General features: G+C 45.7%; 1 protein-coding gene and 1 non-coding gene across 5 annotated transcripts; both read right to left on the bottom strand.

The window, feature by feature from the left end:
- Window positions 1-625: 625 nt before the first annotated feature.
- Window positions 626-18770, bottom strand: NOCT (nocturnin). 4 transcript variants are annotated; one of them, XM_090288886.1, is made up of 5 exons: window positions 11880-11941; window positions 6447-6485; window positions 4766-4861; window positions 3394-3654; window positions 626-2545 (listed from the first exon to the last, which is right to left on the bottom strand). In XM_090288886.1, the coding sequence occupies exons 3-5, from the start codon at window positions 4827-4829 to the stop codon at window positions 1710-1712; spliced, it is 1161 nt and encodes a 386-aa protein (XP_090145012.1). In that variant the 5' UTR covers window positions 4830-4861; window positions 6447-6485; window positions 11880-11941; the 3' UTR covers window positions 626-1709. The 4 variants fall into 4 exon arrangements, with proteins under 4 accessions (XP_090145012.1, XP_090145013.1, XP_090145011.1 ...); XM_090288887.1 differs by lacking the exon at window positions 4766-4861; XM_090288885.1 differs by lacking the exons at window positions 4766-4861; window positions 6447-6485; window positions 11880-11941 and adding an exon at window positions 18361-18770.
- Window positions 16743-16905, bottom strand: LOC149999225 (U1 spliceosomal RNA). The gene has a single exon (XR_016513868.1). It is a non-coding gene; the product is annotated as a U1 spliceosomal RNA (small nuclear RNA).
- Window positions 18771-60948: the final 42178 nt, after the last annotated feature.

Raw genomic sequence — 60948 nt, 5'->3', positions numbered from 1 at the left:
GTACAGGCCCGGGTGTGTAAGTAGGCTGTGCGCTCTCTGCCTGTGGAGGGACGCTCTAGGATGTTCACATGACGAGACCTGCTCACGCTGCTTTTCTCAGATCATGTCCCGGTCGTTAACATTTGAAATCCAAATACTATGCTGGCTCTCATTCTTGTTCAGATTTGCTTCCTCAAGGCTGTCGTGATAGTCTCTCTCCAGGTTGGCGTACTTCGGGATAGGTCAGCAGGGTTTAGTGCTTGTACTTAAAAGCATTCTAATCAGCACCGTGTTTCTCAGCAACATAGGATTACTGTTAGTCTTGCTAAGATTTGAACCAAACAGTACAGATGTTCTTTCTGCTTGCCATTCCTTTCAGGTACTAGTCCCAGGTTTTTATGTATACAGTGTACTGAAATTTGTTCCAAAAGTGGTTTCAGTGTAGAATATTTGGGTGAACCACTTTGGGAACTCCAGCCTCGCCACTGAGATATACATGCCTTTAATGTGCAGCTACAGACTGCCTTTGTCCACTAAAAGAAGATCTGTGTGCAGGTGGATAGTGTGGGCCACCATGTTAACTATTAAAAGATTGAATCGATCGCAGCTTGCTTTCTGGACTGATAAGACAAGATACTAAAAGTACTAGTTTTGAAAGACCATTTATTAATCTTAAATATATACAACTCATGGGTTAAATTATTTATCAATTTATTACCAGTAGGTTATTTTGGGGTATTTTGTTTGGAAGGGACTTCACCTGTTATCTTTACTACTTTTTTTTCCCCCAGTGAAAGAAATTCCAGGTTATCTTTTCATTTTACATTCTTTCTCGATGCTTTGAAGCCAGTCCCCTGGCTATCTTAGGAAATTTCAAAGACAGCCTCATAAAGAGGTTTTCTAGTTTCCCATCTCTGAAAAGACGGTCCCACGGCCACTGCCACATAACAGCCCCTAAACAACCTACTCTGAAAAGCTCATTCCGGTACAAATAATAATGACATTGAGTGACCTCAAATGCATACAACAGCATTCTAATGGGAAACTAAATGCACAACAGTGATTAAAAAATGAAGACTGGTCATGGAATCTCTTCAGGAAATCCAATAATGCGGGACCTGGAGGCACAGCAAGAATTACTATGAAGAACTTATCAGAAGAGCTGGTATTACCACTTAAACAAAACCCTGGGGCCGCCGGGCTAAGTAGTGCCTTTGTGCACTACTATTTTGTTAGACTCCAACTGAAACATCTTAAAGCCTTAAGAAAATTACTATAAATTACTCCGTAACTTATGGTTTTAAAATGTTTATAATGCTACAATTTTATCAATTTTACACAGATAAAAAAAATAAATATTGCCATGCATATCTTGTGGACATTTAAAACCACAAATAAATAACCGGAAACACTGCCCAGAGAAATTGCTCCTGCACACTTGCTAGTTATGGAGGACTTGAGAACGTACTTTTGTCTATAGCATCATCAAACCGAAAGCTCCAAAACAAGCCTAATTTAATGCCCTTAATCGATGTAAATGTAATGCGAAGGGAAAGAAGACCGTACAAGCCAAAACTGGAGTGCAAACACCTTTTTCGCTGTAGGCTTTAATGGAAAAGGCTGGTGAACTGGTGGGATTCCTTCCCAAGGGCATGCTGGAACATGGAAACCGGGGATCCGTCCTCGGGCAACGGAGGTTAAGACTCGTGATGAGAGCCCCGGATGAGCGTTTATAAAAGCTTGTCAGGTTCCTCATTAAAGCTGAAGTCACACACTAGGGACAGGTGGTCTGAAGGGTAATGGAAGGATGGGAGCCGGTTGGGCCCAATCTGTTCCTCCGTGAGCAGGCCGAGGGCCGCCCGCACGCTCAGGGCGTGCTGAGAGTACCAGATGTAGTCCAGGGTGTGCCGGCACTCGCCCGAGGTCCGGATCTTCCAGGTGGTGTAGGGGGGTTCCGACTGCCCGTCGGCGCTCAGCAGCTTGTAGGCGCTGTTCAGGTTGAGGCTGGAGGAAGCGAAGCGTTTGTACACCTCCTCTGTCGGCTCGGCGTTGAAGTCCCCGCAAACGATAAGGGGGATCTTGGCCCCTTGGGTGATGCTCTGCAGGTTCTGGAGAAGGTCACAGCCTTGAGCCGATCGGAACTGCTCCCAGCCGGTGCGTGCTTTTAAGTGGGTGACGGCGATGCACAACTGTCGACTGGACTCCTTGCACTCCAGGGTCTGGGCGATGGCCACCTGATTGGTTTTCAGCATCATGGCCGTCAGCCTGATGTTGGCACTGTGGACCAGCTTGAACCGGTTCTGGAGGAAAAACAAGGCACAGCCGTCTGGTCCGTTGTTATGTTCTACATCCAGACAAGGGGACCAGGGCTTGGGGAAGAATGTGCCTTGGTAGCCCAGTCTGCTAAGGAGTGGCTGGAAGGTGTCAAAATAGTGGTCCACCTCTTGGAGGCACAATATATCAGGCTCGTAGGCTAGGATTTCTTCTAGGATGAGACATTTCCTTTCTTCCCACTTGAGAGCTTCCAAAGGGCACTGTGCAAAGTTGTCTTTGCCTTCTCCAAGAGCTGAAATAAAAAAGCCAGTCGGTTGTCACTACTATAGAACCATGACAGTACCTGGGGGGTCTCCTTGGGTTTGATTTCATTCAAGACCTTCCCAGTGCTTCCTGCTCCAGATGCTTTGGGAGATTCTTCTCTGCCTAAATTGCATTAACCCACTAAACTAAAGAACCTCTTACTATCCAGAAAAAGCAAGCACCTGACTTTCTTCTATATTTAAGTTTTAACAGTGTTTGCAGTTCCAGGGGTCTCAACTATGTCAGATGAAATGAATATATTTATATACTTATTTCAGTACTGACTATAACAAGCCCCCTGAATCGATAACAGACACCATTCCGAATGAATGGGACCCATTTTAAATGGGCAGCTTTTCCTACTTACAGGTGAATGACTGGAAGAAAATAAAGGAACCCAAGATTGGGAAGTCCCATTCCCTGCAAAAGGTCCTGTGTGTTACCCATTCAGTAGACTCAGTTTCTCCCTTGCAAATGCTCTCCTGGTGCTGTGGACCGAAAGTTGGACACAACAGGAAGTTCTGAAGCTGATAAAAGACGGGGTCCTTTAGGTTTTGATGTGCTGGGAAGCAGACAGACTTTCATTGCACTTGGATAGCCTGCAAACTTGGAAGCTAAGGACTAAATCTTGAGCTGCTGGGTTTTTTACTAGTGCAAACCAGATGCCTGGTTTTCCTAACTTCCCCTTCTGGGAGCTCCTGTTGTCCTTGGGGGGGGGGGGGGGCGCCAGCCTCCACCTGCATCTGCCCACAAGACACCTGTGCCCCGGGCGTGTGCAGACGCAGAAAGGCTGTCCCCGCAAACCCAACTGCTCAGGCACCAAAGCGTCAGGCATACCTTGGGCGAGGATGTTCCACTGCATGACCCTAATAGGTGGGTGGCTACTGGGGCGACCGGCCCTCAGATCCACAAAGTCCCTCTGGAACCGGGGAGGCCGAGTGTGCAGGACTGCCCTGCATTCCTCGAGGAGCTCTTTGGGGTCAATAGGCTCCAGGTGCTCCAGGTCAGGTGACTCCAAGTACTGGGAGGCTGCGCTGCTGTTCAGTGTCTTGGTGAGAGCGCTGTAGAGTCTGCTCGTGCTGTTGCCCATGGAACACGCTGCAGGAAGGGAAGGGGAAGCACAGTTACACACTCAGCCCCTTCTGCCTGCCTTCCGTTTCCACCCGGCTCGACGAGAAGGTAAGCTACAGTCCCGTGAAGCGAGGACCTCAATGTAGGGCGATGCTGCCATTAGCACAGAGGTGGATTCAGGGAGGTCCCAGTTTCTGCCTTTCTGCCAGGACGGGTCACTGAAATGCTACCGGGAAAACTGTTCTCTGAGCCCCGGCCAGTGTGGCTCGGTTGGGCGTCATCGTCGGTAGAACCGAAAGGATGCTCGTTTGGTCCCCTGGGGTATATGCCGAAGGCAGCCAGTCCGTGTTTCTCTTGCACATCAATGTTTCTTGCCCTCTCCCTCCCCTCCCCTCTCTCTAGAACAGAAAGAAAATATTAAAAAACAAAACAAAAAACTGGTCTCTGAGAAAGATAATTCTCTTATGGTAAAAACACCTTTATTAGCAAGAAACAGATGCTCTTTACGACCTCCTCTAACATATAACTTGTCTTTGTAATTTATAAACCCAGTCTTAGGAAAGCAGAGCTAAAACAAAACCCCCATTCCTCTTCCTGCATATTTAAGACCCGTGTTGTAACGATGCAGACGCTAGAAGGCGCGTGTGAACCCTGAGAAGGGGCTGTCACAGCAGGCTGCTGCCCATAGCACGTCCGTCACCTGTCTGGAGCCCTCTGCGAGGAAAAGAAATGGCTGGATTAACCCATATCCCCTTCTTCTTGGATGTTAACTGCAAAGCAGGGCCCTGGCTTTGTGCAGAGCTCTGTGGCCCCCACTGAGCAATACAATCGATAGTCTAATCTCAACTGCCAGATTTTTTAAAATGTAGAAAAGGGACTGAGGGAGGGAAGGGGGCAAGAGACAGTTGCCCTCATTTCCCGGGGGAAGGAAGGGCGAGGAGACGGGCCAGAGGCGAACGGTCTTCTGCGCGTTTTCTAGTGCTTTGCTTTTTATCTTAATAATTACAAATCACTAAGGAGAACAGCGTGGCCTTCGACTAATTAGCACAAGGGAAGCTGTACCTGTCACTTCACTTGTAAGGTCAGCCATGCTTTCTCTTCATTATGGTATAAAGTAGCAAGTGTTACTTGGAATTACCTCCAAGAGTCTCTGCATGATGAATCTTGGTGTGGGGGAGAATGGATTTTCCTACCACATCCATTCTTTGCCTTCTTTTGAAAGACACACAATTTTCTGTATAAAAATACATTATTTGGCAGGCTGATGGGCTGTGTCTGAAATTAGCTGTCAATCAAATTCACTGTGGCAGGTCGCAAAAGCTAATTCAAATGTTTACCACCAAATGCCCTTTAAACATCATGGTCAATAAGCGTGCAAGCATGCTCTCCCTTATTCCTACTCATTAACTCAAAGTAGTGTTCCCACCCAGTAAGACCACTAGGTTAAGGCAAAGAAATACATGCTAGTTTCCCCAACATATATGTAAGTGTACATGCATTGGCAAACAACTGTTCTTTCTTGCACACGTGCACATGCACAAATGCACACACACACACACATGCATCTGAACTGATCTGAATATATTGAGTTCTATTTAATCGATTTGCTTGCCTGTCTGAGTACATGGGTCCAAAGGAAGAAATTTTCTCTTGGTTGGCAGTACAACTTTGCAAATCTTTTCCTGTACTTCTACTTTTTTTGAAAGCAGTTAAAAGTCCTACTGGTTCCTCAAGTGTGGTCTCCACATGAGCAGCATCAGCATCACCTCAACTGCAGGCCCAAGTGCCACAGGGCATCACAGCAACTCACGGGGCACAACAGAAGGTCTTAAATTTAAAATGGCAACGCCTGACCTCTGTCAGGCTCTAGGAACTATGTACTAGCTCCGTCTAGCTCAGTTTCAACGGGATTGTTCTACATCCTGTTGATGACATCGTATCTCTGCAAGCTGAGTTGTGGGCTGGTCACTGTGATAAAACCAAGTATGTGAAAAAGAAGGTAAGTGTCCAGTAGCAGTCCAACGTCTGAGCTCAGAGCTTGGTGAAGCCAGAAGATGTACCCTGAACCACACTTCCTTCCAAAAACTTAGAAAAATCCTCAGATAAGGACAATGAAACCATGCCAGAAAGATATGCCCAGAAATCAAGTCAAAATGAGCTGCAGGTCATTAAGAAAACAGGAGCATGGTCTGAATCAGAACTGCAGAACTCAGAAATGAGGAGGTACAGCATTTGAGAGAGGGTGGCAAATATTACGAGCTTATTTTAAGCAAAGAAGATCCAACACAGGAACAATAGGAGTTCTTATAATGGAAAAACCAACGCATGGAAATATACACTGAAAACTATAAATCAAGAAAAGCTTAAGAGGACAAAGTGCCAGTCATGCAGGATGAATTCAGCCGTGGGGTTCTAATCTATAACATGGTGACTATCGGTAATAAGTCTGTAGTATATACTCGAAATCATCTTGAAGAGTAAGTCTTAAGCGATCTCACCACACACACACTCACAAGGTAACTATGTGAGATGACATGTTAATTAGCATGATTGAGGTATTCATTTCACAATGTATGTGCATATCAAAACATCACTGGTACACCTTAAGTATGTGTCATTTTTGTTTGTTAATTATACCTCAATAAAGCTGGAAAAAGAGAATGAATGATTAAAAAAATCATAAGGTTAAAAAAATGTATCATGGACATTTTCAAATACTAATACATAAAGCTTTGTCTTTGTTATTCTAAAAAAGAAAAAAAGAACTTGAAAGATAAAACAATACTTGAAACTACATATTGACATAACACACCACATACCTTGAGAATATCAACCCAGACTGACCAACACCAACTGGACTGTAAAGGAAAAGAGAAAAATGTCCCTTGGGCATCTAGGCAAAAAGAGCAAGTAACTCATAAGGAAAATCATATATGGCTCATCTATATGTGACCCAAGGATTTTATGTCCAGCAAAACGAATACTGACTATGGGCCCTTCTTGAGCAAACTGCTAGAGCCAGAGGTATACCTGGACAGTCCTTGAGCTGAGAATAGTTTTAAGGTTTGTTAACACGTACACACACAAATATGTATCAGGGTCATTTTTTTGGCCCTGAAAGTCTCGATGTTACTGTCCAGCCCTTTTCAGAAAAATTCTGCCACCCTTGGACTACAGAACAAGCTTCAGACCAAAGTGACCAGAGAGACACTAACATCCAAACTGCTGGTGACCATTAAGTACTAGAGCTGCTTAGAAATGCAAATCTAAACGAGGTTGGAGGAGAGAGTACAACATATGACGGCCACGTAATCCGACAATGAACAGAGAGATTTAGTGCAGCGGAAAGGAAGAGGGCGTGGCGTGGAAGGCAGGAACCGGAGTGAGAAAGCAGATTCAAGTGTTCCAGCAATCACAGTTACTAACGGTAGTGTCGGTATTGTCGTTCTCAGAGTGAGAGGAAGCGCCCTGGACATTCTGATTCCGTCATTCCTAGTCGTGTTTTTGGTTTTGGCTTTTTTTGGTGCAGTTTGGAAATGCATTTCTAGGCTGTTAGCTGTAACTCTCAAGGAAAACATTCTTGTTCACGACGGCTCATCTTGGACCAGCAAAGGACTGTGAAATCTGATCGTCCACCTTATTTGTGAGCTGGCCTCTGAAAGACTTTTGGTGGTTTTCGAAAATTAAGTTTACCCTCCAAAGACAAAGCTTTGCAGCAAAACAGAGGAGGGACGTACTGTAGCGTGGCGACGAACTGAGGCCTTGGATGGCTGGGGGCTCAGAAGACAGCTCCAGCCCCAGCTCCGTCACTGTTTAGGGGTCACTGCTCTCTAGAACTGCTTATGTAGCTTTAAAATGAGGGACTGTTAAGCGATCATAATTTCTTATTTGGGATATGCATCTAAGTTAGAACAGGTAGCCACTTCAAAATAATGTTATCTACTATTTTCACTAGAGACACATATATCTATTAAAAAAAACATGTATGTACCCCTTGGAATGGCTTTTATTCCTTTCATTTTTGAGACCTAGAATGGACAAGTGCGGTCAGGTGTGATAACAGCATTCAGGCACAGAACGCGCTGACGATGGCCTGGACCTCCTGCCCTTGTTTCACTGGGGATTCACTGCCTGGGGAGGAGGTCCTTGGGCTAAATTTTGAATGAGAGACTAGGTAGAGGGGAAGCGTTAGGAGGTGTTTGCTATGGCCCTGCCTGCTCCTTCGATCTTACAGGAAAACAAACGGTCCCCAGGATGGACTGAAAACCAGACTATTTAATAACAAAGTGGCCTAGGATACACTGAAGTATATGGGAAGCTGATGAATGAGTCAGCCTGCTGCACAGTGAGCAGGAGACCAGGACAGAGAGAAACACGGAGGGTCCTGAAAGATGACTCCACTAGTGCCCACCCCCCCTCACCGGACCACTGGGTGCCAGGCTCTGTCCTCATGTGCCCTGTGCAGTCCATGCACATCTGTGGGCTTATCTTCTGGGTGACGGTCATCGGCAAAACTAATCTTAATCTAATCTCATCTCGCAGTCCTCAGCGATAATCTGTGCAGAAATTCCATATTCTTATTTCCCTATTTGAGCTTTGGGAAGGGTGTTTCATATCAATAAACAAGTGCTGACTTTTCCCCTCGGGAGTTAAGTGTTTGGGGGAAGGTTAATTCTCAGGAACTAAGGAGAGGAAAATGGAGGGTTAACTGCTGGCCTGGATGAGGGTACAATGGGGTCAAACTCATCAGGATGGACAGACCAACAGGAAAGCCCCGCGGCCCACTCACTCACACACACACTCTAGCCCCGGGAGCCATTACCAGTAAACAGATGAAAACTTCTGTCCTCATGGAGCTTGTGTAGTAGTGGGGACAGACAACCCAGATGACAGACAGTCAGATAAAATCTGTCCCATGGTAAAAGTGCTGTAGAGGGAAATCCGGGCAGAAAGGGCAGCCGGGGCGTGCTGGGGTGCAAGGAGGTGCTAGTTCATGCGGGGTGCTCAGTGAGACCTCCCCGACAGGTGAGCTGTGGCCTGAGGCCTGCAGTGGTGGGGACATCGGTGAGCTGTACATAGACCCAGCGTGGGGACGCTCAGGCAGATGGCATCAGATGCAAAAGCCCCGTGAAAGGAGCAGGCGTGGCGGCAAGGCCAGTGACCAGCCTGGGCCCTGCAGTGACTTACAGAAGAACCAGCAGCTGAGGCCAGGGGATGGGGGCAGACTGAGTGGGACCCTACACGCCCCTCTCAGGACTTGAGTCTCCACCAGAGGGGAAGCCCGAAAGTCCAGGCAGGAATGCAAATCGGATTTACATGAAAAGAACATCTCTCTGGCTGATGTATTCAAAATACACTAGACTGCTGGGAAATGGGGCAGACGCAGGAAGCCCTTTAGAGGACAGTTGTAACACTCCAGGCCAAGGGACGGAGGGCCTGGACTAGTGGCAACAAAGCGGCTGGATTCTGCATGAGGATAAACTGGTGCCTGCAAGTTCGGTGGGTGGCTTGGATGTGGCCTGTGAGTTGTCAAAGGGCCTCAGGCTGGAGCGCTGGGGCAGACGGGGGCGGGTGAGGTAGGAAACCTGCAAAGACCGCAGGCCAGAGAGGCGGGAGGAAAAGCAAGAGGTGTCTGCTCTTCCCGGGAACCAAGGAGAGACGAGACCTGGATTTCGCAACGTGGGAAACTTTGGTGACTTTAACGACAGCGATTTCTGAGTTTGGGTGGCGTTGTGGGGAGATGAGGAATCGGGACAGAGAGAAGCGGTGAGAGGGAAGTCTGCCCCCAAAGGAGAGAAGTGGAGCAGTGGCTGGGGCGGCAGCCAGAGCGGTTGAGAAGCTACGAAGTCATGTTCGTTTGCAGATGGGGGTGACGCAGGAGGGGAGCCCAACACAGCGGGACGGCACGCGGCCGCCACTGAATCCTCTCCCCAAAAGGCAACGACGAACCTGGACAGACTGTCAAAACCAACTGTTTCAGTGCTCTGGACAGACACCCAAGGCAAGGGACTGGCTCCGAAAGGCCAGGAGCTTCGAGGAAGAACAGGGCTATTCTGTGACATTCCAACCGCCCCCGCCCCCCCAACTAGTTCAACCAGGGCAGCAAAGAGAGTGAATTATTAAGTTAAAATTGTCCCACAAAGAAAAGCCCAGGCTGTGATGGCTTTGCTGCTAGTCAATCAAATATTTAAATGAGAAATAATACCAACCCTTCACAAACTCCTCTTTATTGCTTCCCATGTACAGCCAACTCTGGAAGGCCACTGGGCAGATTTTTAATAATGTAAACACAGATTTTCCCTACGGCCTAGAAGTCATGCCCCTAGGTATTTACCCAAGTGAGCCGAAGAATTTGGTTCATGCAAAAGGACACATGCAAATGTTTGTAAGTAGTCGCATTAATAACTGCCAAAATCAGAAGCAAGCAAGATGCCCTTCGCTGTGCAGGTGAATAACTGACTTTGCCACCTCCATGCAACGCCACACAATGCAGGGATTCAGAGGAATGAGCTGTTGGCTTGCAGGACTCATCCCTGCTGCAAGGGTGAATCTCAAGTGCACTTTGTAAAGCGAAAGAAGCCAGACCCTAAAAATGATCCATTGCATAATTCTGGTTCTATGACATTCTGGTAGGTGTCAGGGTTGGGGGAGGGCGCAGTGTCTGATCTGGGGACTTTTTAGGGTGATGGAAGCCATCTGTACAATACCAGGGTGGTAGACGCATGACTCTTACACATTCGTCAAAATAGGACCTGCCATCCATCACAATGAATAAGCTGTAACGTTATGCAAATTTAAAATATGAACCATGAGGTGCAGGGATCTCAAGAGGGAATTACTAACTGAAAGGGAACACTACAAAGACTCTACATACTATTTTTAGACTTTTAACACAGTACCAAGACTTAGACTCACGTAAGAACTGCACGGTAGTAAGGCCAGTTATTTAAATTTGAAAGCAAAAGGAAGCTGAAGGTTATGGGGCCCCTTTCTCCCCTTCTCCCATCCTAAAAATGATGCTAATGACTACTGAAGGCTTAATACATGCACCACTCACAAGTTCTTCTTGCTTTGAGTCTATTTTCAACTAATTACTACAATCCTGGGAGGCGGGTACTCTTATTATTCCCTTTAAATAACTTAGTAATGAGTCTCTTGGTCTCTCACCTGGTCTTACAAATAACATGCACTTTTTCTTTTAGAGTATCCCACCATTAAAAAAAGTTCTTTTCACACGTCAACACATGCCCAATTCCAGTATTTCAAGCCACTCTAATGACGGTTTTATGCCTTAATAGAAGCTGTATTCCAGGCTTCAGGAAGATTGTCAAAGGTTCAGAATAGCTGAGGTAATACAGCACTAACAATGTAGCCGGTGGTCATTAAGACACTGAAAAACACAAAATCTTGATAAAACCTGTGCTGAAATTTGGCACTCCTGTTGGCGTCTAGGTCCAATTTTAAAAGTGTTCGGATATGGGTATTTTCTATGACATCCCATATTGTGTTTGGTTTTCACCCAAAATTCTTTTATTTTTTTCTTGAGCCAGTTGCATGGAAAAAGTATCAGCCATCCTTCTCTGTAATACTGTACATGTTATATAATTTATATAGGCAACAGGCAGATCCCAAATAGCTTTATTTCTTATGCCGAGCTATTCACTCAGCAACACCACTCCCACCCCATGCCATTTTCTGATTCTATAAACACATTCCCACCTACATTTAGAACCGGATGCCTTGACTCTGTGCATTATTATTAATGCCTCCCTGCTATTACACTTTACAGGAATAAACAACTCTTTTTACCCTTATAATAATGGCCTTGAAAGACTTGCCAGAGGACTCAGATTTTTTAGAATACACGTGACTCTTCATCTTGCCCATCGCCACATTGGAAGCAGCCGCAGACCTCAGCACGAGTTCCCAGAGGGCCACCCGTCCGAGACTGGGAGCGATCGGGGTTTCCTGATGAGAACGCCGGGTGAGAAGCCTGTTGGCTGAGACCCCAGCCGAGCGGGGACCCGCTCCCGGCGGCCCGTAGGACGCACAGCAGAGGGGCGCCGCTCCGCCTAAGGCTCATCAGTTGCCCACAGTGGCTTATTCCTGAGTCTGCCCAAACCATTCAGTCTGTGCGTAACTTCTCTCCCCATTAAGTTGGAGCTTAGCCTCCTGAAACGGCGGCTTGGCGCAACCGCAAATTAAAAAAAACCCCAAAACTCAGCAGAAGTCAAGCTTAGCTGGGTACACACCTGGGAAGCTGCGGAGCTGACCAACCTCGGGGCCCAAGGAAACCTTGACCAGGAAAGTGCACAGAAACTGGAAAGGACAGACGTCACAGGAAGGCGCCCCTCGCAGAGCAAGCCTATGCTGCCATCTGGTGGCCACGTGCTGAACCACCTCCGCCGGTGCTAATCCAGCAGCTCGTTAATTTCATGAGGCTCTGCAGGTAGGTTCCGAGTGCATGCGGCCCCCTTCAAGCCTTGCAGGTGAAAATCTTCACAAGATAACCACGAACATAAAACAGCCTGGATATTGGACGTGTGGTATCTTTATCTAACGCCCCCCCACCCCCGCCTGCACAGCTTTAAGGATCAAGTCCATGTGCCCCTTCGTACTACACCTGGCTGGCTTCTCTGAAGTCGCTCCTGATGTTTGAACTACAATCGCTGCCCTTTACTCATTAGACTGTTAGCTTCCGAGGGCAGGGACGGTGTTCACCTTGCTTTCCCAGTTCAGGGCTTTCTTCTGCCACTTTGTGTGACGCTGTACAAGTACATTAACTCCTGGACCCTAGGGAGTGGATTCTAAGTGCCAATTTAGGAAGACACCTTTTTCTGGTAAAGGTCAGGAATTTTAGTCAGTGGACGCACAGGCGGGCCCCGTGGCTAAAGCTGCGACTTTTCTCGGTCAGATCAAGGCGACATGCAAACACATGACTCAAGTCAGACAGCCTGCTTTCAACTCCTGGCTCCGCCTTTCCCTCACAGAGTTCCGAACGTTTTTACCTCCCTGTGCCTCAGTTTCTTCATCTGGGCATCTGTGCAGCCTGCTTCACTGCGTTGCTGCGAGCATCCAGTTAAACCAGCCATATGCCCAGCACGTCCTATTCTGTTCCATTCAGTGAAGCTCCCTTTCCAGGTTTAAGGAGAAGGCTGTTGCCACCCAACAGCCTAGTCTGGGCCATGCTACTCCCATGTAGTTTCACTGCTCCTCCTAACAAGCCGGCAAAGTAGGTCCTGTATGCACCATTGCACAGGTGTGGCCGCTGAGGTTGAGCTCGTACGGTTTTCTCAGGATTGCGTAACTAGTGAAGGTCTGGCGCTGGAGAAGGCCACCTGCACCTCGATTGCTCATCAGCATCGCTGATGTACTGAGTCAGGACAACTGCCGTGGGCCTGGCCAGGGGCCCACACAGAGGTCGAATTCCGCCCCCTCCCCCCGGTGACGTCACTGCTTGCACAGCAGCACAGCACAAAGTGTACAAGCAGTGTGACGCCCCATGGGGTGCCGCTGGAGATATCAAGTGAAGGTTATGACTCTCCCTGAACGTGTCTAAAAATACACCCACCTGGACACAGTGACAATCCGGCGACCTTTCTTTGCTAGGCAGCAGTCACAGAACAGACAAGAATGACCGAGTGTGTTCCAGTCATGCCAGATTCATCTTGAAAATGTCACTAAGGAAGAAATCCCTCCACAATAAAAGCTGGGCCTACGACGTCCCGTTGGCGCTGCGTCGCTGGCCGGCCGGCCAATCATGTGCCCACGCGGGGCTTTTCCAGCACAGTCACGCTCTGAAGCCAAGTGTGAAAAGGCAGAAACCAGGCGAGGCTGGAGGACGACCGCTCCGCACTCAGGGCTGGGGTCTGTGGGAGGACATGATGTCACCCCGCTAACACTCCTGGGACTCAAGGAAACGGTCCACTTGACAGGTACGAATGGAAATGACAGCGACACAGAATAATTTGCTGACAGCACAGAGTTCCTCCCTCTAGATCGGGGGCCCATGGACCGCAGCACGTGAGCCAGATCCAGCCAGCGCCCTGTCCGGGACGGGGGCTGCCCGTGAGCTTCCACCTTTCAATAGCTGAAAAGGATCGTAAGGACAGTAATATTTCATGACGCCACGACTGCGTGAAATTCACAATTCAGGTTCCGTATATCAAGCTGATGCATTCTCTACGGCTGCTTCCACGCTACGAGGGCAGAGCCGAGCGGCCAGAACAGAGATCTGTGGCATACGAAGCCCGAGGTAGTTACTAGCTACCGAAGGTAAATTAATTAAATATGGTTCTTCCGAAAGGAGGCATCAAGAACTGCTAAGCTGAGTCAACAGAGACAAGGGCGGGAGCAGCTGAGGGGCACCTGCAAGGACAAGGTCATTCAAGAAGGATGTTTGAATTGGCTGTGCCGGTGAGGCCACTTCTCTCTCACACAGACGGAAGTGGACAGGGGTGGCGTCCGCCTGGGACAGGCCCCAGTGCTGCTTCTGGGGCCGTGGGCGCCATGCCTGAAAAGGGCCCCATGGGGAGCAGCGCAGGAGTGGACTCTGGCTCTTGGGGATATTTCTGAAAGGGGAACCAGGAGTTCAACAGATGATAGGACGGAGCAAGACACCCTTCTTGCTCTGGCCAAGGTGGGGGTCTCCGGCAGGCCCCCTCCAGGGGCTGTAGGGGGGTCTTGGTTGCCCACCCTCCGCCTCACCTCTCCCCTTTGGCAGAGGCCCAAGGGGGATACAGGCACCCGTAGCTCTACCTGTTTACAACTACAGGAGAATATTACGGACACCCAACAAGAACTGGCTTCTATGAAAAAAGGACCAGAGAATCAGCAAATATCTAGAAAAGGACTGCAAAATTGAAATGTTCAGAAAAGTCTCACAAAATAAAGAAGAAAGACATCAAAAATGAAAGAAGAGACACAGGCGAGGTCCGCGGGGCCAATAACCTGTCTAACGTTAAGTGTAAGAGCCTGAGAACCAGGGTGTGTCTTTAGAGTGAATGGGCTCACTGACGCTGAGACGTTTGTCCTGATGCAACTGTTGAACACCAAGAACAGGAAAAATCCTACAAGCTTCTAGAGGGAATCTGTACACACTCACAAAGACGTTCTGGGTTCTGAGCAAAAGGGTTTTTAGTCATGGGCATGTGTTACTTTCATAATTAAAAAAAAATTTATTTAAAAAATCATGAAAGAAATTCATTGTACAATACATCTCGGCCAATCTACTGAGTCTGACCTATCGTTCGAAAGACAGTCTCATCCTTTGGCCGTCCCTCCGTGATGGTGAACATCCATGGAAGCAAACCATGAAAAGGAAACAGAAAACGATGACATCCAAGGTGTCATTGGGATCCGCCACGTAATTTACTCTGCAGCGCGCACTGGATGACGCACTGACTGCGAGTCCCACGCGTATCTGCAGACTGGCAAAGGGCCCTGCCCGGGTCTTGGAGGCGCAGAGTTAGGGGAAAGGCAAGAACAGGGAAAGGAAGATGGGGGGTTGGGGGGGTCAAGCCTACGGCCCGGCCCAGACAGCCTACTGCAATAATCCCGTGCCGTAATTTCGACTGCCTGTCACTTGTACATACTCACTGTCATGGACTTCTCGTGGCAATAAGAAACTTTATTAGTAAGAAACTTCTCACAGGCAACTGAGCATTTAGTAAAACAAGTGTCTTTCCGTGGCTGTCCACCGGGCTACACCCGAGTCACCAAGTGCCCTACTCGCAGTATGAACATTCAGAAGATCCAAGTGGGGCCCACCTATTTTTTAACCGTGGAAGGAGAGAAAAGGACTTTACAGAAACACTCAAGTCGGACAGTAATAATTCTCTTTAGCTCTCTTTCTCCTGGATGCTTCTCCCCATATCCCTCCCAATGAATTCATGGTGGCTGGTATGTTTCAAGTGTCGCTTTGAGACCAGGTAGACACAAGAGGACAGCCAGCTAAGATTTTCAGTTGAGGTCTTATTCCTTCCTGTGGCAACGCTAGTTTTCCCCTATTCTAAAAATAGCTCAGTGCTAGTGGATCAATTGTTTATCAATGTATCTTATTTTCTTCTAGGTTAAATCCAGTGTTAAGAGACAGCATGCCAGGTTACGTGGTTCATGAATGTTCCTATGTGTGCGCGCTGAAAGTGATTCTGGAACTAATGGTTATTAAGTCAAAAGCTCCAGTAGTTGACGGTATTTGAACTCTAACCATTGAATGCTACAGGAAAATGATCCCTTCGTTCTCCCACAGGGGAGGCAGATCATTTCTGTAGCAGCTTGGTCATTACAAACGCTCCCCTTTCTTCTCTCTCCTGAGCAGCTTCTAGGTAAGGAACATGCTAAATAAAGTTGTCTCCTCAAGGGAGCTGGTACTTGCTTTTAAAATTGTCCGAAGGAAAAAGCCACGCATTCCTGTGGTGGAGAACAGTCATTCCGCCCCCTCTCCACCACCTGTGGAGGAGGAACCCGAGGACAGGTGTATGAACCACAGGTGACTCCCGCCTGCCACTCACTCAGGACAATAACTGTGGCAACTGCTGCTCCTCCAAGGGGCTCCTCTCCCTCGTGAGAAAAGGTAGCAAAACACTGAGATCATCTCCAAGGTCCCCTTGACATTCTAATAGTGTTTGATGACTCCTCTTTCCACTGACCCCCGATTGTCAAAGGGCAACTGTGAGGAAGGAACTGATCACGGACTGGGGCCTCAGGCGTCCCAACCCCCAAGGCTCTCTGGAGAGAAAAGTAGCTCTTTAGCTCCCTGAAGGCTTCTCTTGCCATACGTCTAACTTTGGGGACATATAAGAATAACCTGCAGCTTTATTATGGTTGTTATTTTGTTAAGTAATATGGAATCGGAGGCCCACCAATAACGATTCTGTTTAACAGATCCACAGTAGGCTCCACCGACCTGCATGTTCTCAAGAGTATCTAATGCTGGTTCTAAGGCCCTTTGGGAAACCCGCTGCAAGGTGCCTCTTCCCTCACCCCGCAGCATCCATGCCTCACCCCACCCCCTTTGCTCCGGCTTTTCCCAAACAAAATGGTTCAATCTCTTCCAATCCTAACCCTGCTTCAAGGCCCACCTCAAATGTAACACATTCCCTCCACCCCACTCCCTGGGGTGAAAGCGGATGTCGTCCCTGCCGACCACAAATGACACAGCCAAGTTTCCCACATCTGCAGGACTCCAGAGGTCAGCACACCTGGAGTGCAACGGGTAAGCCTCGCCCTGGGAAAGGCACCTGGATGCTCATGGGGTCTCCTCCGCCAGGTAAGTATGCAACACACTTCGTGGGCCCCAAAAGACGGCCTTTGCTGAAAGGGACTTCCCTGTCTCCTACACCCTTGCGCAAACCTTTCTCTTTTAGGATAAAAAGTGTCTAATCTCATGAGTTATTTCTTTTGGCAAATCTCATCTGTCTTACTGGGCAATGAAATCCTGAAAGACAGATAAGGCTCTCATTCTTCTACCTCCTATGATCAAGCACCCACCACAGTGCGTGGCTTCGGCAGACTTCCGGAACGAAGGCGTGATAGTCGACGAGTGGACCAATGATCTAACAAGCAGATGAAACCAGAAGTGCATAACAGAGGAAAACTGCCTAGATTTTGTACTAACTGTCAACAATAGTTTAAGGACCATTATAATGTCTTGATCTGTGAAACTAGGGGGTTTCCAAGGACTTTTAAAAGGTTTCCTTTTCCTTCTCCCAACCCAATTTTCCTCTTGAAAATTTCCAGCAAGAAAAAAAAACACTAGGTTATAAGGCGGTATCCATTCTAACAGTTATTTCACAACGTGCCAAATTTCTATAGAGCTGGGAAAAACTGAATGACTGTCAAGTTCAGTCACCAGTCTAACACCTTAATTTTAAAAGTCAGCCTCAGCCTAACATATGCCAAACAATCTGAATCGAATTTCAAGTCTTGGCTTCAATCACATTTTGGGCGCCCATGTTCATTAATTAAAGAAAGCCCCATTGAACATATTCTTTCAATTCGTCCTTCTTAAACAGCTACAGCCCTCGCTGGGGCACAACCGAAATACACTTTTCAGTGTGATGAAGGGCTGGCCAGTGTGAAAGAGACACGTTCTCATTTTAAAAGTACGATTAATTTGTAGCCACAGTAACGTGTCCTCAGGCAGAAAACCGAGGTGGCCAGAAAGGGAAAGTCCAAGGTATGTGAGGTGTAAAACTGGCTCTTGGAGAAGGCAGGCATCACCTTCACCCAGGTACTTAGGGCACAGAATGACGTGAGCATTGAGAAGGGGAAGCCCCCGCCCCCAAATGCAAATAAATGTAAGACGAGTCCCTGCGTGTTATAGATAATACATTGTTAACATACTTTAAAGAGAACCAAAACAAAAACAGAACATCGAGGCCATGAAAACCATGTGGTCAATTAAGTGTAACTTTCAATATTAGTTGCATAAAATTCCCATAGAGCACTAAGAAGTAAAAGCAACACAAATCATTTTCGGCCTCGGAAAGGGGAAGCTTAATCGTAGGTCCCGGGGAGAAGCATTGAAGGCACAGCACACAAGGATCAAGGATCGAGCACGCGAACCTGAACACACTGTTCCAGGTACAAGCCGCGGGCAAGGAAAGCGGGGGAAGAGGAGGGAGGGCGAAGGGCCGCTCCGGCCCAGCCAGACCCGCGGCCCGCGGCTCGGCTCCCATTCATTCGGACGCTGTGCGGGCGGCGTCCTCCGCGGACGCGCGGGGCACTCACCTGCTCCGGGATGCAGCGCCGGCGCGCCCGAGGCCGCCGCCAGCAGCCGGGGGGACGCGGGGCGCGGGGCGGCCGCCGGCGGGGACGACTGGCAGCGCGGGCCGGGGCCGGGGCCGGGCCGGCGGCGCAGGCCGGGCGCGTCCCGGTGCAGCAGGGCGGAGCAGAGCCGCCGCGGGCTCTGATACATGCCGGGCGCCGCTGCCACAACCGCCGCGGCCCCTCGCGCGCCCGAGGAGCAGAGCACCGCCGAGGGCGAGGGGAGCAGACTCTCGGGGTCGTCCGAGCCGAGGCCCCCGGCGAGGACCCTGGGAAGAGTCCCGGGCGGCGAGCCTGGCGGAGAGGCTGTATCGCGCGGCTGCTTCGGCGGAGGCACTGGGCTGCGGTCGGCGAGACCGGGAGGGAGCCGGCTGCGCCGGGCGTGCTGACAAAGCGGGCACTACCAAGCGGCACCCGGAGGGGGGACCCTTGGGGCCGGACCCTGGGGCGGCCAGGCTGGGTTCCAGGAACCGGGGTGATTTTATTTCGAGAGGAAAGAGAGCTTAAGCTAGTGGTGGACGCGATGCGGTAGGAGGCCCAAGGGAACAGGTGTCCGACGGAGCGGTTTTAGAGACGCGCGCCTCCCCTCCTGCTGGCTGGAATGGAAGCGCCCAAAGGCTGGGAGTCCCTAGACAGTCCCAGGGCCGGGGCTCTGGGACACGTGTGTGCACGTTTGAGCGTGTATGTGACAATACAGCAAAGGCGTCCGCCCCCGACCCTTTAGGCGGAACACGCTCCGTTAAACGTAATTGAGCACGATAAAGCACCGACGGTGCGCGTGGGCGATGGTGAAGGCGACAGTGGCCCTTTCCTCCAGGGTGGCTTACTCAGGCAAAGGGGCAGAAAGGTCTGAAGAGAAATCAGACCGTAAGGCTCTAGGAGGGACATTAAGATCCGGACCGCAGGATGCCACAAGCTTGGCGACTGGAGTTTCTAGAAGCGTTATGAGAAGAACTGGCATGGGAGCTGGGCCAGGACGTGGAGGTCCAGGATTTACACGTGTGGAGTTTGGGAGCGGAGGGATGGATGGCGGTTTGTCCACGAAGAAGGGAAATAAGCAGAAAGCTCTGGGTGTGTTTAGGGAAACACCTTTTAGTCCTGTAAGAGGGAAGCTGAAGAGTAAGAAGGCAGGAGCTTGGATAGGTTACATTGTGGAAGGCGGAGATTATCGCAGACAGTTTTGTAGGAGAGGGTGAGCTGCTATGTTTCGTGAAATGCGCAAGGAGGTGCTTTAATTGGAGGCCATGTATCTCTGGCTCATGAAAAAAAAAAAAAAAAAAAAAAAAAAGAGCAGACCAGCTGAGATGAAAGACATTCTAGACCCACTTCTAGTATGGAAAAAGAATGGATGGAAGAAAAAGTCTCAGGCCAGGCAGGAAATGGTGACTAACGGGGAATGGATGTGGGTGAGGGGATGGGAACCCAAGACTGAATGACTTAGGAGTTATAAACATTTTCTTGTTGCTGATTCTATTTTTCCAGACCTGTGTTATATGGAAAGTAACCTCACAGAGTGATCCGATCATAAATTCCTAACTTGGCAGGTCATGGCAGGTAGTCACATCCCAGGCACATGACATTTTAGTCAAAGGTTTAAATCAGAATCACCTTTAAGAGCACACATAACCTTATTAACTATCCTGTGATCCTGTCCCTGCTTTGCTCTTCCCCTGTCCATAATTTCGAATGCATAAAAGAAACTGCAAAACTGTTATACTCCAAAGCGTTCAAAATCCTGCTCCCTGGCATAAGCCATCAGTTTGGCTCAGATAAACTCGTAAAATTCTCTACAGGTTCAGACCTTCTTACATCACCATATCGAAAGCCCAGAGGTGTGGATTAGTCATCTGGCACAGATCACAACTCCTGGAGGCAAGCTCCTCGGCAAGTCATTAAACCCTCTTGGCCTCAGTTTCAGTTTCCTCATCTATAAAACAGGTAGAAACATACCTTAGTCATTAGAAATAAAAGATAATAAAATCAGCGCATAAAAGTGTTTTGCAAATATAGGCATTCCTCACTTTATTGCGCTCTGTGGTATTGAGCCTCACAGATGTTGCTTTTTTCTTTTTTTTACCAAATTGAAAGTAAGACTCTCCTCCATCTGAAACATTAGGACTCGCTTTATTGCAGCAGTCTGAAACAAACGGCACCATCTCTGAGGTACGCCTGAATAACAAAAGGTTAAGTTGGAAGCTAGGTGGGTATATGAGTGTTCACTTACAATCCTTTTTCTTTTCCTTACATTTGGAAGTAGTCTTCATAAAGTGTTGAGGAAAAAAGTGCTTTGAAAAATGAAAAGTACTGTTCAAATATAAACTGTCATTATTAAAAGGGATTCAAAGAGCATGCTATCCTGACAGTAGTATTATTTTTGTTATATATTCAACACTGGTGCTTTAAGCAATCAGGAAAAATATAAATTAAAACTTATTCACTTCAAAAATTTATTCAGTAGGCATTTGTTTAGTACACATTACATCCCAGGCTCTGTGTGAGACCACACAAAAAGGAACTGAACAGGGTTTTTGGCCAAGAGGGAGGCATAGGTAGACACCCTTTGCCACCCTCCACAACAATAAGAAGAAACACAGCTACCTCAAAACTAATAACAACCAGAACTACAAGAAAATTGAACTGCATGGAAGTCCAACAAACAGAGATATAAAGAAGCAATACTCATCCAGACAGGTAGGAGGGACGGAGAAGGGGTGTAGAGGACGCGGGTGGAGGTGGTGGCGGCGGTAGCAGCAAGGGAGTGGCTGTGGCCAGCAGAAAGCACAGTCACACATTATAAATGTCAGGAGGGACACCTGGGGAGCGCTCTCAGCATCAGACTAGACTGCACAGCTCACAGTCCCAGTGCCAGGGAAAATAAAGCCTCATTGCTTCTGACTGTGAAAACAAGTAGGGGTTGGGGAGGTGGAAGAAACTGCTATTCTCTCAGCAGAGTCCACTTGTTTAGATGCCCCCACAGCCCTAGAATGTCTGCAAACCCACCTGCTCTGGGAACCACAACCAGGGCAATAGCTAGAGAGGCACCAGTCCCATATGGAAGTGGGAGAGGTGCCTGGAAAAGGAGTGAGTGCTGAGCAAGTGGCATTGTTCCCTCTCAGACCCCTCCCCACATACAGCACCACACGTGGGTTTACGTGCTATGAAGGAGACAGAAACCCTGTACTGACAAATACCTAAGGCTTTGCCCCTTACAATGTAACAGGTGAGACAGTTTTACCTAAGACGCAGAGGCAAACACAGGAGCCTGTCAAGTTAAGAAGACAGAGAAGTATGGCCCAAAAGAGGGAGCAGATTAAGGTTCCAGTGGGAGAACTAAGTGATGAGGAGATAGCCAACCTTACAAATGTAGAGTTCAAAACACTGGTATATCGATAATGATGCTCACAGACTTGACAGACATGATTGAGTACAGCAAGCAAACACATAAGGGAAGAAGTGAAGGCTATGCTAAGTGAAACAAAGGAATATCCACCTGAAACCAATGGATGGAAGGAAGCCAGGGTTGAAATCAAAGATTTGGAACGTAGGGAGAAATAAATAGTCAACTAGTACAGAATGAAGAAACAAGAATTGAAAAAAAGGAGAAGAGGCTTAGGAATTTCTGGGACAACCTTAAACGTGCCAATATCCAAATCATAGGGGTGCAAGAAGAAGAGGAAGAGCAAGAAATTGAGAAGTTATGTGAAAAAATAGTGAAGGAAAACTTCCCTAATTTGGCGAAGGAAATAGACATATAAGTCCAGGAAGCACAGAGAGTCCCAAACAAGCTTGACCCAAAGAGGACAATACCAACACACATCATAATTAAAATGCCAAAGGTGAAAGATAAAGAGAGAATCTTAAAAACAGCAAGAGAAAAGAAGAGAGTTACCTACAAAGGGGTTCTTATAAGATTATCAGCTGATTTTTCAAGAGAAACTTTGCAGGCAAGAAGGAGCTGGCAAGAAGTATTCAAAGTGATGAAAAGCAAGGACCTACAACCAAGATTACTTCATCCCACAAAGCTATCATTTAGAATGGAAGGGCAGATAAAGTGCTTCCCACACAAAGTAAAGCTAAAGGAGTTCATCATCACCAAGCCATTATATGAAATGTTAAAGGAACTTATTTAAGAAAAAGAAGATAAAAACTAAGAACATTAAAATGACAACAAACTCACAACTATCAACAACAGGCTCTAAAAAATAAAAACAAAAACAAACTAAGCAAACAACCGGAACATGAACAGAATCATAGGTATCGGGATGATTTGGAGGGTTATCAGCTGGGAGGGAGAAGGGGGAGAAAATGGGGAAAGGTGCAGGGATTAAGAAGCATAATTGGTAGGTACAAAATAGGGGATGTTAAGAATAATATAGGAAAGGGTGAAGTCAAAGAACATACAGGCACAACTCATGGATATAAACTAAGGGGGGGATGGGACTGCTGGAGAGAATGAGGGTACTGGGTGGAGGGGAGCAAGGGAAAAAAATTGGGACAACTGTAACAGCATAATCAATAAAACATACTTGAAAAATGAATTGAACAAAATGTTCACAGTTCAGTGGGTGAGGCATTGCATAAACACAAATACGTATCTGGTAATAAATAGAGAATCATGATATGAACAAGATACTGTGCAAACAGACAGGGAAATGTCTACTTGCCTGGAGAAGTCAGGGGAGGTGTTTTGAACAAGGTGACTTCCAGGTAGAAAAGAATGAGACAGAAAGCAGGGATGTTCCAGGAACAGGCAGTACCTCCATGCACGATAAGGCTGGAATGCCAGAAGGGAGGGGCCAATGAGGTGGCAGCTGTGGGCAAGAAGGAACACAGGAAGGGTTTTCAGAGAAATGTGAACTTTATCCCAGGGGTTCTGGAAGATGGATTGGAGATGGGGTAGAACAGGAACAGTGTACGTAAGCAGAGCATGTGGCAGGTTTGATTCCTGCAGGCAAGACAGGGCTCACGTGCTTCTGTACCAACAAATCCGTCCAGGTGACGCTGGTACGCATTCCTTTTTGTCCCTCAGGCCTGCCTCCCAAACAAATGGGCTGGGGGCAGTGCAGGTGGGAAAGAGTGCGGGTTTCAGAAGTATGAAGGAGACAGAAAGCACAGGGTTGAGAAGTAGATGAAGGCTTGGGGGCCGCGGGGGAGGAGAGGACGGTCTAGGCATGGCTTGGTGACAGGTGGATAATAGCACCGAATAAGGAGACCCATTGGAGATGCCTCTCTGAGGACACTGAGTCATGACTGGAACATACAATCGCAACGGGCCCCTGGAACACCCAGGCGGAGTCTCTCTGCAGGCAAATGAAACTGTGGACCCAGAGTTCATAGCAGGCTCAGGGCCAAACATTTATGCGAATTCAGTGGTTAACAGCCAATGACATCATCCACAAGGTCTTTCAAGTGAGATAAGAAAAGGGTGACATTCCTGTGAGCAAAGTACCTTCACGGATGGGTGGGAGGGAAGGAGACTTGAGACCCGGTCAGAGAAGGAACGCGAGTAGCTGGCCATCTCAGAAGTAACGGAATGGGTTTCTACAAGGGTGTGACAGTGACGAACATCCCAAGAAATCAAGGTGGTGACTGAATCCCTTGAAGCTGACAGTTAGAAGACACTTCTGGGTGGAAAAGATGAAGCGATTTAGAAGTTGAAATTGGTAGTTACAGAATTGTCACGGGGATGTAAAGCATCGCACAGAGAATACAGTCAGTAATCTTGTAGGGGTTACAATGGTGTCAGCTGGGTACTTGATCTAGCAGGGTGATCACTTTGTAAGTTACACAAGGGTCTAATCACAGGGTTGTACACCCAAAGCTAGTATCTTACGGTATGTCAACTGTCATTAAAACATTTTAAATAAGGAAGGTGGTTTTTATCTCAGCGTACAGAGTGGCAGGCAGGCGGGCTCTGGTGCGGACCAGGCTGCAGAGCTCCACGGGGAGGGAAGGCAGGAGGCCTGGGAAAGCACAGTGGGACCAAGAACCGGGTGGGTTTTCTTCTTTCTCTTAAGATTGGGGCAACCTCAAAATAGAAGTTGCAGAGAAGCAGCTAATAAACGTAGAGGCTGTAGCTTTTCTACTCTTCAGGCTTTCTGCTTAGCACGACTGTCTGCCCAACCCTTTCCCCAGTTCCTGTGTTTATTAACGGCTAACTTCAGCTCCCGGAGGTGATGTCGTATAAAAATAACACATGCAAACTGGAGGGGAGGGAAACCTCCTCGCTTCCTCCTCTTGTAAGGCTACCCACCGGCTGGATTAGGGCCCTACCCTTTCTCTAAAAAACAAAATCCAGCTGAGTACATTTGAAGATCTAATTGGTTTCACGAGCCGGACAGCATCTGATCTAGCAATTAGGAGGGTGCTCTGAAGAGCTGTACCTTGTGGAAGGTTTTACTGGGAAGCAGGGGCAGCACAGGAGCAGTTGGAAAAGAAGGGATTATTTTGGGGCCTAGACATCTTTTCTTTGAGGGAAGAGAAAGGGAAGTGCTTTTATCATGCAGATGGCTTCCTCTTTCCATGGGGGATGGAGAGGGCCCATGTGACCGCTTGACGGCCTTATTGGTGTTTGACCAGAAAATTCCAGACTGCTTGATCAAGGTTACATTTCTAAGGGAGTTTGAAACTGCACTTAGGTCAGGCTTGAAAGCTCAGTGTGGTGGGCTTTTAGCGCAAGTGATGCCATCTTGGGGATGTGGTTTTCTTTGTTGACATGGCAACATAAGAAATGTTCAAACGTGTAGATAATTTTTTGTGAGTTTATTTGAGCCAAACTGATCACCATTGCCGACAGGCAAAATCTCACCGGCTTGAGAAATGCTCCCGAAAATGGCAGTTTCGCACCTTATTTTATACATTACAATTAAAGCAGAAGACGTGAGGGGTATATGTGAAATCTGTTGGCGGTAGGTTAGGAAGGCTGGAGAAAGCAAAGCTGGGGACAGGAGTGGGGGCGGGGAGGTGGGGTGGAACCTCTGACATAGAACAAAAAGTAAAATGATAGACATATGTTTTACACAGGTGGGTGCCGGATAGTTAATGGTCAACAGTAACGATGAGGGGATTTGTGGTCTCCCCTGGTGTGCTCTGAGGGGTCTGGAAAAAGGAAATTTGACATTCCGAAGGCACATTATAGTAGATGCGAAAAGACAACAGACAGGCTTAGTTAATGTACAGATTGACCTTTGTTAGGGAAAAATACCAGCCTAGGACATGGCTAGCGGCCATGAACCGCTTTTAGTTAGTTTTAATTTCAGACCATCCCACCTGGTTCCTATAGGTCTCTAAGTTTGTAAAGTCACCACACAGGCCTCCCCTGAGCTTGTCAGGTTAATAAGTGGCCCTTTTCTTCCACAAGCACCTGGTAACCTCTGTTGACTTCAGAACCATCCAAACCTGCAGAGACTTTTTTCTGAGTGTAACTGAAACCAGCTGACAGCGTTTGCTGGGGAGCGAGGTCTCAAATGCTCCGGAGAAGAACCGTCTGCAGAGTCTTTTATGCATTTGAAGTTGAGGGGACATAAGGAAGATTCCAGGGAGGTGGGAGCAAGGGAGGCAGGGACGGGATGACAGGTAATTAAGATTATGTGTTCTCTTTAGGGTGGTTAGGGCTTATTTTGCAGGTGTGTTAATCTAAATGCCCAGAAACAGTGGACAGGGCTTTTTAAAGACAAAGATAAACCTTTTACTAAAAAGTTTTCTGTCTGGGAGTGACTACCCACCATGACCTGCCCAGTTAGGAACTTATGAGCAGATCATTCAGTGAGAATACTTTCTATAGAACCCCTTTTTTCATTTGCATTTCATTTAACCTTATTTACCTTCTGAAAAGCCCTAATCTCCAAATATAGTCACACTGCAGTCAGGGCTTCAATACATGAATTTGGGGCGGGGCAGAATTTAGTCCATAGCACCGTCAAAGACTGGAAATATATCCATTCACGAATAGTCAAACAAAGTGAAGTAATGAAGACTCCATCCCTAGATTCTTCATTTTTTAACAACTGAAGTGATACTGTCTTTAGCATTTTTAAAAGATTTTTATTTTTATTTATTTTTAGAGAGAGGGGAAGGGAGGAAGAAAGAGAGGGAGAGAAACATCAATTATTTGCCCCTCACACATCCCCAACTGCGGACCTGTCTTGCAGCCCAGGCGTGTGCCCTGACTGGGATTTGTACCAGTGACCTTTCAGTTTGCAGGCTGGTGCTCAATCCACTGAGCTGCAACAGCTAGGGGTCTTTAGCATTTTTAAGACAGAAAAATCCCAACTGCTTTGACTAGATTTTTATGGTTAATAATGAAATTCATTCACAAATCTATATTAGATTCCTTTGGAATTTTTTTTATTCTTTATATTCTTTGCCAGATGTCTTTTCAGAGGATCATCAGATATCCTGAGCCAGGAGAATGTGTCCCTGAGATCTCCTACGGTGACTGCAAAGGTATGATTGATCCACGCCCCGGTGGCTTTGCTTTGACACCCATCGATGCTTCGGGCCTGGGGCCTTGCTTCCCAGGAAATGCCCCCAGTGCACAAGGAGCAAACCAGGGACAGTAGGTCAGGTCAGGTGGGACGTGGGACTACTCTGCGGAGGGAATTTGGCTCGGGAACTCCCAAAGCCCTTACAGAACTCAGAACTGCCCCCAACCTAAGGACCCTTCCTCCTTCCTTCCTCCCTTCCCTCTTTCCCCTCATCCTGCCTCAGACCTGCTCTGCAGAACAGCGGCTCTCAGCCTCTTCCAGACTCCTTCCTCAGTTTCCCCCACAAGGCTTGCCCTAATAAATCTTTCGTGTGAATCAAATGTCAGTTCTGAAATATAACTGACAAGATAAAACTGACTTTGTTGCCCAGGAGAATTATAACCTCAGGAGAGCTTGGTTGAAAAAGAGAGGGAGAGAGAGAAATAGAGCGAGAGAGTGAGCTTGATTGGTATTCAAAGGGGGAAGGCCAAGGCCTGATTTTCTTCGATTTTGAAGTTTGGTTTAAGGCCAGTCTATCAATGAGGGGATTAATTAGGAATTATGATATTAAGTAATTTAGGATTCTTGGAAACAGCAAGCAAGGAATATGAGACCAGGAACCCAAAGAGTGTTGGTAGGACAATTGCTGATGTCTTCTGTTAAAGGGTTGATGATCTTTCAAGCAAGGTCCTGTCACACCCGATTAAGTTATTTGCTGGGGTAAGAGTGTCCTGGAATAGTAAAGTGTAAGCTAATAAAGGCAACGGAACAGTAAGTCATGTCGGTGTCAACTGCGGGGGGCGGGGGTTTCAGTTACGAGAGTTAAGTACTTCTCGGGGTCTACTTGGAGGACAAAGGCTTACACACGTACAAATATTCCAAAAGCAAATTTAAAAACCTTTCCTGTTTTCTTTGACACAGTAAAGATAATCAAGCTTTTGCAGTGTTCTGTAGCCAGGAAAAGTTAAATTTTAATCTCCTATTTAGACTAGTTTCTACAGGGGCTCAAAGAAACCATCAGATTTCCTCTTTATTCCTGAGTCACAACATCACCCAAAGGCATTTCGTGGTCTTAACTTGTGGAAGTTGAGGTCCAGGGATGACAAATGAAATTATTATTTCCTGCTTTCTGTCTCTGGATTAATTTTTTTTTTCTTATGACTAAAATTTAAACATGGCAATTAGCTCAGAATAAAAAAATACATATCTTATTTCTTAGAAGTACATAAAGCAAATTTTTCATTATTTTAACATTTATAATAACATTGAAAACTTCAAAGCTTAAAAAAGATGACAATATGTATAGTTTATCAATTAAAAATCACGTTTCCCTGATAAGAAACCTGAAATAACAGTGGGTTAAACAAGATATGGTACCAGACTCAAGGGGTCTATTTGCCTGTGTACATAAAAGTCCAATCAAATGAGAACAGGATTCTCAGCCAAGAAAGTAAGGGTTTATTAGTTAAGGAAATATGCCAAGCCTGGAGTCACAGATAAGCTAGTTCTCAAAGACCTGGCTCTGGGATAGTCCACACGGGTACAGATTATATATGGGAAAAATCATTAATCATGGCGACTAAAGGATTTGGGGTCGTGGGCTCTACTGATTGGTTGGGGCCCAGGTAGGAGTAGTTAACCTTTGTATTGAAACCAGAAAAGCTAGTGTTCATGCTGCCTGTCCTCTCCCAGATCCAATAAGCAGAGAAAGGGATTGAATCTTTATGGGCGCTTTATTCAGATGGTTGGTGATCTGAGAAGACAGTGGATTTGTACCCTAACAGACTATCCTAAATCCCATTATAAACTGACCCTTTTTGTAAGGAGAAGAAAAGTGTAGGTAAGGGGTTTGGAATTCAGGGAAAAAGTTCACCAGATAAAAGCTTCAGCATCCTTTCATCTGTGTCCTGGGCAGGCGTCACCCTGGAGCACGATGGATTTGATACCGTCTTGATTGCCTGCCATTCTCCTGAGGAGGAACTGCTCGTGGTTTCTTGGAATCAAGGTGGGTCATACCTCCAGTTCCTGAAACTCACATTTTCCAACATTTGAGTCTCCCATTAGTATCAGGGCCTGATGTCAGCATGGCCTTGGTCTATCTGGTTTTGTGAGGGTGTGGTCCACAGAGTTCGTTATGCTTCCATGGGCTTGGACTGAACCACAGCTAAGACAAGATGTTATTGTTAGCTTGACTGAAACTCTGTTCTGTGGTCAGTTGACCTGAGACTTTGTTCCTAAGATAGTTTGATGCTGACCAGAATCTGTCGTCCGAAGGGCTCAATGATTAAGGAAGGGAGTGGACAGACAGAAAGGGTAAAGTGTCATGTTAAAGAAATGGAGTTTCTGCCATCTGTATGATAGAGCAGATTTGTTTGTTCTAGAGCTTTTTGTTTTTTGTTTTTAATAAATGAGATAAGCTTAATGCTTTTGAGATTCACCCATGTTGTGTGTCTCATTAGTTCCCTACATGTTATTACTGGGTAGTGTTGTGAGAAATGCTCACAATAAAAACCGGGACACGGGACTTGAGCAGCAAAGCGAGGCGTTTATTCACGAGTCTGCAGAGTCAGGTGCACCCTCAGCCAGGAGAATGTGCGCACAAAGTAGACAAAGAAAACGGGTTTTATACTAACACGATTAGCTCCCCTCCCTAACGCAATTAGCTCCCCCTCCCCTCTTCTTCTCCCCCATTTCTCCATTACTGGTTAATCCGGGTTCACAATCTAACATGATTAACTACTTAACTCAGGGTGTGATTAAGTAAGGGTAATCTAGTTATAGGTCTATCTCCAATTTATTTGCAAAGTTATCTAGCTACATGTTCCCATTTCTCTGTGTTTGGTGACAACAATCTTCCTCTTTTTGATCCCAGAGGTATGTGTGAGGAGCTGCAGAATGTCATTTCCTCGCCCCTTTTCCGTGATTCATCTGTTAATTATCTCCTACTGGTTTGAGAGTCACTGGCTTGCTTCTTTATCCCTATGGTGTTAAATGACAGAATTCAACCAAGTGCATGTGAAGATCTCTGGGTTTATTGAGTGATTCAGGAATCTGGGCAGCTTCCCATTGAGCCTCTGGAAGGGGTTAGAGGAGTTGTACCAAATGGAAGGTTTTCATCAGCAGAAAGAGGGTGGGACTAAGAAGGTTAACGAGTGGGTTATTTCAGGCAACCACGCCTCTTCTTAGGGGAAGGCAGGGGGTCTTGACAGACTGATCACCTCACTAGTGCCCGCCAGGAAATTCCAGACTGACTGGTTTAAAATTTCACTCCCGGGAAAGGCTGAAACTGCAGTTAGATTAGTTGCTGTGGTTTGGTGACATGGCTTAGCAAAAGTGACTCCATTTTAGCCTGTTTCTTCCTTTCTTTCTCTTTCTTTCTTTCTTTCTTTCTTTCTTTCTTTCTTTCTTTCTTTCTTTCTTTCTTTCTTTCTTTCTTTCTTTCTTTCTTCTTCCAGTAGTTTTCCATATATACTACAATTTGTTTATCTACTTCTCTTTTGTGGGGTATTTGGATTTTGTCCAGCTTTGCTGTTTAAGAATAAAATGCTATAGACATTCACGTGCTTCTGTGTGTGGACATCTGTCTTGATTTTCCTTGGATGAATGCCTAGGAGTGGAATTGCGATTGCATGGTAAATGTGCATTCATAAAAACCTGCCAAGTAGTTTTTCTAGTGTCTGTTACACAGGAAGACGGAGAGCCTCACGCTGAGGAGATACACTAGAGATTCGTTTTTAAGGTAAATTTATTTTCTCTTTTTATTATAAGTAATACAATAATACAGTCTCACTTTAAGGCATTAAGTCATTCAAACAAGGGAAGAATGGCCTCCCTTCCCCCCGGGTAACTATTACTAGCAGTTTCTTGGGAAGGAGACTGCCTGCCTCAGGTCCCAGGGGAAGTCACAGGGCCTGGCACACAGTGGAAGGCAGGGGAGGTGCCTGAGTGGGAACAGCACCGGCAGTCTTCCTCAGTTGCCTGGGCTTGCTAACTGCGGAAGGACTGCTCTTCCACTCTGATGAATAATCATGCTTAAGGAAGGGTTGACCGTTTAGAAACCGATATTCTTTTCTCCTAGAATATACAGTGTTTGTTCCTTCTGGTGCTCATTTTTCTAAACTCCATTCACATCATAGCCTTCTGGGTACAACTCAAAAGAGATTTATTTTTCTTAACATCTCTGCATGTCATGTGCCCTGGATGGGGATTTAGCCAACATCTGGTCTTTTCTGCAACACCTAGAAGATTGTGGGTAGAAGCCACCATGTGTTGTCTCTGTAAATGGTAAATTCACCCCAGTTTTATCAATTCTAGAGGTGGGACAGACACCTAAGCACACTGAGCATTTGCCTTTTCCTTTAAGAATGAACTTTAGACTCTAAACTCTAGGAGACTTGTTTTCCCACAGGGTGATGTGCATTGGGAAGTTCAGTTTCATGGCTCCAAACTGATTAGAGGCAGAGGGTATAAGGCTCTCTGAGTGCTCATTCATTCCACAGAAACTTAGATAGGGCACCCACCATATTCCGGGCACAGTACTAGGTGCTGGGCACACAGCCGTGAATGAGGCAGACGAGGGTGCCCTCGCGGAGCGTGCATTTTAGTGGAGGGGGGAGACACAGATAATAAGCCCGCATGAAAAATAGGATAATTATACAATGTGGTCCGTGCGGTGAAGGAGCAGATAGATGAGGGAGCGAGCAATATTGGAACTGAGACTGAAGGACGAGAATGAGCCTCAGTGCGGGAGGAGTGGGGGCAGGGAACGGTGCGGGTAATGGCCTTGAGGTGGGAAAATCGTCTGATGACTCTGAGGGACAGAAGGAGCCAACGCGACAGGAGCCAGATCCCAGGTGTCATCTAAAGAGTTTGGATTTTATTCCAAGAGCAATGGTAAGCCATTGGCGGGTAAGCAACAAAAACACACGCATCATCTGATTTATGTTCTTAAGTATAAAACACATTTAGAAACAAAATATAAAACCTCCTAGAACTCAGTGAGTTTGCAACGTCACAGGACACAAAAGAAACATTCAAGATCAATTGAATGTCTGTATGCCAGCAACGAACATAGAGACACTGAAATTAAAATCACAATACCATTTATAGTGCTTTTTTCTTTTTTAAGATTTTATTTATTTATTTTCAGAGAGAGGGGAAGGAAGAGAGAGAGGGAGAGGAACATTGATGCGCAAGAGATACGTTTATCAGTTGCCTCATGCATGCCCTGAACCAGGGACCTGGCCTGTAACCTAGGCATGTGCCCTGACTGGGAATCAACCAGTTTGCAGGCCAGCACTCAGTCCACTGAGCCACACCAGCCAGGGCTATAGTGGTTTTTTTTTTTGTTGTTGTTGTTAAAGAGAAAATACTGAGGTGTAAATCAGCGATTGCACTCCTGGGCATTTACCCCAGAGAAATGAAGGCGTGTACACAGAAATCTGTGTATAGCAGCTTTATTAGTTAATAACCAAAACCTGGAAACAGCCCAGATGCCCTCCAGCAGGTCAAACAAAGAGAGGCACATTCACACAGTGGGATGCTGCTTGGCGATGCAAGCAGGGAACTGTGGATGTTCATACCACCCGGATGAATCTGGAGAGGAGTAAGTCCCCAAGGACTGTATGCTTATGATTCCACTTATCATTCTGTCCTGACAAACTCACAGAAGAGCAGAAGAGATGAATGGTCGCCAGGGGCTAAGGGAGGAGGGAGGTGGATGAGGCCTCCCTCACGGATCCTCGGGTCCTCGTGGGGACGGAGCTGTTCTGGATCTGGACTGCATCCTCATCTGTATCCTGGCTGTGACTTGTGGTATAAATTTTCAAGCTGTTACCACTGGGGGAAGTTGGGTCAAGGCCCAACTGGGTCTCTGCATCATTTCTTCCAAATGCATGCAAATGAACACTTAGCTCAAAATAGAAAGTTAAAAAAAGGAAGTTCACTTAAGGAAAAAAAGATAAACTCCGCCTGTCCCGTTCTCTGGCTCCCTTTCCTGGCATTTTCCCTGACCTCATAGGGAGGCCTTGTTCTCATTCTCCCCCTGCGTGGACGCCACCGGAAACTGCTTCTGATGACTCTTCCACGTGTGTCATCGGTTCTGCTGTTTGTCAGCCCGTGGGGGAAGTAGCACACATTTCCCGAGCAGATTTTCATGGTTTTAAGTGGTTAAAGTTGACAACTGGGACTTTAGTGAATTGCAGCAGGAAGTGAATTCCCCGCAGGAGAATTCAAGAGGCAATGAGAGGCTGGAGCTCTCTGTGATGTTCCTTAAGGCGTGAGTGGAGGAGGTGGGGAGGCAGTCAGGGAACTGCTCTCAGGGTGGCGGCTTCGTCTTCTCCTTGCCCCTGGTCTCTCTGGAGGGTACACTTGAGTTTGGATGGATGCCCATAACATATCCATCTTTCAGTTCACGCTTGGGTTGTTTCTTTGTAGTCCTTGTCTTTTTTTTCTTTTTCTATTAGTCTTTGAATTTTTTAAATTAAGGATTAGATACAGGGTCTGTCCAGAAGGTATCTAGCCATGTACTATGAAAAATAGAGACGTTTATTGAAGAAGATACCAGATACAAGAAACATTGTACATAGGACAGTGACACCTCAGTCCCCTCCAAAGTAGGCACCTTGGAACCTCACACAGTTCTCCCAATCGCCATCAGCTACCCCATTGTATTTTCCTGAATCTCATTGACGGTCTGAAATCTCTTCCCTTTCAAAGGTGATTTTAGTTTTGGGAAAAGCCAGAAGTCACAGGGCACCAAGCCTGGGCTGCAGGGGGGCTGAGTCACCTGGGTGATTTGACTTTTTGCCAAAACACTCTGCATGAGACATGATACATGAGTGGGCGCCTTGTCGTGATGAAGCTGCCAATCACCAGTTGCCCATAGCTGTGGCCTTTTGAATCACCTGAATAGTTTCTGCAGAGGAATGTTCAAGCTTAATGCAAAATTTCACGCAGATTCATTGCTCTACTTGCTCAGTCATTTTGAATGTGACGGCCACACAATACTCAGGCTCACTCAATGGTGTCTACTACCCCCACTGACTAGTACAGTGAAGTCGTCATTGTTCATGCACACACATTCCAGCCCACTCTCCTTGGCTGCCAGGTTACATCAATATTGCACATACTGTTCTTGTTTTATTAACAATGGCTGAACTTTTTCTGGACAGACCGCATATATGTATGCATGCCTGTTTTAGTAAGCAAAAGGGGAAAAGGAACTCCTGTCTGTTAAGTGCCAATGTATTGTGCTAAGCATTTTACATGTGTTATTTAATTCTCTCAGGAAGGTAGGCACTATTTCCCCCATTTTCTAGGTGAGGAAATTAAAGCTAAGACAGGTTATATGACTTCTCCAAAGGTCAGACAGCCAGTAAGTTACTTGGCTTTAATGCCACCTCCCTCCCTCCGTCTGTCCATCCCTCCCTCCCTCCCTCTCTCTCTCTCTCTCCCTTCCTCTCTTTTTCTAAAAATCAATCAATGAAAAAAATAAATAAATAAAGCAGGTTTCTAGCTCAGGTAAATGTTAACAAATTGCCTTAGAGTCTTCTGTGGCCTCTTTGATGAGGAAGAGTGTCCACGCCCAAGTGAAATTTTCCCTGTTGATTTGCTTAGGTCGCTTATACTGATGTGCTATAATTCACAGGTTTCTAGCACTGGAATAACCCCACGTTCAACCTCTTTGGCTTACAGATAAGGAAACTGAGTCCCAGAGTGATTGATTCATTGGCTCAACATTGCACAATGGAAGAGTTAGGATTAGCACTCAGATCGATTGTCTGCAGTCTAGAGCTCTGTCTAGGTTAGCATGTTGCTAGAGAAGGAATCCTGGGGTTAATTTCCGTGCTCATAGCCTTTTTACCTGGAAGAGAGCCTTGCCTAGTGTTTAAGATCACAGGCTCTGAGCTCATCTGGTTCCACTTCCATTTCCTGTTTTGTGAAGAGAAGGAACAATTGTACCAACATCCAGAGACTGGTGGGAGTAAATGAAATGTATTACCTGTAAGTGCCTAGGACAGAGCCCAGTGCACAGTAAACACTAGAGAGAGCTTAGCTATATGTAAGCAGGGGGTTTTGGAGGAGGCCATGGTTTCCAGGTATTTATGGAGATGATTTCTTCCTAAGGCATTGAACCAGCTGTCTACCTGTCTTATTTTGCTGCCTCTGACACCTATCGGCTGTCTGACCTTTGGAGAAGTCACATAACCTGTCTGAACTTTAATTTCCTCACCTAGGAAATGGGGGAAATAACGTCTATTTTGGACAGAGAATTGAATAGCAAATGTAAAATGCTTAGCCGAACATACGGGCACTCACTAGGCAGGAGTTCCTTTCCCCTTTCTGCTTATTGAAATGGCGGTGGAGCTTTTGGTTTGACACGCTGTCTTTGGTTGCCAGGAGGCTGCAGGGTTGAGTCACCATGCATGTGGCCATAATTTGAACTGGAACAAAAGTAGCTCTGAAGCTCATTCGTCTTACCTAGACTCAGGCCACCGTGCTTTCGAACATGGGTGATATCCATCTCACAATTAACGTTTTGTTCATTGTTTGAATTCTTCCAAGAGGACCGGTTGCAGCTTCCTGGAAATCACGGGGCTGTAGAGGAAAGGTCAAGCCTTTGGGCTCGTAAAACCTCAGGCAGGAATGTAGGGTGCTGTGTGCTGGCCATGACTCTGGGGCTGGGTTTCCAGTCATGGTTTCTCATTCAGGGATTACAGAGGGAAGCACAGCATTTGAAGGACTGCTGAGAGGGTCAAGCTATGTGTAACACAGGAAAGTAATAATAGCTAATATTTATCAAGGCTTTATTATGTGCCACGCATTCTTCTAATTCACTCATTTAACTGTCACAGCCATCTTAGGAGGCAGGTGTAGTCACCCCCAGTTTTTGGATTAGAAACACAGACACCAAGAATTTATGTTACCAAGATTACCCAGCTAGCTAAGGGGTGGAATCTGGATTTAAACTTAGGCATGGTGGCTCCCAAACCCAAGCCATTAGCTGCCAGCTTTATTGCCACGTGGGCACATATTAGATAATAGATTTAGCTTCCTATCCTGTCACACGAGACGGGCTTTTTTGTATTGGAAGCTATTTTCCAAGTGGAGGAAATTAGTGTCCCCCACATCAGAAGGGATGAATCCAGGACATAGCTAATTAATAGTGGGCATAGTTCTGGCTGGGTAGCTCAGTTGGTTAGACCATCGTCCTGATACGCCAAGGTTGTGGGTTCAATACCTGGTCAGGGCACTTACAAGACTCAATCAATGAATGCATAAGTAAGTGGAACAACAGCTCTCTCTCTCTCCCCCTTCCTTTCTCTCTAAAAAAATTGATAAATGAAAAAAAATAGTGAAGGGTAAAATATTTAAAACAATAGCACAATTTCTTGGATTTTCATGTTATAACAATAAACTCTAGGAGCACAGGAGAATTTTAATTAGTACTTCATGAAATATATATTTTAAGATTTTTATGGAAGAATTTTGAAGCGAAGCCAGTGGGAGGAGGAATGATTATAAAAATCAGAACAGACAGACAAGCCACGGGAAAGGGAATGAATACTGTCTCAAGCACTATGCCAGCTGGTTTGCCAACCTGGTTTTGTTTAATTTTCATAAACATTCCAGAGAGAGAGGGGCCGTGCTGGTGTGTGCACGAGGAGCCTTTGCTCAGGGAGGCTGAGAGACCCGCCCCCACTCGCCCATGCAGCAGGCGTCAGAGCCAGGGTTCCCCAGCCTTCTCAGAGTCAGCGGGAGGCTGGACTCCACCCCAGCCTCTGTTCCACAGGTCACATTCCTCATGACCCCCCCAAGCTTTGTAAGTCACGCCGTGTCCTTGGCTGTAACTTTCAGCGCCCAGGCACGGGCCGTTCCCGGGAGAGTACTGTGTAGCTGTTGCGTGCGCGGCGCAAGAGGAGGGTCTTGTGCCCTCCGCGCCACACAGGCACTGATGACATTGAGCGGCTTGCTCTGAATTTGGCTGGAGTCCAAGATGGAGACCTCGTTCTGTTGCCCTTGAGTGCACACAACCTGGGGCACTGGGCCCTACAGGGGTCTATGGACAGGAACCACCAGGGGGGCTGCTGGCGAAGAATTTGCCTCAAGGTTAAAGGGCGTCAAGGCACACAAGCTTAATCTAAGCTTTGCCTGGCACACAAGCTTAATCTAAGCTTTGCTTCCAGGCACCGGGGAGAGAGGTTTGTCTTTTTTGCCAACCCTGAAGGACCGTAGTCTTGAGCCCAAGGGAGCAGGGCTGGGAGTAAAAAGTAAGAGAACAATTTGACTAAATCTCCGTGTCCGTGACCCACGGATCAGGTACCACAACACCAAGGTGGGCTTGAGGCGCGCAGAAGCCTCAGCAGCACGTTGCCACACGGAGCCAGCTCCCGATGGGGACAAAGCGTGAGATGTCTAAGGCGGGCGGACAGGACTCAAGTGTGAGTGCGCAGACTCTTCGAGCCCCAGTGGAGAGGGTCTTGAATTGAGCCTGAAGGACCCGCACCAGCAAGTGAGGTAGCTTCAATGAAACAGTTTCGATGTTTTTACACTGACGCTCTCTGTACTCCCAGGCTGGTATGATGAAGAAAAGACAAGCCAGGATGCGCTTTTCCCTAGCAGGTGTCCCGTCCCTAGAGACGTCATTTATGACCCCTTCATCTAATGGAGGAGACAGCCCACAGCTGTTAATTGAACCGTCCCACAAATATGTCACTTCAAATTGTGATAAGTCTTCAAATTGGGAGAAGGGGTGCCCTGCTGGCGTACAATGGAGATTCTGATGTTGCCTGGAGATGAGCAAGTAATAAGGAAAGGTTTCCCTGAAGAAGGGATGTTTGCATTGTGTGCGTGTGTGCTTGTGTGCGTGCGCTTGCCTGATGTGGTCAGGTTAAATAAAGGACAAACCTTTATTTGCACAAATAGTCTCTGATTTGTAGCACAGAGCTGCATTTCTGAAAGCAGAAGTTAGTGCTTGAAGGATGTGTCTTGCATTGGTCAGCTTTGCCCTTCCGGGCATGTGGACTGGTGGGCATCCAGCAACCTTTGCTCTCCTTATGACTTAGTCACCAACAAGTCGCATGATGTTAAGCATATTTTATAACTTCTATTTTTCTACATGTAGGTGAGGGCAGAGAAAGGAGTGGAGTCTCCCAGGGGAATCTCTACATTTCCTTCTGGGGCTTGAAACAATCTAATAGCAGCTTTTAAAAGAGCACCCTGATATTTCAGAGAGAGAACTTTTCCTTTTGATTTCATAATTCCTCAGAAGCTTCCCACCTTCCCATTGACTCTCAGAGTAGGCCTTAGGAGAACAGAGTTTATTTTGCTATCACATGAGGTCCTCATTATTTTATCGAACACATATTGTCATTCATTATTCAACACCTGCTCCAGGTGCTGAGTATTCAGAGGGAAATAGGATATGTCATCACTCCAATCCACTGTCAACATAGAGGACAAACATGTCACCAGGTAACGGCAGCATGTAGTGATAAATGCATTGCAGAGATATAGAGAAGGTGGCCCAGGGGAATAGAGGAAGGCCACCAAATGAATGTGTAAGAGTAGTATAATAGTGGGTTACATTCAGGGACGGAAAAACTGGTGTGGGAAACCTGGGGGATGCTTAATAAATGGATATGGCTGGGCATATGAGTGAATTGTATTGCTGTTATTCCAACTTCAGATGGTTAGCAGGCTGATTCTAAGACCTCCATCTATTGTTCTTTTATGTCATAAAAGAAAAAAAAAGTAATAATCTCTCCAAATGTTATGATTACGAAGAGCAACAGGCTCTGCGCACATTCACCTGGGTAATGTTTACCTGCACTATATATTTTTTCCTAACTTTCATTAGGTGATTGTTTCTACCATTACTCTTTCTTCCCAGAGACTAGAAAGACAGCAGAGGGCCATTTTCATCTTTCTGTGTTAAATCTTAGAAAGGAAGGAGTTCATCGTGCAGAACACAGAGACAGGGAGGAGACGGAAACCTGGGGTAGAGACGGTCAATAAAAGTTTCCTTCCCAAGGCAGGGCAGACCAGAGGGGGTGATGTGAGTCTGTGAAATAATACCATCATTCCTGAGCTGCCGAGATGGCTGGGCTGAAAGATCGGAGCTTCTCCCTTTCCCTTTAAATTTGCTTGGAATACTTGGCTGTAGTAAAAAATGCAATTGGAGGCCCTAAGTGCAAATCATCAACTTCAGAAGACAAATGCTGCTTTTATGCTCAGTCCATTAAAACGCTTGCCTCCTCCATATGCTCCAGCACTTACCAGAGGAAGAAGAATTTGCCCAATAAAAATGGAGAGCACATTTCTGAGAAATTGTTTTCCATAAATCTTGCAAATTACTGCACTCAAATAGTCTAGGTTGTAGCCAGGCAGACCTCCGGGGAGCGATGATCAGGGAAGTAGCCATGAAGGGCCATCACATCTTGCACAGATCGGACTGGCAACACCAGGATGTGACCTTTCGGAGCAGGAGGCATTCACGTGGGCCGCCCAAGTCGCCAGGAGCGCTGTAATTAATGGGGCACCAGAGAACGGGCTGTTCTCTGCGAGCTGCTCATTAGTCTTCCCGGAGACACGTCTCCCCAACCACGTCCAGGCGTCCTGTGCCCACTGCTGCTGGCTGAGCGGAATGAGATGAGCGTGCGGAGGGCGTGGCTGACGAAATTCCAATCCCGCGTGGCCACAGCCCTGTCTTTCCTCCCCAAGTGGTCCCACTTGAGGAAGACGACAGGGATGGAGTAATACTTAAGAGTTTTTGCCTTCCTTTCTGGGGGAGGAGGCCTGATTTCCTGGGCAATAGCATCCGTATCAAATGTAACGGTTTTGGACTCGGAGATGGTTTTGCTTCCTTTTACTCGCGTGTTTCGGGTGGGCAGGGTGGCACGGAGAGCGGTAGTACCGATGCCGTGTTCCGGGGTCTGGGCACCCGAGCACCTGTGACCCACTGTGGGCTCCTGGCTTCGTGCAGGAAGCATTCAAACATGAGGCAGCATCAAGTTTAATGTGAACGTGAGTTTATTAGCGAAGAGAATGGGCTACTCCACAGACAGAGCAGCCCCCTTTAGTGGGATTTGCTTCCTTTTCTGAGGTTTATTTAACAGCAAGATGGCGAGATAGGCGTTCAATGAGAAGGAATATTCATGGTCTCTCTGGGGGAAGGGCTGGTGACTTCTCACAGGAGCTTCATTGGTCATTTTGTGTCCTTATATGGGCTTTCTGTTTCCGATCACGGCCATATGGGGTGTGTCATTGAGCATGCTAATGTATTATAATGAGCACATAGTGGGGCCAGGGGTTACCGTACGGTATTAGTTGCCATGTTGGATGGAGCTGGTTTTAAGCCATAAATCCAGTGTGGGGTGGTCTTACTATCTCCTTGACAGTTCCTGTCACTTTTATTGACTGGAGCGGTTTTGCCACATGCCCTACCTCACTACCATCCACAGTCAGGAGAGGCATAAGCCCACCTGCAGGGTGGCCGTGCAAGGTCATGCAGGGTGAGCCCTGCACGAGGAGGCCAGCTGGGGGGGCGAGCAGGGCCTGCAGTCCAGCCCATTGCCTCCCTACCCAGCATAAGTCTGTGCGCATGTTGGAACCCAGCCATCGTGGTTCCAGAGTCTGAATTTGAAGTGCACACTGTATTGACTTTATGAACTCATAGCGCGCTGGGCTTTCATATCCGGGAGACCAGCTTTATCACTTACCAGCTAGCAGTCACTGATGCCTTGGGAGAACAGGAGGTTGAAGCAAACCTGTTAAAACCAGAAATTAAGTTAGATACCAGGGTATTATCTGTGACTGGTATTTGCTGGCCAGAGAATCACTCACTCAACTACACCAGACCATGTTTGACTTCTCCAGCTGGGATTATTTGTTCCTCATCTCGGCACTGCAGCTGACTTCGGTTAAACATTTACAGGACTCAAGTACTAGCTGGCAAATTATGTAACTTCAGTGCTATAAGCAACACTGTTTGGCAGAGAAAGCGATGCTGGCCTATGTCCCAGGGAGATCACGAAGGTCTGGTTCGCCAGGGTAAAGGTTGCGTGGTAACTGATGTGTAACGTCAGCAGCTGCCAATCGGCGGAATCAGGCCCCTCAGACCGACGCCGGGCTTTAGGGGCAGAGGTTAGTCCCACTCCTTTCCGGCCGAGGGAGCTTCAGCGCATTACTCAGCTTCTGAGCCTCAACTTCCTCATCTGGAAAATGCCTTCTTCCCACCGTCCTTGGAATGAAATAAGACACGTAAAGCATCTAGCACAGCCTGTAACAACAGCATCCTAGGTTCTCAGTAAACAGCAGTCTTCCCCTGCCCCCTCTTAACAATCTTTAACGATTTCTGTCTTCATTTCTTAGGACCGCTATCACCAAGTTCCAACACGTGGGGGGTTTAAAAATTTATTCTTACTGTTCTGGAAGCCAGGAGCCCAAACGCAAGGTGTCGGCAGGGCCATGTGCCTTCTGTAGTGTGTAGGGGAGGTGCCTTCCTGGCCTCTTCCAGCTTCTGCGCACCTCAGAGGGTCCTTGGCTCGAAGCAGCACAACTTCACCTTGTCCCCGTCTTCTTTCTGCGGCCACGCCTTCATGTGATGGTCCCTTTGTGTGTCTGTGTGCACACTTCCCTCTTCTTATGAGGATGGCAGTCCTGTTGGATTAGGGCCCATCCTAATGATCTCATCTCAGCTGGAGGGCATCTAGAAGGACCACATTTCCAAATAAGGTCACATTCACAGGTACCAGGCATTAGGGTGTCAACATCCCTTTTTGGAGGGCACAATTCAACCCATAACAATTTCCCATCATCTGCAGGAAAATAACAGTAAGCAGTTGCCCAGTAACTTTGGAGTTTCTAGAAGGCTTTTATTATCCCTGCGCAGGGCGACAGGACTTTATATCTTGTGTAAAGGAGGAAACTCCCATTAAAACCAGGTAGTGGTTTTGTTATAGGAGGTGCGGATGCCAATTTAGATTTGGTGCAAAGTTCTCCTGTTTTGCTAAAAGTCCCAAGAAGATACCTTGTTTTTTTTCACTTACGATTTCACTTCTTCATGTTGCAACACAGTTTTCATCATTCCCACCGTTGGCGTATGACTTAGTTGATGTACACAGTTTATTTCTTGCTTGTTGGATATTTACACGTCACTAGTCAAGAATTTAACTGATGCCATGTGACGGTGCAACACTGCCAGACCGGTCTTCCCCAGTCGGCGGCACGTCCTTGGTGACGGAGCACTGGAAACAAGCTGAGTTGTAGAGTTGAACAGACCAGGAGGCACATCTCAGTCCCAGGTCTTTTCAACTGTGAGAACTTAGCGTGTGTTAGAAAGTGGTTGGACGATGTTTAAAACAAGCACATGTTTATGTCTGTATAAAAAGCTGTATCTGTCTCTGGCAGAAGAGAATCAGGGAAGATCCATAGAAAAACTGTAAAAGGCAGGGAAAGACCTGAGAGGCGGGAATGGAAATGGACTAGGGGCCAAGGAGGACACTCATGCTTTATTACATGTATATTTGCATTAAATTGTTTTCTGAATTACATTTCATTTATTGATTGATTTTTAAAATTGTATTTCATCGATTATGCCACTACAGTTGTCCTGATAGTTCTCCCTTTGCCCTGCTCCACCCAGCACCCCCCACTCCCTCCGGCAATCCTGCCACCATTGTTCATGTCTGTGGGTCATGGTTAAGTTCTTTGGCTACTCCATTTCTTGTCCTGTACTTAACATCCCCATGGCCATTCTGTAACCACCTATTTGTACTTCTTAATCCCCTCACCTCTCCGCCCATCCCCCACACCTCCCTCCCATCTGGCAACCATCAAAACACTCTCTGTATTCATGATTCTGTTTCTGTTCTTGTTTGCTTAATTTGTTTTTTAGATTCAGTTGTTAATATGTATTTATTGCCATTTTATTGTTCATAGTTTTGATCTTTTTTAAAAAAAATCCCTTTAACATTTCATATAATAATGATTTGGTGATGATGAACTCCTTTAGTTTTTTTCTCGTCTGGGAGCTTTTTTATCTGCCCTTCGATTCTAAATGATAGCTTTTCTGGGAAAAGCAATCTTGGCTATAGGTCCCTCCTTTTCATGACTTAGAATATTTCTAAAAAGCACCTATTTTTAAAGCAGGCAGTCAGTTAGAAACTAAGGGAATCTGACATTTTAAAAATATTTACACCAGTTCCTATCACTTACCAATTGGAAAAGATAATTATGGAGAAAAGACAATTTGACAAGAGAAACAGGAAAAAGAAATCTTTATTCTTCTTACTTCTTGTCTTTGATTAAATTTTTTTTGTAACCTACTAATAGTTCATTCAGATGTCTATGTCTCTTTGATTGTCTTTCCTTTTAGAGAAATACAACACCAGAAAAAAAATTAAAGCAAATACATTATTTTATTAGAACTGTTGAGGAAATATTTGGAATTTTTGCTTTTGTTGTTGCTGATGTTATTTTTAATAGGCTTCATTTTTCAGCTGAGACTTGATTTTGCATTGTAAGCAAATATTATTCTTACTTTTTTATATAAAAATATCATTAGTGAAAAAAGTTCTGGAAAGTATGTGTTCAGGAAACATTTCAAAATGATTGCAAGTCTCCTGGCTATAACAGTAACAATTTCCCAATTACTTTCCCACAATTCTTTCAACAAATTCTTTCTCAGAGGACACACTGCTCAGCATCATATATCATGTGTTGGTCTTAATGTCTGCTTTTGAAAAGGACTATATACTGGTTATAAAAATGAGGATTCTTCCATTTTACTCTTCTTTATTCTTTTCTTTTTTCCAAACTGTAAGGGGAAGTTTATTTAGGAAACCGCAGCAGTAGATGAAGTGAACTGTAGAAGAAATGGACCCAGGAAACACTTACAGAGGCTAAAGAAGGGCCCCTGAAGCTTGGGAGAAAGAGAGAGGCGCCTGAGGGGAGGGGGTGGGGGAGGGCACGGGGTGCTCCACAGAGAGAGCCGCCCCCGCCATTCTAACAAGTGCTTAATAAAATTCTAGGGAGTGAGTGATGTACCTATGAAATAAAATTACTTTTAAAAAAGTGTAATTTTCTTATTGCACTTGATCTTCGCAAAAAGGCCAAGAAGCAATAATTTTCATATTTCATATTCTTCAATATCATTCTAATGTTATCACTCGTTTAACTTCTAATTGGCTTATGGAAAAGGTCTTTATAAGAGACTGTTCCTTTTGATATATACTGATTGAAAAGTTTTTAACAAATAATTGGGCCTGACAATTTTATATTTGATTTATAAATTAAGTATTAATACAAGTTAGTAAGATGTGTTTTCAGTAAATATAGGAAGTTTCATAATCAATTCTTGACAGGTTACAACAGTTCAGTTAATGTTATTTGAACACCCCCCCACCCCCTCCCCTTTGCAAAAAAGCCAAAACGACCAAACCCTGGTGTGATTCCAATGAATAAAGACAAGAACTAAGTTCAGGTTGAGGGGTCATTGAGCTTATTATGAAACAATTTGTACGTCACTAGTTAGGATACAAACATGGTTTAAATGACCTTATGTACATATATGGTTATACATTAATTTAAGGAGTGCTTTCTTGGGACTATCAGTTCTTCTTTTTTTTGACACTGTCATCGTCATCAACTTTGTTTAAAAAGACTTTCTGAGTCATGTAACTGTACACCCTAGTACACACTGATGGTACCCAGAGAAGCCCATGTACATAAACACCATCATGGCCGCTGTTAAAACATTTGACATTGTGCCTTTCGTGCATCAGGTGGGATAAACGTGGCTGCTGTCTGAGTTCACAGGTTAAAAGGATGAGACCCTGAGGAGCTGTGTTGCTTCCTGGGTTTGAGCCCTTTTGAGTCTTGCACCAGCAAGCACAGAATCTGGCACATGGGAGCTGCTTAATGGATGCTTGTTGCTTAGAAGTTGACCTTCAGCTGAATGCAGATGGAAGTGTTATGGGGGAAAGGTATCAGGAAAGCGAGCTTAGTGGTGATGCTGCAAGCCCAACTGAGTCCTTATTTTTCAGAGAGAAACAGAATTAAGACACATTCTCCTGTGCAACTAATGTATAACTAATATAATTAGGTTTCATTTTCAAATCTTCTTAAATAATGTGGGGTAAAAACATAATTTTCTTAAAAAAATAAGAAATATGAAATATATGGACAATTTAGAAATATAACTCCCAGGAAAATAATGATATTTCAACATTAGGAAAGCCAATAATGCAAATTGGCTCACATATTATTAATAAATTAAAGAAGAATAATCAAATGAGGATCTCTTCAGATGTTGAAAAGACACTTGATAGAATTCAATATGCATTCCTATTTTAAAAGAAACTTTAGGCGGAAACAGCAGCCTCTGCAAAAAAAAAAAAAAAAAACCCTCAAAAAAATTTATTTATTTATTTTTAGAGAGAGGGGAAGGGAGGGAGAAAGAAAGGGAGCGAATCATCGATCAGTTGCCTCTCATATGTCCCCAACTGGGGACCTGGCCCACAACCCAGGCATGTGGCCTGATTGGGAATTGAACCGGTGACCTTTCTGCTCACAGGCTGGCATTCAATCCACTGAGTCACACCAGCCAGGGCTAAAAGAAACATTTAATAAAAGAAGGAAAAATCCCTCAAAAACAAAAACAACAACAACAACAAAAAAAAAACAAGTGAAAAAACAAAAACAAACAAAAAAGAAACTTTTAATAAGCTTTGAGCAAGGCAGAGACCACTGCACATATAATAATGAGACATTAAGAGAGTCCCATTAAAGGTGGAAATAGGATAGGAATTCCACCATCACATTGTTTTGGATTTTTAAAAAAGATTTCATTTATTTACTTTTAGAGAGACAGGAAGGAAGGGAGAAGGAGAGGGAGAGAAACATTAATGTGTGAGAGATACATCCATTGCTGCCTCTTGCACGCCCCCAACTAGGGACCTGGCTCACCACCCAGGCATGTGCCCTGACTGGGGGCCGAACCGGCGACACTCAGGTTCTCAGACCAGTGCTCGTCTATGGAGCCACACCAGCCAGGGCTGGAGTTTTGTTTTATATCACATTCAGAAGTGTATTCTAAATGGATTAAAAATCCAAATATAAAACAATTTCATAAAAGTACTAGAAGAACGTATAGGAGTTAGAAAATTATTATTTTTTTAATTTTAGAAATAATCTTCCCTCTCTTCCTTTCTACTTCCTCATCTCTTTCCTTCCCTTTCTCTCTTTTCAATGTTTTTGGTCTTGAGCCGGCCAGGAAAGGAGGGCCGGGAAGCTGAAGGGATGCAATGGGATCCGCAGGCACAAGGCCAGAGGCTGGTCTCCATGCACTGCATAGCCTTGAACCTCTAAGAGCTCCAGGCAGCCAGCTGGGAGGTAAAGGGAAGACTCTGGAAGGAGGGAAAGTGTCAGCTCAGCAGGAGTCCCACTCCTGGGGTGGGGGGCCAGGTCCAGCTGACCACATGCTGAGCTTCAGAGTGGCTTTGGCGCAATGCCCGCAGGTTACCAAGGCAGATGCTATCTGGAACCAGGGACCTGGCAGAAACCCCAGGCTTATATAATTCCCCAGAAAGGCTCCCTTCTGAGACTATTTCAAAAAGAGACGTGTTGAATGATTTCTCCAGTTTGGTTAATGAGAAGCAGAGCGTTCAGGAACAAGAGAAGGAGGGTCTCCGTCTCTTCCACGGGAACAGAACACTTGCCTCAGTATCAGCAAGTGAGCGTATGCAGCACTTTTGTGCCCCAAGAGTCAAATCCTTACTTTCTTCAGGCAAGTAGTTGGCTCTTTCCAGTGTCAAGGTACATGGTACCTCTTTTGTTTCTTTGTAGGTGACAAGCTCCCAATAACAGGGAGACAGGCCACCGTCTTGTGATCCTTGGAGTGTTTTGTTCTATAGTGCTGTAACATGGAATCTCTCTCCTAAGCCAAGCTTTCTAACACCTCTGTCTTGGTATGTCTATTCCCCTAGCCCCTTATTTCCTTCTTATAAAAAAAAAAAAAAAGAAATTTAAAAAATATTTATTTATTTTTGAGAGGGGGGGGAAGGAAGGGAAACAGAGAAGGAGAAAAAGATGGGTCGGTTGCCTCTCTCATGCCCCCAACTGGGATCTTGGCCCACAACCCAGGCGTGTGCCCTGACTGGGAATTGAACCAGCCACCTTTCAGTTGGCAGGCCAGCACTCCACCCTCTGAGCCACACCAGCCAGGGCCTATTTCCTATACATAAATATATATATAGGATTGGAGTAAGCTTATTACTCTTAGCAGAATCTATTTGTAATCCCACAGGGCTGGCAGCGGTGTTGAAATATTGGTAGAGCGATATTGAGGTATAAATCTCCCTCCCTCCGTTGCCGAGTCTTCAGTCCAGATCAATCAGGTGCTACTGCTTCACTTCACACTGATGGCTTCTGGCGTCCGTCACAGGTCAGTTGGCAGGTTTTGGCCAGCCCAGCATTTTCAGTACTGATGGGACTTGCATTACATTGGCTCTCAGGGGAGGAGGTGCCCTGGATGCGGAAAGGTGTTTATTTAAAACTCTTATCTCACCTGTGGCTGTATTTTTAAACATTTGTTTGTTTTCTTTCAAATTATATCACCTCGACCTCTAGGGCTCCAAAGAGTTGTTTTTCTTTTCTTTCATTTTGTTTGTCAGGTGTTCTAGCTTAAACCCTGAAACACAAACAAACCCAAACCCCTTGATATTTCTAATTTTGTAACAAAGCAAACTGGGGCTCATTTCCATGGCGTCTTTCTGTATGACCCACCAATTAGTGGTGAGAGAAACAGGTCTTTATTCACAGTGTTCCAACCTAGGGGGAGGCTGGGAGCGCTTCAGACTGGAGCCCTGTCCTTCCATGAGACCCAGCACTTCCCTTGCTCCCCCAAAGGCTAGAAGTCAAAACGAAGCCCAGTTGCTCCCCATTCTTCACCTGTCAGCTCTCTCCTTCAGGGTCTGGGGTACGATGTCTTCAGCCTCCGTGTAACAGTCCAGGAAAGCATGTGAGTGTTACACCGGATCATGGTGAGGTCCAGGAAAGGCACAAGTCCTAAGAGAGCGTCCTTTCCATATGTCCCAAGTTCCAAGAGTCCAGAGAGAGCCTGGGTCTGCCAGGCGGAGTCCTTGCTGGCTTCGGTCACAGCAGCCCGTCTGCTTCCTCACTAGCCCAGGCCACGCGGCCGCGTCCTGACGACAAACCGCACAGCAGTTTCGTCATGGCTGCGGCATCGTGGCGCCTCTTCCCCCTCATGGCTGCCCACCCTTCTTTTAAGTGTTGACCCTGGGCTTTCTGCATGCCCTCCCATGTGGCACTATGTGTACTGGAAGTCACTTAGGCCTTTTACCCGGGAGGTAGCCCAGCTTCCCTTCAGGAAGGGCACTGGTATGAAAAGTAACCCCTTGGCATTGTTATGAAAAGTATCTTGAGCCATACCATCCCCTTCTCCCCTTCCCCCATTCCCCAACCCTGGGCTGTGGGGAATATTTGTTTTGGGGAGCTTTCTCTCCGTACCCCGTTTCTAAAGCATTGGGATCCCCTGTTTGCTCCAACTGGTACCAGTTTTGAGAGCTTGAGATTCCGCCTTAAGGAATCCTGTCTTCGTCATGCTACAGAACAAAATCCCCTGAGTACATGTGGAGCGCTCACTGGCTTTATGTCGTGAATCCGGCAGCCCCCCCCCATCTAGCAACTAGAATAGCTCCCGTGAGTTGTACAAAACGGAAGATTTTTAAAGCAGAAAGAGGGCGGGACAAAAAGTTAAGAGTGGATTATTTCAGGCCAGGACATCTTCCCTCAGGGAAAGTCCGGGAGTCTCATCAGGTCACCAGCACTGACCAGGAAATTACAGACTGGTTGGTTAACATTCTGCAGGCCGAGACCTTGGGAGTCAGCTGTTTCTAACTCTGGTGGATTCATTTTTCAGCTGCACAGAATTCCCTGGAAAATGACTCTAGAGGCACAGTGACATTATTTATAATTACCCCCAAATGGAAACAAACCAAATGTCCATTGACTGATGAATGGATAAGCAAAATGTGGTATATCCATGTAGTGAATATTATTTGAAAATAAAAGGAATGAAGTGCTACGACATGGGTGAACCTTGAAAACATTATTTTAAGTGAAAAAAAAAAAAACCCGAAAACCAGACCCAGAAGGTCCCTATTGTATGATTCCATTTATATGAAGTGTCAGAATAGGCAAATTCATAGAGACAGAAGTAGATTAGTAGTTGCTTAGGGCCAGAGGGCTAGGGGAGAATGGAGAATAACAGCTTTTTCTATGAAAATGATCTAAAATTAAATTGTGATATTTGTACAACCATGTAAATACATTCAACAATCAACTCATTCTGTGCTTTAAATGGATACATTGTATGGCAGGTGCATTATATCTCAACCAACTTGTTGTATTTTTAAAGGAACGAACAGCACATTTAGAAGGAACCAGTGAAAATATGACATTGGCAACAGACGTTTAGATCTGTGTGGCAACCAGGAAGCCAGGCATTGGCCCATTTCCTTCCTGGCAGCGTCTCTCCCTGCTACCCTCAAACTGATCTTCCCCGAGTTCTGTGCTTCTTGCATCAGACCTCCTACTCAGAACTACCAGCACTGCCCGACTGCCTACAGGATTCTTGGTCTCACACCCACCTTTCCAGCCTTGTGTCCGCATGAAGCTTATAGAATTGAGGGGCCCCTTTTATAGAAAAAAAATTACAAGTAGAAAATCAGGTAGGAAACACATATTTATTAAGATGAGAATGTGAAGGAATTATGTAAAGGAGGCATCCTGAACCTTCACTGTCCTTATTTTCAAGGGGAATCTGCTGCTGCAGATCCTAAAAGCTGTGGATTTCCTCCCAAGGCTCCTGTGTGCCTTGCACATGTGTGTGGCAGTCACTGTGCTGGGGAGGGTCTCATTGTGTGTCTCGTGCAGTGGGGGTTGTAGGATCAACCACCCCTCCTGGGCTCATTAGTGACCAGTATGATTGAAGTCAGTTCAAGAATCAGCTTCCTCTTTATTTTTCTGAGACAAGTAATTGAGCCTTCTGTCTAGTGTAGAGCCATTTTTTCTCTGTGTCTCAGGGCCTCCTGTAAGACCAGTGCCTGGTCACCTGCCAACCTGGAGACTAGGCCCCACTGCATTCATCTGCTCCTTCTTGAAAAAGTAGAGGAATTAAGAAAGTTGGGAGAGGCATTGCAGACTCAGGGAAAAAGTTGTTCATTTTGATATCATGGTAAGCTTTTGACATCTCAAAAAGTATTGTGGAACTGGTATTAGTTTTGAACAATACATGTCAACTATAAGTTTCTTGGGAAAAAAAGTAACTATAACTGGGCTGTTCTTCGAGAGGAAAGTTAAAGCTTTGATACATGTGCCTTTAGCTGTTTTTCCAGCAAGGCTGGTGTGTTTAACTTGGTTTGTTGTCAGACTTTTGGCTCTAGGGTAGAGACAACCAGCACAAACATAAAAACTATGAAGACTTGTCTTTCAGTTTTTCATTTGTTGTCTTTTCTGGATAAAAAGCAGCAGGTGGGTGAGGGGTAATGAACAGGCTCCCCCTGGAAGCCACGCTCATCCCGTGCCCCTTTGGGGCGGGAGACGGCCCACCATCCTCTCCGGAGCCCCTGTGGTGATGGTCAGCAGAGGTCAGGGTCTTGGGAGTCAGCTGCTTCTAACTCTGTTGCATTCATTTTCAGTTGCACAGAATTCCCTGGAAAAGGACAGTCAGAAACGCGGAAGGGGAATTCCTGGAGCAGGGGGGCCAGTTTCTAGGAAGAAATGCATTCCTTTTTCCTTACAAAGTCTGAACTCTAGGCAGGACTCTGACTCATGTTTCATTGGAAGAGCAGAGCAGATCTTGATGGTTGTCCTCAAGAAAGTTGTTCATGAGCTACATTTATTTTTAGGTTCTGTTTAAACCACAAGACATACATAATGGGAAATTATTATTTTGAAATAAGAAAAGGTCATGATGTAATTTTTATATTTAACCTCCAAAACACAGCATGAAATGAAGTAAGAGTGGGTTGGGGTAACACTCTGCTTCAAGATGCACATTTCCTGAGTTAACTTCTCGTCTCAGGTACTGTGGGTCGTAGATGAATAAATTCCTCTTGAAAGGAAATTACTATCTAATTATAGGAGCAATGCATCTACGTCGGAGGAACATTTTTAACTACAGAAAAGAATGAAAAAATAAACCCAAGAAATGTTCTCTAATTCTACTACTCAGAAATCATCTCTGTAAACCCTTAGGTTAATATTTAAGTGTATTTACCTTCAATATTTGATATCGATAATACTTTTTATATAAAAACACACAGTTTGAAAATTTAGAGACTATGTTAAATAGTTCTTTGCTTTCAAGAATTTAACATGGAGTTGTGTATATTTTTAGCAATCCGGAAGGTCCATGACCTATAGAAACACAAGTTTACTGACAAGCTGGGCTGGGAGCCGGGTGTCAGCTGGCGCATGAGTCACACACAGCGCTCCAAGTGTCCCCATCTCGATTTGGCTGCTGTTCTGCACAGGGGAAGAGCAACTAATCGACAATCTGTGGTCAATACTTTGTCGTACCTGCCAATACACATACTCCCCTTCTTCATAGATCAGGCATATTATCTATTGCCCATTAAGGGACACTATTCCTCATTTCCTTTGTGAATAAGTGACTTAGTTTTGGTCCATGAGAGCTAAACAGAGTCTGCACGACTACTGGGAAGTATTGTTTCTCCCCTTCCCAGGTGGAGTATGGTTGCTCTGGCTGGAGCTCAGCAGCCGTCTGGGACTCTGAGGTGATCTATGTGCCAGAACTCAGAGGAGGCTGACCGTGACTGGAAGGGGGCCGGTTCCTGACAATTTTGTGGAGCCACCATATGAGTATTGGGCTGCCTACCCTCCAGATTTATTTTATATAAAAGAGAAATACATTTCTATTTTGTTTAAGTCAATGTAAAAAAAAAGGTTTTTTTTTTTTTTTTTGTTCTTACATTCAGATAAAGTTGATCCTAATGGATACAGGCTTGTTCAATGTTTTCATTTCCCTCATGTGGGGAGTTGACTCACCTATGGGAAAACTAGGGCAAAGTGATCTGTTCTTGGTTTAATGTTTGTTCATGTCTATTCCTGCCATGTCCTATCTCGTGGGACCCAGGTCCTAGGGGCCCACCAGCAAGCACAGCTCTTAAAAGCTGAGTCTTGCTCTGTGTTGCTGGGCTGGGCTGGGCTTGGGGTTTGACCAGAGGTCCCTCCTCAGAGGAAAGCCAGTACTGGCCTGGGAGGAGCACAGTCAAGAATAACCAGAGGGCCCTGGCTGGTGTGGCTCAGTGGATTGAGCACCGGCCTGTGAACCAAAAGGTCACCAGTTCGATTCCCAGTCAGGGCACAGGCCTGCGTTGCGGGCCAGGTCCCCAGCTGGGGGCGTGCAAGAGGCAACCACACATTGATATTTCTCTCCCTCTCTTTCTCCCTCCCTTCCCCTTTCTCTAAGAATAAATAAAAGCTTAAAAAAAAAAGAATAACCAGAGGGTGAAGGCACCCACAGAGGGGTTTTTCCTAAGGCAGCTTTTCTTCAAGTTCATCCAGGGACACCTGGGATTCCCCGAGACCCTCTCAGAGAGACCACGAGGTCAACATTATTCTCGTATGTACCCTTTCCCAGAACTTTGGGAACTGCTGTCTAGGTTTTCCCGGGAGACAACTTACTTCCCCCACAGTGACACCACAGCAGTTAAAGAGCAGCAGCTGCAGAGAGTTGTCACGTCGATAAACGGTGGCTGTTTCTACCTGCCCATCCTCTCTGGGCTGTGTGTGTCCAGGGAAGACGGCCCGACGGTGCTGTGGGCAGAGGAGAGCCTGCCCAGTCCAGGGAGGGGGTGTTATGAGCCGAAATGTGTCCCTGCCGAATGCATACTTCAAGTTCTAACCCCTCATTCTTCGAAGTGTGACCTTCTTTAGGACATAGGTTAAAAAGAAAGGTTTTCAGGTTTTAATTTGGCAATAATTTTCTTTTTTAAAGAAATGGAGGTATAATTGACACATAACAGTATGTTAGTTTCAGGCGTACAATGAAGACTTGTGATCACGACAATAAGTCTAGTTAACATCTCTTTTTTCTTGTGACGAGAACGTTAAAGATCTCTGTCGGCGGTTTTCAAATATACTACACAGTAGTAGTAACTGGTATCCTGCCTAGACCTTATGTTTGAAATAGTCCTCGTTTGAACAAGACAGGGTCATGGGCGCTCCTAGTTGGCCTGGGACTAAGAGCAGTGAGTCCGCTAAAGCGGGAGGAGTCTGGACCTCCTGGGAGGAGGGGCCCCCCCAGACCTGGCTCCCGTAGCCTCAGGATTTATCCCACATACACCCAGAGGAACTCTGTGATGAGGGCTGAGCCAGACTTGGGTTTGCGCTGGCCTCAAGACACTGAGGATATATTCTCTTTAGCTTGGAAGGTAGTTCTCAACGAGAGAGACTCCTGTTTCCCTGGGGAGCATTTGGAAAAGATGGGGAGCATTTCATTTTCTTTTCTTTTTTTAAAAAGATTTTATTTATTTATTTTTAGAGAGAGGGAAAGGAAAGGAGAAAGAGAGGGAGGGAAGGTCAGTATGTGGTTGCCTCTAGCACGCCCCCCAGCTGGGGACCTGGCCTGCAAGCCAGGCACGTGCCCTGACTGGGAATTGAACCAGTGAAGTTCGCAGGCCAGCACTCAATCCACTGAGCCACACCAGCCAGGGCTGGGAGCATTTCTTATTGCAACCGTAGCTTCTGTGTGCCACCGCCATTTAGTGGGGTACAGAGATGAGCTTGACAGTCCCCACGGGGAATAATTGTGGCGCTTACATTGCCAGGGGCGGTGACTCATTAAGCCCTTGCAGGATTCCTGAGCTCGGTTTCCAAGCTCAGTCTGGCTGAAGAGGCCCAGTCCCTCTGGCCTCTTGCTCCGGGGCTTCAAGCCGCAGAGCGGTTTCCAGGGCGGGAGAGGTTTCCAGAGGGTAGAGTTTAAAAGAGGGAAATGACAGGCAGAGGTAAAATATTTGCAAAATCTTACTTCTTTACAAGCCAAAGGCCTGAAGCAAAATGAATCTCCTGGCTATGGGGTTCACAGGCCACAGCTAGCCCCACCTGGGTGGGTGGCCAGCCTGGAGGCTGAGTCTAGAAACTTCCTTGTAACCGTTACAGATCATTGTATAACTGTGTTCTGTTCTCATTAGAGAGCAAATCCATTTGTCATCTTCCTAAAATTCCAACTTATAGAGAATGTTCAGGCTTTGTAACACGAAGCTGCTTGGACAGGGCAGGGTTGGTATCAGGATTCTGAAGCTCAGCGTGGAAAAATGGATGCGATTTCACCGAGGGGGTGCTGTCTCCCGGAGGTGTTTTTTCCCCCTGGAGCTGCTCCATGGTGTGGAAGCAGTGAGGCTCTGCCACAAAGCCAGCTCAAAAGGATTTCCAGCTAACACAGAGCCTCTTCTTTTTTGCTTGCAGCCAAGTCATTATCGTCATTATTTGATAATCTTCTTGGAATATATGTATCCACAAACTCTCTAATATTTATTCAACACTCGTTGCCACCCCGTTCTCGCCTGTCTTTCTTTACTACAGAGGCAGGAAAGTTAAAAATGTTTCCCACACTTGCTTGGAAGGAGCACAATGCAATGTGTGGTGTGCCCCGGGGCAGCTCAGTTTATATCTGTTGTCACGGCATAATTATTCAAAGCGCCCCATCCCTATCAGGCTCATCCCCGGGACTTGAGGTTGGTGGGGTGACTGACTGTTTTGTTGGGCCCCTGACTGGAGGCATGAGTCCTGGGGCTGCGGTGGCCATTTCCGATGTGCTACAGGCATTGAGTGACAGGCAGAGTGGCAATGCTGGTTCTGCTGGAGTGGCCCTGGGGACTTTTTCCCAGGGTGCTTTGTTTCTGGCTGTGTAGCATCTAAGCCTGTTTCCCCCGTCTTACTGGGAAGTCTGTAAGCCTCCTGGTAGACTCACCCTCATTTCACTAATTCTAAGATGCACATCTTCCCACATTCTTCTGTTCTGAACTTGGGATGCTTCTTACAATCAATGACATATTAGGGTTTAATTAGCAGTCTTGTATCTTTCTTAGTGGTTTATAAAATAACGGTGTGCCTTACAAATGGCGGCCTATTAGCTTCCATGGAAAGCAGTAATAGACACCTTCCACTTGTCTTCGTCTGCACAGACTGCCATAACAGAATGTCAGACACGGACTGGGGGGTTTCAAGGCTGCATGTTTATTTTCTCACACTTTGGAGGCTGCAATTTCAAGATCAAGGCTCCAGATCATTTGGTTTCTTGTGGGAGCTCTTTCCCCAGCTTGCAGACAGCTGCCTTTTCACTGTGTCTTCACATGATTTTTCTTTGATGAGTGTACCCAAGGGGGAACAGGGATGGTGGGGGAAGGGAGAGGAGAGAGAGAGAGAAAGAGGTTAGGCCTGAGCACTCTCTGGTGTCTTTTTACCACACTAATCCTATTGAATCAGGGCCACACCTTTATGACCTCGTTTAACCTAACTACTTCCTTAGAGGTTCCATCTTCAAATGCATATACACTGGGGGGTGGTGGGGGGTGACAGCTAGGGCTTCAACATATGAATTTGGAAGTGACATTATCATTCAATCTATAACACTGCTTCACTCAAGTCAAGTAGATTATATTGCCTGCAACCAAGCACCCTGGGTTGTTACACGTAGGATACAAACCAAAATGGAACTTAAGATAAATTGGCTTGAGTTAAAGTAGCTGAGTCCAAGGCCACATTTTTCTTTTTTAAAATTCTACCCAGTTTTCTAAAAAAAAAATTGTGTAAATCAGAAATTCCTAGCAGAAAATATGCAATGTTTGGCAATGTCTGCCAGTTTCTTACCAAACTGTGTTACTTGTGCCCTTCCGGAGTGGCCTAACTTTTTCTCTGGCACCTCCCATACCTTTAACAATATCTGAGTTTCTCCCCACTCCTCACTTTGCGATCATACAAGAAACTTCTAAGATATAGTCGTACAGTTGTTATGTAGCACTGTGTGTGGGTGTTTTTCAACTGTTTTCCCATAAGGTGGTTCAGTCATTTTGCAACGTGACTGTTGTCACCACCATCATCGTCATCAATATGTCACCAGAAGTACTGAAAAGTACTGATGTGCGTATGTAATGACCATGGTGAGTGTCTGTCATCGAGTGTCACTGTTGTAATCTCTGACATATCTCCTGAATTTGATTCTTTTCCTTCCCGCCGGCACTGTCCTGGCCGGGCTCTCACGTTCTCCCACCTGGGTAATTGCAACATTCTCCCTGCATGGAGCCCTGTCCGTGCCTCTCAACCTGCCCTCCTTGCAGTGACGGGAAGTGTCTCAGGCATCCTAGGAGCCTTGGATCTTGGGAGTTGTGGCTGAGCAGAGCAAGGACCTAAGAGCTCTTGACCACTACGTTACATGAAGTTTCCCCACTCCTGACCCTGCCCCGGCAGCAGAACCCAAACGGGGCCAAAAACTGTCTTTGTCTTATCTCCGTGGTCTCCCTCATGTTCTCGCTAACATTTAGTAGATGACAATGAACACGTGGTGGTTGGTTTTAAATGTAGGACCAGTTATGTGATCAAACACCCATCTAAGGGTTGCTGTGAAGGCATTTTGCACGTGTCTTTAACATCTACAGCCAGTTGACTTGGACAAAGGAGACTGGCCTGGGTATGTGGATGGGCCCATCCAATCAGATGAAAGGTCGTAGGAGAAAAGTCAAGTTTCCCGAGGACTGGTGAGTTTCCGTCCTGCCGTCCTGCTCTGTGGGTTTCAGACTTGCCTGGCCCACTGAGTAAGCCGCGTCTTTGCAATGAATGCTCCGCCGCCCCTTCCTCTGGCAGAACCCTGCTGCTACAGCTGGCTGTACTTCATGATGTAGGCTGGTTCGTAAGGTGTTACTGTCCTTGTTGTTTCTGGATTCTAAGTTGAATCTTGATTTCCTCCAGGACAGGTTTAAAGATTTTAAAAGAATTTCCAGTGCTTTAATATGATCACATTTGAACACGTTCCAGGTTTTCTCCTGGATCACATTCTGCAAGAATCGGAGGGTTCTCTTGCATCATCCTCCAAACCCTAAACTGCCTGTCATTTCAGCAGGAGTGGACTTACCTGGGAGGCAAGTGAGGTGAAAAACTTGCGGGCCACCCTCCTGTACGGACCCTTCGAGGCTCTGGGGGATCCCAGCATGTGCTCACATGGACGTCTCTTTTCATGACGTTTATAATCGTAAGATATTGTACGAAGTGTATTTGGAAAGAGATTTTGCAACATTTTAATACTTTTGAGAATTTTAGATTTGATTTGGACCTACATGAAGGGCCTCTTCTTTAGTCGTCTTTACCATTTTTACTAAAAAAAGGAGAAGATTATGAAAAAACTGGAATGTGAAACAAAAGTTTTTAAGAGGAGTGACAAAAGCAATACACATTTTTTTTGTTACCAAGAAATAAATTATAATAAAAAGTTTCAGGTCCTAACTAAGGTAGTGGTCCATGGAGAGTGAGAACTAGATTTTGGATAGAAATAATGAGTAAAGTCTTAGATTGTTTGATAATACAATTGGTGAAGGGGATCAATCACATAAACATATTAAGAAAAGATTTATATTTCTTGCTTACTTGATAAAATACTCATATTGCGAAGACAATATAAAATTCACAATATATCATTAGAAGTATATTAATAACAAAGCAATTAATAAAATGTCAATTTGTCATTTACTATTTAAGATTAGCTACTAAACAAACCCTGAAATATTCGATTTATAAAAGACAGTTATTAGAGGTATTTTAAAATTTGACAACTATTTTAAACACAACATTGCTTCAATAATGATTTTGAAGCTAAAATAAATCTTTCTAAAGTGTCAATAATAAAAACACATTTTGATCAGTCATAATGGAGGAAGGACTGAATTATCTTTTATTCTATCAAAAGTGATTTTATAAAATTTCATGATATGAAGAGACAAAGGATGTGCAGCCACAGATATAACAAAAGATACATTATAGGAGTGTCTCAGGTAGTTAATAAAACAATTAAGTTATTCTTCTAATTTTGGTGATCATGATGTTAGATTTAAAAGATGTATGGTTTTTTGAGGTTTTTTTTTTGGTTCCGAATAAAGATTTCCTTAATTAAAAAACTGTTTTATGATAGAGCACGCCAAATTGTAGGATCAGTAGGCTTTCTACAACCTCTTTTTCAGCTTTTACTAATGCTTTTCCTCTTATCTGTTGTTTTCTTTCCTCCAAGAATGCGAGGTTAGATTTTCAGGGTTTGAGAGAGCAGGACGGCACAGAGACAGCCACAATTCTGCAGCTCTGCTTGCGCATCCTGCCACCTCAAATGTTAAATTAGCAAATTCTAAGAAATTAGCAAATCAGCATAGTGGCTTTGGCCTTAGGGCGATGACATGATCTCCTTTGAGATGGTAGTCCAGCCCTGGCTGGTGTGGCTCAGTTGGTTGAAATGTCATCCCCGAACCAAAAGGTTACAGGTTCGATTCCCAGTCAGGGCGCATACCTAGGGGTTGTGGGTTTGTTCTGGTCTGGGTGCATATGGGAGGCAACCAATTGACGTTTCTTTCTCTCCCGTCCTCCCTTCTCGAAAAGCAATGGGAAAAAAATGTCCTCAGGTGAGAATGGAAAAAACAAACAAACACAAAAGGTAGTCCCATGCTAACTTTAGACTTGAGGATCTCCCAAATACCCTTCTTTTGTGATTGGATGCGAGTTTTCAAATATCCTATTTCACAGCCTCCAAGCAGAAAGGGCCTCTGTCCTTGGAAACTGGAAAATTCACATCAAGTAGATCAGACAGGGCCGGTCATTTTTCAGTTGCTCAGTACTTCTTGAAACTTGCATGAAATCAGCGTTGCATTTCATCTAGCAATTATTGTTGTGTTAGCACAGAAACATTTGAAAGCCCTGGTGAGAGGCCTGGGTCTTCGGCTCCACGGTTCTGTATTTCCCATTCTTTTATTGCCCGCTAGGTGTCACTCTCTACCCAGGGAATTATTTCAGGGCTCAGCGTTGTGGAGACTTAATTAGACAAGAAAGCTACTTGGCAACGAGTGTGTAAGTGGCTGCGAAACATATTTTCAGTTACTTTCAAATAGGACATTTCCAACTCCCTTCCAACACCTTGCAAGGGGCATTCATTATTCCGTTAGTAAAAAGAAACCCTCCAAAATGTATCAAAGGAAAAAGAATAGTTAATGGCAGTTTTTTGCTGTCCAGCCTCGTGGCACGAGGGGTTTAGACAGGTGCGGAGCTGGACTGAAATACGACTTGTCTCTGAAACTATTTCCCGAGCCAAGGACAGAGCTGCGGAGGGGTGCCGGCCTTTGCATCTGTTCCCAGAGGTGCGGAGACGTCCGGCAGCATCTCAGAAAGGACCCTTCCAGGGCGAAGGAGGCGTCGTTGCCTTCATTTTCTTGATGTGACTGGCATTTTCAGTCATGAAATTGCGCAGGGAAGTTGTTTATTTTAGGCTGAAATGACAGCAGTGCTTCCTGCATGAAGGCCACGTCTTCCTTTATTCCCCAAGGTGGGCCAAAGGGTGTTTTTCTCGGGACCAGAGGGGGCGGGCAGGCCGCGTGCTATGACTTTGCTTCAACTCTCTTGTGATTTTTGCACCCCAGATGCCCCCTAAATTACAAAGCTTCCTGACGATTTCGAAACTTGAGAGGGGAGTGGGGAGCACCTTAGAGGTAGCTGGTGGGGCTGCTTTCTGTGGGTTTGGTCAACCCTGGGCATGTGAACCGGCCGGAAGTCCCAGAACCGCTTTGCACTGAAAGTCATTTGAACTCTTCAGATAGTAATTGAAAGCCACTCTCATCTCTAGCCTTCCCAAAACAACCATATCCCCAAAATGACAAAAATAAAAGTGTCAGGTTCAAGTATAGGCCTGAGGTTTCAGGCGAGAACTGACTTGCTCTCTAGAAATCTGTGGGCTCGTAACCAGAACTCATCTAACAAAGATTGGCTGTGTTGAGTGATGTGCTGTTCTGTTGCCAGAAACTCGAGGTCTGCTTCTCATGTACATGTGTCCACACACACACACACCCACAACTGTGAAGTTTTACCAAAAATCATGCCTCTTAAAGTTTAGATTTTTTCTATGCTTTGAATTTATCAGACTACTCAAGTACCTCTTAGTCCTTGGTGAGAGTGGGTCAGTGTGGCTGTCCCCACGCCATTGTTCTTAAACTATCATTTGACCTCACTTGGCTGATGTTAAAATGTGACCTGTCAGTTTTCTTGTGTACATGTATCTGTGTGATGACATTTTGACACAGTTCTTGGTGTCCTTGTTCAGGTCTCAGTGACATCAGGTTTGAATTATATGTAGAACTTTTCCTTCCCAAATTACAACATTCCATATAGAGAGAGTCCTCAAGTAGGAGAAACAGATAAGAAAATAAATTGAATTAATTCATCAACAAGTATTTAGAGAGCACTTACTGTATCTCTCAACACGTTTTCTCATTACAAAAGTAGTATGGATACATTGTAGGAATTTGGAGAAAACACATAGATGTAGAGAAGAATGTACATCCAGAGATTTCAACATTCATGTTTTAGTGATTTTACTAAGATTCAATCGCTATATTTCCAGTTTTGGGCTCTATCTATGTATCTATCATCTATCTATGTAATTTAATCTATATCTATACATCTATTATCTAATTTAATCTGTGTACCCATATCTATCATCTAGCTTTCTAAATTGTGATCAGTTTGTACATATTATTTTATAAATTGGTTCTCTCTCATTTTTCTTGTAATTAAATATTCTTCCACAACACAGTTTTTAATGGCATAAAAGTATTTTGTTATTCAGACTGTTTTTAAAACCCAATCCCCCGATGGTTAGACAGTCTTATAGCTATCATTTCACATGTGCATTTATGAGTAGTTCTTTAGGATAAAAACAGAAAGTGGAATTTTTAAGGTCAAGGGCATGTACCATATATATGTTAAGGTTTCTCCATGTTGTAAATTACCTTCTTAT

Source organism: Furipterus horrens, unplaced genomic scaffold (genome assembly GCF_987537825.1).
Source record: "Furipterus horrens unplaced genomic scaffold, mFurHor1.1.pri manual_scaffold_10, whole genome shotgun sequence".
NCBI lineage: Eukaryota > Metazoa > Chordata > Mammalia > Chiroptera > Furipteridae > Furipterus > Furipterus horrens.
This window is presented reverse-complemented; position numbering and strand designations above follow the sequence as displayed.

What these genes read in the sequence shown, in the direction of transcription:
- NOCT (XM_090288885.1), bottom strand. Translation starts at nt 18,547, where the DNA reads ATGTATCAGAGCCCGCGGCGGCTCTGCTCCGCCCTGCTGCACCGGGAC. An exon ending in GGCGCTGCATCCCGGAGCAG is followed by an intron (nt 3,655 to 18,360) that starts GTGAGTGCCCCG and finishes CCCTTCCTGCAG; the next exon opens with CGTGTTCCATGGGCAACAGC. An exon ending in GTGGAACATCCTCGCCCAAG is followed by an intron (nt 2,546 to 3,393) that starts GTATGCCTGACG and finishes TTTTTATTTCAG; the next exon opens with CTCTTGGAGAAGGCAAAGAC.